Raw genomic sequence first — 72,089 nt, 5'->3', positions numbered from 1 at the left:
GAAAATTGACATATCTGTAAATTCAGATGCTTTGGATTACCACAAACAAGCCTCTGCTGAGCACATGAAGAGTCAATGCTTTTGGAATGGGAAATCCTGATGTGCCATTCATCGAATTTTTCACAAACCTGCAATCATGGTTCTTGGGACCACGTGACCCTGACAATCTCTCTAGAGTGTTCTGGATGCCAGACAATAGCTGCCACAAGTGCTTTGAATGTGAACATTCGTTCAACTTAATCAACCGTAAGCACCATTGCCGAAAGTGCGGGAAGATTTTCTGTGGCGCATGCACCAATAACACCATTCCTTACCAGTCAAGGACCATCACCGGTTCTGCCAGTAGCTGTGATGACAGTGGTAGTAATTACAAGGAAAACACCCGTAGAATACGTGTTTGTAATCATTGCTATGGGCTATGGGAGGGGGAGACGGCGATGAGTTCAGCTTCAATCTGTTCGTCAGCTAGTTCTGAAACCAACTCAAAACATGCTAGCTATGATAGATTAAACGGCTTATCTGGTTTTTATTATGATTTACCCGACCACCATTTTGCCAATGGTGCACATGGTTCTGAGGAATCTAGTCCTCGAGAATCTCTCCTGGATATTTCTTATAACAATCGAGATTTTGTCAGATCAGAAAATAAAATGATTGCAAATGAAGAGAATGAAACATTTTCCCCGGCTCAATATGAAATGTTAGTGACAAGGTAAGAGTTCTAATATATTATATGCTTCCATACATCTAAATTTTTTTTAAACATTTTATGACTGATTCATATCATTCAGGAGTGACAATGAAGATGAAGGTATCTACCCAGAGCAAGTGGCAGAGCAACTATACTCAGAGCAACTCCAAACTTATGCTGGCTATTATAGTCAACTTGAGTCTGGTGTATATTACCCATGTTCATTCCTAAACACATCATCTGTGCACAATGACGATAAGTTTGTGGAAGAAATCTGCTCTACGACCGTTGATAAAATGGATGATGAATCAGATGCTAACAATTGCTATGACTACCATGCAACCTCTTCATTTTATGGAATCAAAAGCACAAGCAACATATATGAATTTCAAAATAACATCTCTCTTTGGTCTCCTCCTGATCCAGATGACGGTGAGGAGGAGGAGTTGGAGGAGAAAGAGGAATGGGAGGAGGGTGTGGAGATAAATGAGCTTCCTGACAGCTTAACTGAAAAATGGAAAAGTTTGATTCCATCTGGCAGCTTCAAAAGCTTTGGTAGCAGTGACCCGATGGGTGATCAAACAGAGGTGTTGAAACACGCTGCTGATGACCATTTTCAATTACTTTTGGAACAATTGTTGCAGATTGAGGATGTTTCCATATTGCATGAAGAAGGCCAGAGAAGCTGGGTGGATATTGTGCAATCATTGGCACGAGAGGTCGCTGAATTTGTGCGGCCAGATCAGACAGGTACTGGAAGCGCCATGGATCCTGTTGGATTTGTGAAGATTAAATGCATTGCCAGCGGAGATCAGAACGACAGGTCAGTTGAACATGCACATTCTCCTTATACTATTATAAATTAAACAAAAGTATATCTTTCTGATAGTAAATGTTGTTTCTTAAGCATGGTTATTAAAGGAATCGTTTGCAAGAAAAATGTGGCTCATCGACGTATGATAACACGGCTCGAAAAGCCTCATATCTTGATTCTCAGTGGAGCTCTGGAGTATCAAAGAGTAAACAATGCACTTTCAAGTATTGACACTTTACTACAACAGGTTGCTTAATCATGATATTTTTCTTTTATTATTTTGCGATAAAATCATTTTCAACTTTCAAGTCTAAAGTGGTTATTTCTATACTTAAGTTTTAAAATTTATATAATAATCAATTTATAATGGGTATAGTTTTAAATGTCCGAAAATAATAATCATAATATAATGGAGATATCTCGAGGATGAATGTAATGTGGCTCATGTGTTTTCTTCTTCTTCATGAATATATGTTTACAGGAAAGAGAACACTTGAAAATGGCCGTCGCAAAGATAGAAGCCCATAAACCTGACCTCCTATTGGTGGAGAAAAGTGTTTCTCGTACTGTCCAAGATATGCTTCTTTACAAGAACATCCCACTTGTTTTGAACATGAAAAGGTCCCTCTTAGAGCGCATTGCTCTATGTACTAATGCAATTATAGCACCTTCAGTCGATCTGCTGGCACCTGAACAAATGGGAACTTGTGATCTATTTCATGTTGACAAGTTTATTGAAATTCATGAATGCCATGATCAAACAACAAAAATTTCCCCGAAAAATATGATGTTTTTCGAAGGGTGCCCAAGGCCAGAAGCTTGCACGGTAAGTCCTGATTGGGGAAAGAAGTTTTGCAATTGGTATTGTATACAAAAATTGAATTGTTAATTTTGAAAGGGTGTGATTAGGATCGTATTAGCAAAATGCAAACTTGCAAGGGTATGATTGTTCTTTTCATAAAGTGATTTTATTTCGAGAGCTATTTCTGCTAAATTAAAAGCAAATCTATTAAAATAATCCAACTATTCACATATTGCTTCAACAAAGTAAAGATTGCCCTCAATATAGCATCCAGATTGAACTTTTAAAGCATTAACCCCCATAAGGTGTAGGTATGTACTTTACAGCAGTACTTTTTGTAGGAGTGACTTAGCCTTGTTGTATTCTAGGATTTTAGAGTACTATTTAGAGCACATAGTCAACATTTGTACTTCATATGAACTTGTTTCACTTTATCTAATCCCCTTTCTTGATTCCTAATTTATCTGTACACACAATTGCTCATATCATTTCTTTAGGTGGTACTTAAGGGAGCTAGTCTTGAAGTGCTCAAGAAAGTGAAACATGTCATGCAAGTTGGTATTTTTGTGGCATATCATGCTTCTTTGGAAAAATCTTTCCTTGAGGATGATAGGGCATGCATACCCGAAGCCATTACAAAATCCCCACTGACAGTTCCATTACCTAACATACCATTAAGCACCAACACCTCCATTTCGACAGTACCTGGCTTCCATTCGCCAATTGATGACTCTTTCAATGAACCATCTTTATCTCCACTAAGTGAGGCTCTTGCATTTTCAAGTTCAAATATAGACTGGATTGCAGAAGATTTGGGAGAAGGCAATCCATGTAAAAGCGAAGTGTCTAGAAAGGAAAATTTGTTACTTGATGACACTAGAAGCATCTTGATTTCTTTATCGACAAGATGTGTTTGGAAACGAAGAATTTGTGGAAGTTTTCAAGTGTATCGAATTAAATACTACGGAAATTTTGATAGGCCTCTAGAGCAGTACTTAAGGGAGAATTTGTTTGATCAGGTTTGTTTCTTTATTTTTCTTTTTCTTTTTGAAGAGGTAGCATTCAAAATGTACATGTCAATTAGTACCTTGTTGTTATCAGCAAACTTGGGTGCATCTAGACTCAATACCTCTATCAAAAACAAACTGCAAGCAGCATTGGGTGAACGGTGAACCAAGTTCAAATGCAACCAAGTTTGTGTCAAGTATGTAAATATATAGCAATAATAGCAAGAATTTTAGTACCATATGTCATTGTTTTATGTAGGCACTTATGCCTTAATTTTGCAATCTAAAAAAGCTAACATATGCCTAAGTTGGGTTTTATAATTAACTAAGCCATAGTTACATGTGAAAGAGGAGTATTATTCTAGCCATTTATTTCTCAAGTATATCACCGGTACCATTGGGACAGACCAAAACCAGAAATGGCAAGCAAAATTTTGGTTCTTTTGGCTGAAATGGACATTCTTGGCCATTGGACACCATTAGTAATTGTGCTCAGTGTTACATTAATCACTGTGACAATTCAACATGTAACAATTCTCTTGTCTGTCTTTGCATAGCTAACAAGTCTTACACATATTTTCTCTGTAGGATCGCTTGTGTTATTTTTGTGACCTTCCACCTGAGGCGCATGCACATTGCTACATCAACCAGAAGGGAACTATAACCATTTCCATGAGGCGTATTCCTGACTTAATTTTACCAGGTGAAAGAGAAAAGAAGATATGGACCTGGCAAAGATGTCTGAAATGCCCCCGAGAAAATGGGTTACCTCCATCAAATAAAAGGGTAATCTTGTCCAGTGACACCATGAGTCTTTCTTTTGGACGTTTCTTGGAACTTAGTTTTTCGGATCACAATGCCGCAACTAGGGTTGCCAAATGTGGACACTCTGTCCACAAAGACTGCCTAAGATTCTATGGGTATTTGCATGTTCCTTTCTAAACTCAGTTTTAATTTTATAAAGAAATATACTAATTATAATTTCACAAAAAATTGTTACTTACTAAATATTAACTTTTGTGTAGGACTGGAAATTTGGTTGCTTGCTTTCAGTACAAGGCAATTGCCATTAATTCAGCTTTTCTACCACCTCTTAAGCTTGAATTTGGTTATCAACAATTTGATTGGGTTGATGAAGAAGCAATGGAGGTAATTTCTTGAGTACAATTATACTTTTAGATGTTGCATATGTTCCCAACTTTTGTTTATCAAAGCAGGAGAACTCTAATTCATTTTCTTCTGTAGTTAGCTCAAAGGGGGGACCAACTTTTTGAAGAAATATCAATTACTTTGTACCAGTTGGATAAAAATATCCAATCTGAAGATATACCAGATATTTCCAAACAAAAGAAAGCAAAGTTAATTGAAGAACTACAAGATCTTCACAAACAAGAGAAAGCAGAGTTTCAGGCAATTTCTTGTTCCCATTCTATTATCGTGAAACAATTGCCCTAGTACAAATTAGAACTCAATTATCTACTTTTATTTTTGTCAAAATTGTTCAGGTTTTATTGGATGAAGTTCTCAAAAGAAAAGAGGGGCAATTAGATATTCTTGAGATAAACAAATTAAGGAGGCAACTTCTTTTCCATTCCCTCTATTGGAATCAACGAATAGAATTTATTAAGTTATTCAAGGGAAATGGACTTCCTTCTGAAACGAACATTGAAACGATGGAAAAGAAAAATAGCTTCACAACTCGATCTGAATCTACACGAGACAGAGATAGCAAAAGCACGCTTTTTACTAGCATCAGTCTAAGTGAAGATTCTGGGTCAGCAGAATCGAGACTCGTTTCAAGACGAACTATGTCTGATGGTCATTTTCCAATGTTTAACAGTAATAATAATAACTTGGGCTGTACTCCAGACAGATTACCGCTTTCTAAGGAACTAACAGAAGCAAAAAATCCCTCTACCCCTAGAGCTAATGATCCCTCTCCTTCATTAATGATGCCCTTTTCAAAATATTATAGCTCTTTGAACAAGAAGTTTCGTCGGTATAACCCTCCCGATGCCAAAGTTCCTGTACATATCTCTGTATCAGAATGGCTAGGATGGCCTGGTGGCCCTGGTGGGCCTAGATTCTTTCTTCCTATAGGGGTTAATGACATGGTAATCCCTGTTTTTGAAAAAGAACCAACAAGTGTGATTTCCTATGCACTGGCTTCACAGGAGTATCATGACATATTATCGAATAATTCCCGCCAGGTACCTAGTCCTGACATTAATTTTGCGGATAATGGTCCTCAAGGGAAAGTGTGTTATACTGTTAGGTGCTACTCTGCAAAATGTTTTAGTAGTTTGAGGCAAAAGAGTTCCATATCGGAGCAGGATTTCATTAGGTCCCTCAGTAGATGCAAGAACTGGGAGGCATATGGAGGCAAGAGCAAAGTCTTTTTTGCAAAATCATTGGATGATCGATTTGTGATAAAGCAGCTCACAAAAATAGAGTTGGGATCGTTTGATGTTTTTGGCCCTGCTTATTTCAAGTATGTTTCAGATTCCATTGATAGCAATAGCCCCACTTGCCTGGCCAAGATTTATGGTATTTATCAGGTAATGCATGCCTTAGATACATTTTTCGAAAGGAATGATCAACATTATCTCAATTAGCAACATCACTGACCAAAACTACCATTTGTAGGTTACTTCTTACAATGTAAAAACAGGAATGGAAGAAAAAATGGATTTACTTGCCATGGAAAATCTTCTATTTGGGCGCCATATAACTAGGCTGTATGACTTAAAGGGTTCCACACGATCTCGGTACAACCCGGACACATCAGGAAAGAACAAAGTGCTTCTTGATGAAAACTTAATCGAGTCAATGCCTACTTCACCTATTTTCGTGGCAAAAAAATCAAAGCGAATCTTAGAAAGAGCTGTTTGGAATGATACATTTTTTCTATCTGTAAGTACACTCTAAATTAACCAATAGTACTGTACATTTCTGCCTGATATATAACAGTGACTGGACCTAAATTCACCAACCAAATTAAGGATTATTGTATTTGTATTGTATGATAGTTTACAGATCTGCTTGATATGAAGCTTGCTATGTTTTTGAATTGGTGCTACATTAAGCTCAATATATTACCATCACAAGCTATCACCTTCAATTAAATCTTGATTTCAATGTAAACCTCCGTGTATTATTAAAAGGCCCAAAAAATATACCCTTGAGAAGAAAAAAAACGAAGAAAGAGCTAAAATTCTATTTAATCTAAATGCAAGTACAGATCAGGAACTCCAGATACCTATCCATATCAATTATATCTACCGTTTATTTTGGGTTGTGACTGATTTGGGCTTGTCTTTACTACCAGTTGTACTGGTATTGTGGGCGTTAGAAATCTAGCTAGGAATGGCACTTTGTTGACAACTATCTTTGGATAGTTGTCTTGAATCTTATAATAAATTACTAAACATTGTTTTGTTGACAACTATGTTTTGCAGTCAATTGATGTGATGGACTATTCTCTCCTAGTCGGCATAGATGAAGACAAACACGAACTCATAATAGGAATAATAGACTTCATGAGGAAATACACCTGGGACAAGCATCTCGAGACTTGGGTTAAAGCTTCTGGTATTTTAGGTGGTCCAAAGAACGTCTCTCCCACCGTAATTTCACCGAAGGAGTACAAATCACGCTTCCGGAAAGCAATGTCATCGTACTTTCTTGTCATCCCTGATGACTGGGTCCCATTCACCACTGAACAAGAGACTGATGCCGGTGAAGAAAACCATCTTAGCCTTTCAAACGAGTTGTGACGTGATCAAACTCTGTTAGCCAATTTTCCTGCTAAAACAGCAAAGGAATTTTCCCGAAATTTTTTGAGGTAAGTTCTGAATACCAAGCATCGTCAGCATGGACCCCAATATAATGTATTTATACATTCTTCTCCATTAAAAAAAATAGCAGATTGTCACGTGTTTTTTTTTTCTTTTTGCATGTATATGTATGTAATTTCATTGTTGTAGCATTCCCTAGTTGTAAATTTTGTTGATCAATTTCAACATTGTGAATAAATTTTGAAGATAAGCTGTTCAATGTAAGTTAAAGAGTATCCTTGCTAGCAAAAAAAGAATGGTACTATAGATAGCAAAAAATGGTTGTACTAAATTCCTAGCTAATTAAAGACTAATCTACATTTATCATAAAGAAATTTAAACTAAAAACTTGCTTACTCTTAAGACATGGGCTTTGTTTTGCAATTTTTTATTTCGTTCACGGGCCGGATCTCTCTCCAGTCTACACCGTCATTTCAGAAATGAGACGATAAGATGCGGTTTGATGAGCTGATTCGACGTTGGATTAGAACAGTTCGCTCCATCATTTCAGAAATGTTCGGTTGGAACCGTTTGTTCCGTATCAAGATTGTACGTACTTGATCTCAGATGCGGATTCAGACTTTTAAACTATAAGGATTAATTATATAAAATTCTCATGTTATAAATTATATTGTATCGGAACTTCAAATGAATTTACGGAGAGCAACGGAGAGAACAGGAAAACGATAAATTGAATTTACGGAGAAGAAGAGAAAGGAGCCGTTTTTTTAATTTTTTTGCTGATGTGGCATTAATTGCAATCTATTATTAATTGCTGGGATGGAGTGTTTAGTAATTATGAATCTCTTTAATTGTTAAAGGTAATGACATGGCTGTTTAACAATTAACTTTAATTGCTCCATTGGAGATGCTCTAAGAAAGGGTCGGACCTCTCTGCTGTCTACATCGTCATTTCAGAAATATTCAGTTGGAACCATTCGTTCTATATCAAGATTTGTACATACTTGATCTCAGGTGGAGTCAAACTTTCCAACTACGAGGGTTAATTAAATAAAATTTCCATACTAAAAATAGAAATTAATTTTATATTACTTATGATATTTTTTTTTTCTAAATTATATAGAAATTATACATAAATGCAAAATTTAATAATAAAAAAATGAGAATTAATTAATCTCCGTTTATTCTATATGCATTTGCCCCTGCTTAATCCGCACTGATCTTAAAGATTTATGTATGAACTTAATTCTGATATGACGGCCCAAATCGAACATCCATAGGAGTTTAGTTGGATTTGTGTTAGGTTTTCTGACCAGACGAACATTGTATGCTATATTAGGCAGCAGTGTTGCTTTTGGATATATAAAAGAGTTAAAGGTTAAAGTTAGACCAAAAATTTAGAATGGAATATAATATTATAATTATTTTATATTAAAAGATTTTTTAGTTTATTTTTATAACCTTTTCTTAAATTTTAATACAAATTTTATGCTCTGGTCCAATTATAAAAAATATAATTTTATGCTCTCATCGGCACACTAATCCTGTTTATGGCCTAAACTTGCGCAGAAAAGACACCTTGGATAACCTCAGCCGGTCAGCCCCGACTTAGGTGGGGTCCGGATCCCCTAAAGTAACCCAATCTTTGGATTTTGGATTGGGACCGTCCGATTTGCATCCGTCGTTCGAGATTGCTTCGCGATTTGAATTCATCTCTCGGGATGCGTGCACTCCACTTTGAATAGATTATCACGGATTCAAATCGAACAATTCTGATTTAAAACTCAAAAATTGAGTTATTTCACTGGATCTGAACTCGACTTAGGTGCAGGGCCCCAAGATCCAAAAAGGCCCCCAAAAAAATTAATTTGTATATATTAAAAAAATAATGTATTTATTAAAAATAAATAAATATTAGAGCTCAAATTTTGTATATATAATCAAACTTTTTTATAAATAGATATAATTTATTGGTATATTAATGAAAGTTCTATATACATAAATATATGATTCAAACTTTTCTTCTGTTATGAACTCCAAAATCTTAAAGACCAGTCCTGAATAACCTTTCATAAAATTAGAATTTAGGAGTGTTAGATGTCTCATCAAAGTCTAATACAAATTTTTTTTAAAAATGTTCACCTAAATATAAAGTTGTCTAGTACAAATATAGTTCAGTTGGGTAACCTTTCCTTAACACACTTACTATGTTATTCCGATATTTCATATATAGTTCCGTCCTCGTATCGGATAACGATACATGTCTGATACATCCACAATAGGTATATCTGATTATTTAATATATTTAACTGACTAATACGGTCTCTGATACGTTATGAGATACGCACTGATACGCCCCCAATATGTAGGATACGCTACCGACACGGCAGGTTTGAATTTCCATTTTTTTGCTCATGTGTGATTCAAACCCAGATTCTATGGGTTGAGCATCAAAACTCTAGTCATTACATTAGAATCTCTCATCTGATATATGTTAGTAATCATAATATTTAATTTATATTTGAGTATAATTAATTTAAATATAACCATAATAAAAATAATAATATAATATACACACACACACATCTCATATATATATATATATAGAGAGAGAGAGAGAGAGATAGGCTATGGTGCATTGCAATGCATGAACCCTTTTATGCATTGCACTCTAAATCATGGATTTAAAGTCCAAACAACCAATCCGAACCGTTCATCTTGTTCTTCATATTAATATGTGCTTGGGGACCAAATTTTACATTTTTTGGAATTTTTTTACTATTTATTAAGCAATTTTGAAAGTCGCTGATCTGATGGTCCAGAAAATTTTACTGTTTTTACTGTTCACAGCAAAACAGCAATTTTCAAAAATGCTTAATAAATAGTAAAAAAATTCCAAAAAATGAAAAATTTGGTCTCCAAGCACATTTCTATATGGATTAAACATCTAACAGTTCGGATCGGTCGTTTGGACTTTAAATCCGTGATTATAGTGCAATGCATAAGGGGGTTCATGCATTGCAATGCACCATAGCCCATCTCTCTCTCTCTCTCTCTCTCTCTCTCTCTCTATATATATATATATATATATGAGTAAGGCTACGCTACTTCGCGAATTAAACAGGTTGTTTTAATTCGCGCTCATATCTCTAGTTTTGAAGTCCAAATAGCCGATCCAAACCGTTAGATGTTTAATCTATATTAAAATGTGCTTGGAGACCAAATTTTACATTTTTTGGAATTTTTTTACTATTTATTAAGATGGTTTGAAAATCACTGTTTTTTAATGGTGCAGAATTTTAATAAAAACAGCAATTTTCAAACCATCTTAATAAATAGTAAAAAAATTCCAAAAAATGTAAAATTTGGTCTCCAAGCACATTTTAATATAGATTAAACATCTAACGGTTTGGATCGGCTATTTGGTCTTCAAAACTAGAGATATGAGCGCGAATTAAAACGGCCCTTTTAATTCGCGAAGTAGCGCAGCATTACTCATATATATATATATATATATGAGGAGGGATCGGATTACACCGTTTTTTGGTGACATCGGGTGACAATGTCCATTTTTGAAATTTCAAAATCCAAATAGTCGATCCAAACCGTTCAATATGATGGATATATTAAGAGTAACTTGGAAATCAAATTTTACATTTTTCTGAATTTTTTTACTATTTATTAAGTATTTAACAAAATCGCTATATTCAGACCGTTGAATTTTTGAACCCCTCTGAATAAACCCAAAAAAAATTCAGAAAAATGTAAAATTTGATCTGCAAGCACATTTTAACATATCCATCAAGTTGAACGGTTTGGATCGACTGTTTGGACTTTGAAAATGGACGGTGTCATCCGATGTCACCAAAAAACGGTGTCATTTGATCCCTCCTCTATATATATATATATATAGGTTGTGGCTAATTTGCTGCCGCCCATTTTTCTGTTTTGTGATGTCCAAACAACAAATCCAAACCGTTAGATGTTTAATCTATATTATAATCTACTTGGAGACCAAATTTTACATTTTTTGGAATTTTTTTACTACATATTAAGCTAGTTTGAAAATCGCTGATTTCAATGCTGCAGAAATTTACTGAAATCAGCGGTTTTCAAACCAGCTTAATATATAGTAAAAAAATTTCAAAAAATGTAAAATTTGATCTCCAAGTAGATTATAATATAGATTAAACATCTAACGGTTTGGATTTGTTGTTTGGACATCACACAGCTAAATATAGCCCCGGCAGCATCTCTGCTGAAATGCTACTAGCAGCAATTTAGACATACCATATATATATAATAGACGTATCAAATTCTAGATTTTTTTTAAATTACTGTATCGTCATATCCGTATCGTATTCAATAGGATAACCATATCTGTATCCACGAAACATAGCTTAAACTCATCGTGATGATTACTTTTCCTTAAATTTATTCAGAAAATAATAGTTCAAATATTTATTGCATCTGGTCACAGTTAGGCTTGTACAAAAAATGTTCGCCTGGTCAGAAAATTATAGTTCAAAATCTTTTACCTTCCCTGTTTTCATAATTTTTAAAATTTCTCAATCTTATACAAATCAGGCTTCAAAATATATAAAGTAAAAAAAAAAAAAAACACATACGCACTCTGTAATATATATCAGGTTAGAGGTGAAAATCAAGTGGGTTAGTTGGAATTGTATTAGGTCATTTTTAGTCAATTAATTAGGACTTGAATTTGATTTATTTAGAGGTCAAAAGAATTAATAAGAAGATGTAACAGTTTCTTGTCAAAGCACCACCGTTAAATCTTAATATATAAATTAATAATTATGTACTAACAAAGTGGTAATCAAATCTGAATGAATTGACAAATTATGTAGTATCTCCGACGACCAGACTGAATGAAATTGACAAAATTATTGGCTAATAGTGACAATAACAATATAACCATGAAAGATTAGATAATAACCAAAATAATAAAATATCTCGATGTCATTAATTATAAGTGATTGTTGGCGGGCTTTTTTTTTAATATGAGCTAAATTAGACTAAAAAATTTAAATCACTTCCCGTGCAACTGCAATGAACATTTATTCCTTTGAAACAACAATAATAAATTTTTCAATGATATTAAATGTAATTCTCACGCTTTTTTTTTTATTCGATCAAATGTAAGGAATACAGTCCAATAGACATCAAATCAAATTTAGTTCGATATTAGATCAGATCCTTCGATTCTTATTAAGAATTGTATGAACAACTTAAAATTTGTACAAATTAAGTGCACACAAATATTAATGTAGATCAGACATGTTTCTGATCAAACATTGGGCCATCGAACTGCTCCCACTCATAGTAACAAGACTCGCGATAAATTCGCGTATTATTCGTTTTTTTGACGTTATCAAACCGAACTCTGAATTATACGCAAAAAAAAAACATATAATACGTTTTATTCACGAATAAAACACAAGTAACGAATTATTCGCGAGAAAAACACGGAAAAACGTAAAAAAAAATTTAGAATTATTTTTTTTTGTAAAACGTGGGGGAGGGGCGGTTGGATTTTTTTTTGTTTATTTATTGTACCAAATTATTTCTGAATTATATATGAATCACAAACTTTTGATCCCGTCGAACTGAACCCAAACTATTCGTTTGTCACTATGCTTCCACTTACCTACTCCATGTAAGAATCCTATATAGAAGGACCAAACTATCCAGTTTTATGCAAGTCATGCAACATGTGCTTGCAATCAATCGTGAGGTGTATCAATTGATATTCCTTTCTGATCACACCAGTTTTGGTTTTGGTTTTGGTTTTTCTTTCTTTCCCGTTGATATGTTAATAAGGACAAAGTCAAAGGGCTGAGCAGTCTGGTTACTCTGGTATAGTGAATACTGAATAGTGTAAGAGAGGTCAGATTCCCTCTGCGAGGAGAGGGGAGGCGCAACTTTTAAAGGACATGCATGATTCATGAGAGCTTTAATTTCTTCCATTCTACTGAAAATATAAAAGAAGGAAAAACAAAAACACCTTTAACAGGAAACTATGGTACTTGTTGCAGGCGTGTGCAGCATGCCAGCTGCCAGCATCCGGTGCAGGTAAACCTTAACCTGCTTTTACTTTCTCTCTCTCTCTCTTAATTGTTTGCTCTCTTTTATTTAAATTTTTATAAGAAAATTATTTAATTCTTCTCCTTATATATACAGTTATTTCGTTTCCATAGCACAAGTAATTTTTACAGTTCAACTGCCTTTGAAGAACAATTAATTAATGTTTTGGTTTATACAATTGAGCTCATCACATTAAAGCAGTAAATGCTGGTATTTTTACTTAATTAAACTTCGTAAATTAAAATTTTGAAGTTGAGCTGTATATACATGAGGTTTGCTAAATGAAAAAAAAAATGAGTTTGTGTTCAAATAAAGATATTAAAAGCGCAGTTTTTGATTCACACAACATACAAACAAAAGAGTCGAAATAGCATTGTATATGACTCATGTGCTGTATAAAGCAAAAACTGCTATGTCAATATCTTTACCCTGAAAAAGTATCCTCCCTGGTACTGTACGAGATTCTTATCACTTTACGGTTTGAGATTAACTTCCATTCCAACCGCTTTGAGATACAAACTAGCATCGGAGACAGTATTATTGGACTTTGAGATTCACGCCAAGTAAAAAAATAACGGTACAGATCCACTAATTGTAAAAGATTTTCTATTACGGTACCGGAGAGGATCTGAATTTCTTTACCCTACGAGATTGTTGTTATTGTGGTGATAGTAGAGATTATGTGACATTCAATTTTGATCGTCCGATTTAGATAATATGCTCATAATACGATACGGCTCTGGTTTTTTTTTTATGTAAAATTTCTCGATGAACGATCTCGATCGCATTTTATATTATAATTCTACAACAACGAATGTGGATTGTTGCCAAGACTAAGCGATGTACAATAACAAAAAACAATGCTGTTTTATTTTTCGAAAATGAAGGTTATTTCTAAAAAATACAACGTGCTATAAAGTTAATATTATATGTTGTTTTTTACATGAGAAGGGATCCAATTACACTATTTTATTATGACACATCTTGACACCGTATTTTTATAAGTTATTTTTGCGATTTCAAAATTCAAATAGTCGATCCGAAACGTTTAACGTGATGTCTATATTAAAATGTACCTGGAGACCAAATTTTACATTTTTTTTTTAATTTTATTACTATTTATTTAGAATTTTTTAAATTATTGTTTTTCAATAGTCCAAAATTGTCTAAAAACAACAATTTTGTACACATTTTAATAAATGCTAAAAAAATTCAAAAAATGTAAAATTTGGTCTCCAAGCACATTTTAATATGGAGATTTTGTTGAACAATTCGGATTCTCTGTTTGAATTTTAAAATCGCAAAAATAACTTATAAATATAGTGTCAAGATGTGTCACCATAAAATGGTGTAATTGCATCCCTCCTCTTTTTATATTTACTAATAAAATGGTTCTCTACTCTTATATAAGTTTGATTATCCAATTAAAACATATACATTGTGATATACACTATAATATACTATAATATGCTCAGGTACGTTCTTCTTGTGCATTCTCTATTTCCCATGAAAACCGTTCTTTATTTTGTATATATAGGATTGCCAGTGGATCAAATTCAGATTGAATTCTCGTATAATTCACATTTGAATTAATTCATTACAAATTTATAATCTATAATTATATGGTAATGAATCGGATTCAAATCGGCTTTTGATAACACTCAAATACGAAACTACAAAAAAGAATTATAAAATTTACATGTGAATTTATATTCAGTTGGAATTTAAGAATTTAAATGCTAATTCACATATATTATTTAGATGCATAGAAGAAAATTAGATCCAAGTAAACTTTTGTTTATCATTGAGAGTTGAGACAATGGTTATTATGAATGTCGATGTGAATATTTTTTCAAATGATATGGGAAAAGAAAAATCTGCCCAACTGTGTTTAAAAAAAGAAATTCAAATAACATGGAAAAGATGATAATAATATAATACTTGAAAAACATTTCCAATTCAACTGAAACTATCATATTCTCTCATAAAAATAGGATAACCAAATATGCGTATCTGAATTAAAATAAACAAGTGTGTATTTTTTTTTCGGTGCTTGGAAAAATTAATAAAATTGAGAGGTGGATTCAATTTATTTTCTAAGCACATATTGCATTTTGGATTAATTACATCAATAAACGTCACCCATTCTCGGCATTTTTTTATTTTTATAATTAAAAAATCATATTTAACATGTATAATTAAATGATTTTTCAATGCACTAAAAGGAACCCTAGCATTGCAAAGGTTCATTAGAAGATCTAAAAAAAATAAGGTTCCTTCTTGTGCATCAATTTAACAATGCAATTATGAGTAGAACTAAGGTGTTCTTAAGCTCACCAGGTTACTTTGTGAGCTTAACTAAAAAGCCTAACGAATTGATTTTAAACGACGCATCCAAACCGTTGAAACTAATCTACATCATGAGTGATGTGTTTACATGTCAAAATTTTTTAAATTTTGAAATAATTTAATATGAAGTCAAGCGGTAAAAAAAAGATGATTTATAAGTTCATTTTTCATCAATTTTTGACCGCCTAACTTTATATAAAGCTAGTTCGAAAAATTATAAATTTGACATGTAAATACATCACTCATGAAGCAGAACAATTTCAACAGTTTAGATGTGTTGTTTGAAGCCAATTCGATAGATTTTTGAGTTAAGTTCACAAAGAAACTTGGTGAGCTTAAGAACATCCTAGTTCTACTCTGCAATTATACTCTTTATATACAATAAATATTTGAATTACTATAAACAAAAAATAGGATTCTCAGTTTCTCACACGCCCTTTAGTCCTTTACCCATGGACTTCTGAAAAAGCAAAAAAAAAAAATGTAAATAATTAAAATTTTCCAGAATATAAGTACTATATTACAGGTAGAAGTCAGCTTTTTGTCTCTTCTTTAATTTCTTCTTTTCTATCTTCAAGATAACAGAGGATTATTTTTTAAAATTATGATAACAAAGGATTAGTAAAGGTAAAGCAAAGCATAGAGGTGCTTTTGGTAAAACCAAGGATTTGTGGCTTCCATCTTTGTCTCACATTCTCACGTGTAAGCCTCCATTGTACCTTGTCAGGTCTCTGTTTTACTTTTAATTAAGTTAATTAATTATTTTTTGTTACATTACCCAATGGCAAATGCACGACAGCACTCGTGCTGCCTTCTTAACACTTTGCTTTTGTTTCCAGCAATGGATGCTTCATGCATGCTTGTGCATGTCATAGACCTGTTCCACGTGAACCGCTAAATTAGTAACTTTTCTTTGTCTTTTGTTGGGTATTAAGTTAGCCAACAAAAACCTTGCATGCTAATTAATTAAATTAATTTACTTTTATGTTCGTTTGCTTTGTATAAAGAGCTCCGATTTCTTAATTTCGTAAAAGCATTGACAAAGAGAAAGAAGAGTTGCACTTGCCACCCTTGTCAAACCTTTTATCATTTTCTTTTCCTTTTTCTAAAACCTTTGTATCTTTTTCTTTTAAACTTTAGGCCATTTCTTGGTGATTTTTTTGGTCCCCACCATTTGCAAAAATTCGGAGAATGTCTGCTCCTTTGTGTGTCCCCCAATAGAACCATCCACATCTCCAAGAAATTTTTACTGATTAATCAAATTAATTAAATATATATATATACAGATCAAGGCTTGCTTGCACTGTGTCTTACTCAGGAAGCTGTAAAAGCTTAGTAATTAATAAAACGGTAATTCATCATGTCATTAGTCAAAAAGTTTTATTAAAAAGAGGGATTATGTGCCTCCAATTTTGAATGCATCATATATATCCCAAAATTTCATACAAAATTGCATGAATGAAATGATAAATTAAAACTGCAGTAATTAATTATAAGGTTGTACATATCATTTAAAAAAAAATTATAAGGTTGTACATAACACCAATTTCACATGTAAATTACAGATAATGAATTGGTATAAGGCAATTAAAATACTTTGGGACCGTTAATTACAGATATTGAATTCTCCAATAAATTTACAGGTATGAAAATTTGTCAAGGACCATTACATTGGGACCATTGAAATTTTAAATCACTTAATTTCCAGTGAAACAAAAATCAAATTTCGTCATATTTTACAAAATTGATATTTGAATAATATAGATCACGTCTATATTTTGAATTTCAAATTTAAGCTTTATTTTTTGAAATTACCAATATTGTCAAGATAAAACTTGTCAAAGTGATATCCCTCCTCATATCTGAAATATACCAGAACAAAATTGAAATTGTTGACTTGTAAGCATAGATTCATAATATAGGATGGGTAATGCTGACAAAAATGTAAGTCTGGCTATTAATTTTCTGTTTTACCACTAATTGTTGGTGATGAAATCCATAAGCCAACATGAGAATTTTACTATATTTCTGAAAATTTTGCAAATTGCTGAATCTTTTTTTTTAAAACAAATTTTGAGCATGGGATCAGTAAGTAAATTAGTATAGCAGCAGTTTTTTAAAATCTCGGGACTAAATTGTACACAAGGGTAGCTATTTTAAAATTAGGGAAATTTAAAATTAAGGCAATTAATGTTTGCATTAAAGCTGCTGTAACTCAATGACTGAACGGTGAATTTAGCAATAGCCAGTCTAATAAATGTTATATATGTTCAACAATAATTCCTAATCCTTATTATCTATTTCTTTATTATTTTTGGCATGTAATTAATTCAAACAGTTTATATTAACCAGCAACAGTGGTCAGCAGCCTACTAAAACTGATACCAGCTACACGAAAACCATAATTAAAAAAAAAAATTTATGAAACCAATATGATTTTTTTTTACAATAACCATAAGAACTAAAATGTCATTTCGGTCAGAATTTTTTTTCGAGACCGAAAAGGCAATTCGGTCCAATATATTTTCATAATTTTTCAAGGTAATTTTTCTGTGAAAACGACTCGGACCGAATTGTCATTCCGATCAAAAAAAAAAAATTGGACCGAAATATCATCTCAGATCTTATAGTTTTTGTAAAAAACTAAGCAATCAAGTTAGTTTGGTAAAATTCATTTTTTTTATTTATTTATAGTTTCTAAAAAAAATTCCAGCTACAGCGCCTGATTATATCCATATCGTCTATCATTCATAATTAAAATAAGATGCTTGGCAACAGCAAATGCACAGAAATAGAAAAGGTACAAGAGAACAAGTACTTTGTTGCAAAGTCCTCTTTGCACTCAGTAAAGACTTCCAATTGGCAAAGCAAAGCAAACAAGAATTTTTTTCATAAACCATAATTAATAAAATAAATTTTACGGAATCAACATGATTAATTTTTTTTTTCAAAAATCATAAGACCTTATGATTCCTACGATCTCTAAAATTTTATTTTTCCATTTTTTCACTATTGTGCCACAGAAGATCTGTATTTTTTTATACAGACCGTGAGAACGGTCCGGTCTACCCAAATTTAACTCAAGACCGTGGGAACGGTCCGGTCCCTATTTGTTTTTTTCTATTAGACCATGACTCCTGCTTCTTCCTCATCCAGTCAGTGCATCTCTTCCCCATTTTTTTCATCTTCCCTCTTCTTTCTTTCTTTCTTCCTTCATCTAATTTTTTTTTGTACTCTCATAATTAGTGTGATTTTTTTTAATTACATAAGTTTGTATATTTTTGAAAGAGGAACAAAAAGAGCTTCAGATCTACAAATTTCGTTAGGTATGTGTTTGATTCTTTTATTTTTAATAAATAATCCGCAATTATGAATAAATGATTACAATAGATTGTTTATGTAGTATAAATGGTTTATATAGTAATTGTAGTATAAATAAATGGTTTATACTACAAAACTACATAAACCATTTATTTATACTACATAAACTATTTATACTACAAAAAGAAAAAATTATACATAAACCATTTATTTATACTACAATTACTATTTAAACCATTTATACTACATAAACAATCTATTCTAATCATTTATTCATAATTGCGGATTATTTATCAAAAATAAAAGAATTAAACACATACCTAACGAAATTTGTAGATCTGAAGCTCTTTTTGTTCCTCTTTCAAAAATATACAAACTTATGTAATTAAAATAAAAGTCACTCTAATTATGAGAGTACAAAAAAAATTTAGACGAAGGAAGGAAGAAAGAAGAGGGAAGATGAAAAAAATGGGGAAGAGATGCAGTGAGGAAGGAGTCACGGTCTCGGGTAATAGAAAAAAATAAATAGGGACCGGACTGTTCCCACGGTCTTGAGATATATTCATGAAGACCGGATTGTTCCCACGGTCTTGAGTTAAATTTGGGTATACTGGACCGTTCTCACGGTCTGTATAAAAAAATACAAATCTTCTATGGCACAATCGTGAAAAAGTGGAAAAAAAAAAATATATATATATATATATATAGAGGAGGGATCAAGTTACAACACTTGAAAGTTACAACAAAGTTACAACATCATTTTTTTTTCATTTTCAAAGTCCAAATCGTCGATCCAAACCGTTAGATATTCAATCTATATTAAAATGTGCTTGCAGACCAAAGTTTACATTTTTTGAAATTTTTTTGCTATTTATTAAGATGGGTACAAAATCGCTGTTTTTATTAAAATTCTGCACCATTAAAAAACAGCAATTTTGTACCCATCTTAATAAATAGCAAAAAAAATTTCAAAAAATGTAAAATTTGGTCTGTAAGCACATTTTAATATAGATTGAATATCTAACGGTTTGGATCGACGATTTGGACTTTGAAAATGAAAAAAAATGATGTTGTAACTTTGTTGTAACTTTCAAGTGTTGTAACTTGATCCCTCCTCATATATATATATATGAGTAAAGCTAGCGTGTGACATACTCACCAAGAAAGTTTGGTGAGCATAACTCCAAAAGCATATCGGATCGACGTCAAATGTCAAATCCAAACCGTTGAAATTCATGTACTTCATGAGTGATGCATATACATGCAAAATTTTGAAAGTTTCGAGTTTATTTGCTACACGGTCAAGTGGTCAAAGAAATGAACATTTTATTATAAGTTATTTTATATATTCAATTTTTATTATTTCTTTGACCACTTGACCGTGTAGCAAATAAAATCGAAATTTTCAAAATTTTGCATGTATATGCATCACTCATGAAGTACATGGATTTCAACGGTTTGGATTTGGCATTTAACGTCGATCCGATATACTTTTGGAGTTATGCTCACCAAACTTTCTTGGTGAGCATGTCACACGCTAGCTTTACTATATATATATATATATATATATATATATATTTGGTAAGACCGTGTGGTTCCCACGGTTTGGAAAAATAAAATTTTAGAGACCGTAGGAACCATACGGTCCTTATGATTTTTGAAAAAAAAAAACTAATTATATTGGTTTTGTAAAATTTATTTTATTAATTATGGTTTATGAAAAAAATTCAGCAAACAAGGTGGCTAAAGTATTGTGTAGTAGACAAAGCTCAGGAGATGAAGAAAAAATAATCCACATTTCCAATTCCATTTCCTTTAATCTTTATTGTATTATTTACTAACAAATTCATGCTCCATTATTAGTAAATGCTATTTGACACAATTTTAAAATACATGGATTTTCTTCATCTCATATTACCATGCATATATTTGTCCTCTTATAAATATTGATCATATATTATGTAGATGCACCTAACAAAGTAACAATCACACAGTACCCCACGAACAGCTACACAGTTAGAGCCGCACAGATTACAGAGGCCATAGCTACAGACGCTTGGGACTCTTTGGTGGAAGCCAATAAGCCATGCTCCTTCCAAAGGAGAGCACAAGTATATATATCAACACTGAAAAAGAAAGGAACAAAAAGTTCACAAACAATGAGATTCTTATCGGAAATCATTCAATCTTCTGCTTTTACAAATATTGTATGAGAAGATTTTAATCTCTTACAATCAATACAAAACAATAAGACGTGAATTAAAAAAAAAATCACAGGAAAATGAAAATGGTAGCCGCTTAAACAATGGCCTCCAATCTAGGTTCAAAGGAGAATGCTGAGAGGAATTCTTTCTCTTTGCCATCAACATAGCACTTAGGCATCTCAATCCATTTATTATTCTTCAAATCACACATCAAGCAACTGCTACACTCGCTAGAATTCACACACAAGAGAACCTCATCTCCATGTCCAACACAATTTATGTCAACCTTTTTCGCGAAGAATTCATGTGACAGAGAAGGCGGCATGGCGGCGACTTGATACCAAGACCTATCTCTCATGCAGTACTTCCAGAATCTCAGACTAGAAGTCTCAAGAAATTCTGAGAGCACCACTACCAGCATCTCACCACCACACTCTATCACATCAATGGAGTACTCAAAATACACCGGGAGGAGCCTCGGCAGCTCGAAGAAAGTTTTTTGTGAGAGATTGCAGGATATCACAATACCAGAATGGCTAAGGAAATGGAGCATTTCCTCTCCATTTTCAGTTGTTAAAACAGCAGAGTATTGTTTAGACGGGCTTCTTTGCATGTTAGTAGCAACTACATCTCCTGTTTTGCTCAAGAAATACACCTCTTCTTCTCCGTGTACCTCGGCTTCGGAGAAACTGTCGGTTTTTCGAACTAGGGTTACCTCTTCTTCCCACAAGTTATTGGACGAATCAAACACCATGAAAGAAAGATTGGGTACTTCACCAAAGACCACAACAACTCGGTACGTAGAAGGGTTTTCTTTTGAAGAACGCATGGCAATTGCATGGAGCGTCTCGCTTTCTGTAAGCCGAGTTACATTTGGCAACTCACGGCACACACCGGTAACCGGGTTAGAAACGACTAATTCACCGGTTTCTGTTCTGTAGCAAACCAGGCCACCAGAGGAGGCCACAGGGATAGGATTGTTAAAATTGTTTATAGCCTTGACACTTCTCCAGTTTCCCTCTGACGAGTCGAAAATTAGAGAGGCCCGGTGTACATCGTGGTCGACCATGAGAAACCATGGTTCTCTGGAGGAAATCTGAGAGCATGCTATGTGGAACGACGGAGAGGTTGCGACAGAACTGAACTTCCTACAGACGGAGCGTAGGGAAAAGAAACTGGCAGGTGGGACCCGAGCGAGAACCCGCTCGAGGAGGTCTTGGTGGAGGTGGTCTAGCGGGAAGGTGGCCTCTCCTTCCGCCTTTCTCTTCTTCGAGTTTGGCCGAGAGGTTAGTGCGATCTGATCCATTTGCATGCTTTCTTTCTAGCACAGAGAAATTAAATGTAGATGGGATAAATGAAAAGAAAGGCAAGAAGGGGAAACTTCGTGAGAAGAAGAGAGGAGAGCTTTGTGGGTTTCTTTTGTCTTTTCAGTATTTTTTTTTTTTTAATTTGGAAACGTTGACAGTGGAGAGGGAGTGCGGAGTGAGGGAGCGTGTGATGGAGGAGAGAAAGATATTTATAGTTGGAACAGCCAGTGTATCAAAGCGAAGCGATTGGCCAAAAGCTAAAGCAGCTGCGTGCGAGTTCACATGTGACTAAAATTATTCCAGTTTTATGGACCATTTTTTACCGCAGTTTACGGTAGTAAATGGCGCGATTCCGGCAGAAGGGTATTTAACGTTATTTATTTGAGATGAATTTTAGATAAAGACTTTAAAAGAGCACTTTTTCCTTCATACAACGCTGTTTTCATTCTATAATTAGTGCGCTGCATCAAGCCAAAACTGCTCTGTTAAAATATTTTTTATAAATATTTTGCAGTTTGATAGTTTACGGTTAAATAATTTGTTATGATAAATAAATTATTTTGTAAATTATTGTGCAGGAAATAATTTGTTCAAGTAACTTTAAGTTTAAAACTGGAATTGTTGAACTTGATAAGACAAAGTTTGTTTTCTCGAGATATTAGATTATATTTGAAAGTATGATAGTAAATGGATAATTTTTCAAATTATATAGGTTGTGCATTCAAAGTCTAGCATGATGTTAAACTAATTATTATCACAACATTTTAAAAGTTGTCGTCATATTAAAAGTTAAAATTCAGTTTTTAAAGTCTAATTAATCAACATAATAAGTTTAGAGGAATAATTGTTAAATAATTCTCATCAAACTATAATGAGCAAAAGATTCACAGCATAATAAGCTTAGAGGAATAATTTTGCTGGCCTGGTTTTGTCCGTTATTTCTCGTGTCACGTGTGAAACTGTGAATCATGTATATAATTTAAAGAAAGATGACGTGGCTCGATCATATTGGTGGAGAGTATGTTTCTATCTAGGCTATATATAATTAATAATTGGTTGGCAATGGCATTATTCGATCATTTTAGTCTTTACAAGTATCTTCATCTTCATTTTCATCAACATCATCCTTAATTTCTGAGAAGGTTAAGCAGAGATTTTTGTGATAGGGATTTTTTAAAGCAGAGAACCTACATACATTTTTTGTTTGCTTTACGATATACATTAATGTGTAAACACTAATTAAATTTGGAATTAAAACGTTTATTTTTATTTTTTTGTTTTCTGAAGTTCAATAGTTATCATCGGATCCCTAACTTTTACTGTTCGGGTTTCAACCCCTGTATGGTTAGATTGAAGTTTACGCCAATTAGCTGTAGGCTGTACAGCTGGCTTATCGTACGATTCATGACACGTGTGATGACCGAATACTAAATAAATCTAAAAACGGAAAGAGACAGCAGAGCAGGTACTCTCTGACAGTACCATTTAATCGTGCACAAACATTTATAGCCTTCCAATTAAAGCAAAATTCTAATCGGAAGGCCGTAAATTCATGTGCACAGTCAAATGGTGCTTTCCGGTTGTACCCAATCCTCTCCCGAAGAGACGAAACGCCGAATTGCACAGCTTTTGATTATTTTAATAAATAAAATTAACAAAAGCAGAAACTTTGGATTATCCTAACAAAAACAGGGGTCCCCACACAACCCAACCCCACTGGAACAACCGTGTCAGTGTGACAGTGTGGCAGCAGAACAAAATTATAAGAAACAAAAAAAACATCCAAGAGGAACAATAAGGTACCAAACCCCAGTGGGGTTTGACCTCAGGGAATCTTTTCACGCATTTCTATGCACTAGTTATTTTATTAAAGAACGCTAACCGAAAATAAACAATTTTTAACAGAAGTTTGTTTTTTTTTTTGTTCAGATCTGTTTGGAATGGATTCATGTCTTGACCTAATTTAGGCCGATGGATAGTCTTCCTTCACACTTTACAAGTGTACTAAATGCTTCGCTGTTATATCCTGAAACAATAATCAATATGAAACAAAAGGCCAGCTGGTTTTATTACAAAAAAGATTAAAAAAAAATGAGAAGGGGAGGAAGAGAAAAGAGAGAAAAAGGAAAAGCGGAGGTGCACCTGCGCTGATGCTGCACACGCAGAGGTAGGAGGTAGGTACCATTGTCAAAGGGTTTAGGGTTTCGTGCTAACTATAGTCTAGAGAGAGAGAGAGAGAGAATCGTGGCTGACCTTTGTAAAGCAAGAATTAAAGCCTGAAGACCTGCCATTACAATACTTCCAACACAGGCAGCACAGCGCTCTCTTCTCTCTCTTTTTCGCCTCGTTGAGAGAATCTTCTCTCTCATGCTCTGTTTCTCTCTCGTGGGGTTGTCGAATCATATAACTTTCACTTTATCACAAGTCAAATGGGTGCTAACAAGTCGGGACAAGACACTCAGAAACGACAATTTCTTTGTTGCATTTTTCCCCTCAACAAAAAACATTGCTGTAAAATTTTATCATCATTTCATTTCCCCATCATTTCCATTGCGCGTTTTTTTAAGTTTCTGGAGCCTCGGTCACTAATTGGCTCAAGTATAAACCGTCGTATGACAAGATGTTGTCTAAATCAAATAAATGGCAAATTTTAGATGTCCTTCTCTACCACGCCAGGAGGTAGTGAGGTGTGAAGTGTCAGTGACCTAATTTAAGAAAAATAGAAAAAGAAAGGTGTATGAATAATTTGACTTTAAAATATGTACCCTTTTTAATTTGGTCAAACTGTATGGATTATAGTCATAGGAACACGGAGGAATTACCTGATAGTCTAAAAAAAAAATTATAAACAATTTAAATGATGTTAAAAATTGAAAGATAAATTTATTTGACATGTAACTTGAAGTTTCATAATGGATCAAAAAAAAAAATTGTTAATTCTAGACTAGGGTTGCACAAAAAATTGTAGTTCGTGATTTGATTTGAGCTTGATTCGAGGAAAGTTCGCAATTAATTTGATTCAAAATTAGTTTGTTCTGAAACAAATCAAACCAGCTCTGTTTGAATCTTATCCAAATCAAACTCAAATTGAATATAATTCGTTCGAAATTGATTCACAAAATATTTAGGTTCGAATCTCAAATAATACAACTAATGGATTCAACCATCAATCTTTAATAATGCAAGAACCGAACTTATATCAGAGCTTAAAATTGTTAATATAGTGGTAAATTATAACAGAAAAATATTTCAGCAGCGTAACAAATTAACAATTAAATAAGTTCCATTTGACTAGGTACATGACGTGATTTTAATCAATCCAGCAGTGTAAAAGATAAAAAAATCTTGAGCTGACCCATAATCCATCAGTGTGAATTCATGAAAGGTAAAAAGAAATTATGTGAATTTCGTTCCATACGAAAAAAAAACTAATGCATAAGCTACCGGTATAACTAGGGTTGTCAAAAAAAATTGTAGTTCGTAATACTTTGATTCAAAAAAATTGTAATTTGCAATTAATTCGATTCGAAATTAGTTCGTTCTAAAGCAAATCAAACCAATTCGGTTCGAATCTTATTCAAACTCAAACTGGAGTAAGTTTGATTCGTTTGCAGCCCTTAATATAGACTACCAAAAATTTGAATCACTTAATTTGCAATAAATCATATATCCAAATTCATCAAAAAAAATTTCTAAATGTGATATATTTTTCACATAAGTTTACAATAAATTGTGAATCCAATCTCCTTAAATTTTACTGCTAACGATTGTCATGTATATTAAAGAGTAGAACTAGGTGTTCTTAAGTTAATTAAGTTTTTTAGTGAGCTTAGTTCTATAAACTATTAAATTAGCTCCAAATTATGATTTCAAACCGTTAAAATCGATCTACATCATGAATGATGTGTTGATATACAAAGTCATTTAATTTTTGAGTTAATTTTGTATAAAGTCAAACAGTCAAAGTTAGAAGGTTTATAAATTTATTAATACATTTAGTTTTTTAATATTTTGTGGCTGCATGACTTTATACTAAATTAATTCAAAATTTTAAAAACTTTGTACGTAAACTCATCACTTTTGAAGGATACCAGTTTCAACGATTTAAATTCGTGATTTAAAACCATATCAATAGATTTTGAAACTAAGCTCACCAAAGAGCTTGATGAACATAAAAAAACACCCTAGTTCTGCTCAATATTAAAATAAATAAGTATTAATTGATAGAGCCTATACCCAAACTTTTTTGAAGTTTTATAGGTGCATGTAAAGTGCATTTTTTGCAAAACATATACACGAAGTTGGAAATACTACCTATTTCTTAAAAATAAAAGGGAAAAACAGAAAAGAAGAATTTTTTTGAAACACAAAAAAATTGTTTCCGGAATGGGTTTGGAAAAGACAGTTCATGAGAGCAAGCAAAATCATTGTTTATGGCTAGTGACCAAGTTTGAGTTCAAAAATTTGAAGGCTATCTAGAAAAGAACTACAGTCTTATCAAAATTGCTCCTTTTCAATTACAACGCCAATTTGGGAATAAAATGATAATTTCAAAGCATAAATAATCATATAATATTGAATTTTAAAGAAATAAATTAATTTTCAATATATTTGCTAGGAGCCCCGGGCTACTGGATTTGTAAAGTATGTCGGAGTTTGAATTTAGATCCGAACCATTTGATTAGATTATGTACAAATGTTAAAATTTTACCTTGAACTGATTGGCCTATATTTTTTGGATTGTCCTGATTCAATCTCAAATTTTGAGTTACTTTAGGAGATCCGGACTCAAGGCTACAACCCTATTCTACGAAGAGGGGGATACAAATGCCTCCATTTTTTGTGTGTCTACCGTGCCTTCATTTTTAAAAACTTTAATAATTTAAAATTCAAAACTTAAAAGTCAAAATAAAATCATTGGATATGATCTATATCATTTTATCTATGCATGTGTAAAAAATTATGACATTTCAATTTTATCTTAATAGTCATAAAGAACTTGTAAAAAACGTACTGATGTGGATGATTTTTAGACGTTGATGTTTGAACTTATTAATTTACATAAAAATAAAATTGAATTGTGATAATTTTTCATGAGCACAAAGAGAAAATAACATAGATCACAACTAACAGTTTTATTTTAACTTTTAAATTTTAAATTGTGAATTATTAAAGTTTTTAAAAATGAATGCATTGGTGGAGACATTGAACTCTCCTCTGGGTTGACAAATATTCATGTTTAGATTCGAACCATGTGATTAAAATTCAAGCAAATATGATTTCAAGATTCAAATTCAAGCAAATATGATTAAAATTTTCATGTGCACTGGACTCTTTTAATATTAGTACAAAGTTCAATTGCACGGTCCGGATCTAAACATAAATATTATATTACCTTAGGTGATATGAATTCCCTTTCAGATCCCATGAAGCTCCACCCATGATTAAAATTCAAACCAATCTGGTTCAAAATCAATTGCATAAGGTCTCTTTAATATTCGTGCAGATTTTTATCGCAAAATCTAGGTCTAAACAGAATTATTAAGTTATCCTAGGTGATATAAATTCCTCTATCCCATCTCATGAAGTTCCACCCTTGACTATGTTCTACCAAATGCTAATTCAGACGGTATATATTATTCTTATTTGGCTGTGATTAAAAGTAAAGTTATGGCTTAAAATAATAATTGAATTGTATATTGTTGTATTTAATTATCTGTGGGTTGTTTAAAAAATTATATTATTGTGTTCAAGATGACAATACGATTGATTGTGGTGTATTTTTTTCGCTAGCAAATTTTTGCTTGTTAGTTGGTTTATTTTTTGTCTTACGTATTTGAGGACAATTAGCAAGCGTTTTAAATTACAAATTAATTTAAAATTTAAATATTATAGATATTATAATTTTGTCCTAATATTTTTTTTTTTGGTTTAAAACCCGTAGGTATAAATTTTCATTAATCAGGATAAATCAGTTACACATAGTTTCGTACCAGTACATACAACATTAGTAGCAGTACATAACATATTACAATTGAACCCCTTTACAAAAGTAAACAAGAAAAATCAGAAAATAAAAGCAGAACCAAGGGTTTCTGTGCTCAGATTGGTAGATATATATTGAGCCTGCATGATTTTTTGTGCTTATGCTTGAATTAGTAGATTGTGAGCCTGCATAATTTCTTGTCGTTATCACAAACAATGTTGTTGTAATCAAAGCGAGACAGAGGTATCCAAGAGAGCCTTCGTGCTCAAATGAGGTTTGTGCCTGAATTATTTAAAATGAACCAAGAAAATATACGAAGAAGGAAGGAGAAGAATAAAGAGAGGAGGAGGAAGGGGATCGGCGACAATGCATCATCATTAACCATAAACATACCTTATTAATACGTAGATATAGTAAATATTACGGTAGAGGTGGAGCAAATTCACAACATCCCATCTGAATCCAGAGAGTCATGGCGAAGCGAAGGGCAGTGGCCAGATTCGTCAAACATAAGCACCTGCTCAGATAGAGTGAACGACGAGTAGTGACCAGATTCGTTAAACGGAAGCATCTGCTCGGCTAGAAATGAGATGAACCGGACGGAAGGGGATGGGGGTGGGGTGGAGGAGTCGAAAGAAAATAGCGACTCTCAAAACAGCTGCTGAGTTTTTAGTAAAATAAGTGAAAATATTTTGTCGTAATATTACCATGCGTATATGTTATTTTTTACTCCAGCTCATTTTACCATAATTCATTCATATCTGACTCATCATTCATCAAGTGAAGAATAATTTTCTCATTCTTCACTTTATATCAAACATGAGCTTAGCTGGTAAAATAAATCCGGATCAAACAATAAAAAGTTATAATTTACAGCCGTGTATCAATAAGACGGTCAGTCACGAGTTTAGTGACAATTGAATAATTCGGATTCAGTTCGATGGAGTGAAAAATTTGTAATTCGGAAATAATTCGGATATAATTCGGAAATGATTTGGAATTATTTAGATTGGAGATTCTAGTCCCACAAGGAAGCAAAAATAAACAAAAAAAATGTTATGAGAAACATTCGGAAAACGTTTAGGAATAATTCGTATAATTCGGGAAAAATTCGTGAGAATAATTCGGTCAAAGTTTGATCAACCAAATAATTATGCTTTCAGTTTGCCGTCACAAAAAAGACGAATTATTCACGAATCTTATCACTATGATCACAAGTACGATGAGTTGATGTAATGTCACCGTATACTATGCGACTGGAAAAGATCCATTTTGAATGGACTTAAAAAATAATGAATTTATATTTACGGACTATTTGTTGTACGTTCTTGTGTTTGCATATAATAAATTTAGAAGTAATGGTCTTGATAAATCATTTTTGTCAAAAAAATTTATAGGACAATCAAATGATTTTCACAATTAGGGTCTGTTTGGCATTTTTACTGTTTCTGTGGAAAAATAAAAATTCAGTTTAACTGAATTTTTTTTCCCCTACAGAAGTAGTAAAAATCAGTTCAATTCTTGTGTCCATGCCTATTCCAGATGGTGCGCCGAACAAGCCCTTGGCTTTCCTCGATCTAATCAGCTGATTTTTTTTTAGTTACTACTTATGTGAAATGAATAGACGGAAGTAATATTGTTTTTAGAGAATTTTTTTTTCACCAGCCATTTGTTACGCAACCAAATGATATTAATTATAGATAAAATAAATGCGCAAATAACTGTAGCTAGAGTGGGAAAAAAACGTGCTGTGACTAATGTGTCGTGACTTTGGTATCTTGTTGTACCGTAATAAAGTTAATTTTTCACGTGTTATGTCGTGCTGTGATCAAAATGTCTAGAGATGGTCTCGTGATCAAACGTGACACGCGTGACAGTTTAATCATAATTTATATTAGTTTATTCAAGATTCACAATTTGATAAAGATTAAACAATCTCAATTACACGTGACGTGCCGTGTCGTGACTAGATTTTTCGCTTGACGTACCGTATCGTGACTACATCTTTCGCGTGACGTGCCGTGTCAATTTTTTTTAAAGATAATCACTACACGCAAATGATGAAGACATGGAACACGCGAGTCACGACACGTAATCGACTCGCATACCATTTTGTACCATAATCGTGTCGTTCCGTGACAGAGCCATTTTTCCCACTATGTACAAGCTAGCTGATATGAGTAATTTTTTTTTTAAAAACAATAACACTTTCGTTTTTTCATTTCAGTAATAAAACAAGAGTGAGTCTACGGTACTATGCATATTACGATTTGGCACTGTGCTATGGCTCTATATTCGAGTTTTCAAATCCTAACGGTCGATCCGAACCGTTCATCTTGTTCTCCATATTAATATGTGTTTGGAGACCAAATTTTACATTTTTTGAAATTTTTTTACTATTTTTTTTTATTTATTGAAAATCACTGTTTTTGGATGGTCCAGAATTTTCAGATCAAGTGATTTTCTAAATATCTAAAAAAATAGTAAAAAAATTTCAAAAAATGTAAAATTTGGTCTCCAAACATATATTAATACGGAGAACAAGATGAACGGTTCGGATCGACCGTTAGGATTTGAAAACTCAAATATAGAGCTGTAGCACGGTAACAACCCGTGATATGCATATTACTATAGACTCACTCATAAAACAATTCGGTCTAATGAGAATTTCAAAATTTCTTTCTGACAAATAAAATGAAAATGAGTGAATAAAAAAAGCCGTGAATTGCGTTGTCTTTTATTGGTGTCAGGAGAGAGAGAGAGAGAGAGAGAGAGAGAGAGACAGAGACAGTATGGATTTGAGTGTTCAAATATTAAGCGCAAACACTTGTACTTTCTTCGGCCGTGCTACCTCTGCTAAATGCCAACATTTTGTGCACGAATCTCGAGGCTCTAACCATCCCGGGTTCCGTGTTTTATTTTCAGTCCTTCTGACTTCGTTATTTTTCTACTCTTCTGTTTGTCTTGCTCTTGGGTCAAAGATGTTTATTCAACTTGGGAGATGCTTGTTTTTATTAAATCAGTTTATTTATTTTTATTTTGAAAAAAAAATCCGTTATTTTGTAACACTAATCTGATCCGGTCAATTTTAAGAAGGATGTTGACGCCAAAAATTTTAAGAGAGATTTACATATATTTTTTAGAAATCTTGATATTACATATTTTTATTTTCTAAAAATTCAAAATATTTTATTTATCTTCTAAAATTAATAAATTTTAATTTTTTTTTATATTTATTGAATTTTACATTTAAAAATAATCTTTTACCATCTCGTTTCTTTACTATTATTTGGTCACTTTGATACGAAAATCGCTGTTGTACAAACATCCCAAATTATCAACTTTATATCTAATTTCGGATCATTAATATGTATTTAATAAATTATTTTATTGCGGTATTAGTTGCTGCAATTGAATTTTAGTTATATGTTATTTAACGATAAATAAAAAATTTCAATTGGTAACTTTGTAGTGAAAATAATAATAAAGAAATAGAATTGTAGAAAGCTATGCTTATTGTTTTTATTGATGTGGTATGTGTTTCTGTTTACAAAGTAAACCAATTTTAAACCGAAAATACTGTGCATAAAGCATGTTATTTATTTCTGGTTCTTGAATCAATATCCCACCGATAGATTCAGGATCTTTCAATGCAAGAATGATATCATGTCCACTGTCAAATTAGAATCAAAATTCTGATAAAATTTCCAGACAAAAAAAACACAATCAAATTGAATAAAATTGCTAAAATTAAAGTTTTATTTGATTTCCAAAATACAATCAAATTGATCGAAATAAACTTATCAATTGAATTAAAATTGAATCGAACAAACTAACCAAATTTTGATTTGTTCAATTGAACTGATATAAGAAGATTAATCATGAAATGAACATTGTTAGTTATTTCATTGAATTTTTTTTTAAGTTGGATTTAAATTTTTATTTAGTTCGATCTAACCAGTTTTTAAACCAAATAAAGTATTATACATTATGTCCGTGTGATTTTTTATTTATTTTAAATGTTTGATTCAGACGGAAGACGGACTTAATTTTTTTTTTTCGGTTCAGTGTAACCAGTTTAATTTTTTTTTAAATCAAACCGAACTGAATAATTAAACTCATTTTGAAAAATGAACTGAACCGATTCATTTAACCGGAAAAACCGACTGTTTAATCCGAACGGGTTTAAAACTTATTAACCTAAATCTGCTAATCGAACAACCTAAGCATCCACCAAATCAGTTTATTTATTTGAAAGGCATCAAGATCCTCAGCGCTTCTCTTTTTGAGAGCGCAAAACAATTATTTTTGCTGCCAATCACTGGCCCAAATTTATAAAGCCCATAAATTTAATAAATGGGACTTGTCCGATCAAAACCCATTTTATGGGCCTTAATACTGGGCCAGACATGAATTGGTACGAATAGGATGGTTTTTTTGCTTCGACCCAAGGTTTAAGAAAATATATAAATTTTCTGTATTCAACCTCTACCAAATACCAATTGAATTGTTTGGTTGAAATAAATAATTACATTCTTGCTTGTTGTACTCCATTTGTGTTAGGCCGTGATTCGTGAAGGTCTTTTTTGGTATGGTTTTGATTTCTTGTCGTTTTCTCGTTTGCTTTTGACAATGATCGCTTATAGTTCTCCAAGCCAGAGAGATAAATTGCTTGTTTATGGTTTGTGGGTTTAAAGAACTTGAGTGATTATTATATTTAGCAAATGACTAAATTTTGTATCTTTCCATTTAACAATGAAGTTTGTTGGTTCATGATTTTTCTATAAAACAGGCATATGAGTATTTTCACTTAAAACTTGATATTTATTATGTGGGATTTTTCTTATGTTTATGAGTATTTTTATGTCGACGATTGTACTTCCTCTTTTTTTTTGTAATATCATTCATGTAGAGGGTGGTGGTCTTATTAGGCATGCAAAATATATATTTTTTATTAATTTTTAAATTCTAAGTATTTGACGGATTGTTGCAAAAAAAATTGTATAAATAAAATTCCAGCACTTTAAAAAAGAAAAAATAATATAAACGAACCAACTGATTAAACATGTTAATTGAATAACAATGAAATCAAATAATTAAAATAAATTTCAGTTTGTTTGATTAAATCTAAATAAGAAAAATTATGTTTTAAAGATCAAAAATCAATACAAACATAATACATTTACCAATCATAGAAATAAATACGGATATATATGTAGGGTTTCAATGCCTCGTGCCTTTCATATTTCATGTTGTATATCTTTGTTTTCAAAGTCTTAATTGTCGATCCGAACTGTTCAACATGATATCCATACTAAAATATGGTTGGGATGAAATTTTATAATTTTTGAAATTTTTTTTACTATTTTTTAAGACGGGTAAAAAATCACTATTTTTTGAACTGTTCAAAAAACAGTGATTTTGTACTTATCTTAAAAAATAGTAAAATAAAATAAAATAAAATTTCTTCCACAAGCATATTTTAGTATAAATATCATGTTGAGCAAATTAACAGTTTGAACTTTGAAAACAAAGATATAAAAAATGAGATATGATGAGGTATGAAAAATATGAGATATTGGAACCCTCCTCATCTAAAAAGGGTTCCAATACCTCATCATATCTCATATTTTATATCTTGTGAAAATTCCAAATTGTTGATCCGTACTGTTCAACATGATATTCATACTAAATTATGTTTGGGATGAAATTTTGTACTACTTTTTAAATAGTACAAAATCACTGTTTTTGGACCGTTAAAAAACAGTGACTTTGTACCTATCTAAAAAAATGTTAAATTTATTTCAAAAATTATAAAATTTGAACTTTGAAAACGAAAATATAAAATGTGAGGAAAAATGAGGTATGAAAACATGGCGTATTGGAATCCATCTCTATCTATATATACTTTTATTTTATTTTTAAATTATCTTACAAGATAACAGATAAGATAATAAAAAAGAATTGTTTTTCTTTTTCGTATTCGATAAGGTAACAAAAAAAATCTTATATATATTTCTAAATATAATACAAATCGGATAAACTAATAAAAGAGTATATGGACACCCTTACAACCAATGGGACCATTTAACCACAAACTTTTAAATATTATATTGAGATAAACGAATTAATGAATAAATAGAACTGCGAGTCTCTTGAGCTGACAGCAGTCAAAGAGGAAATAAATCTTGAGCCCAACGAGGCCATTTGCACACATTTTTTTTTTTTTTTTAATAACTAAACTTAAATACCGAATGGATCTAGAACCTCCTCATTATTAGTGCTTTCAGTCAAAGAGGCACTTAACCAGAGGAAACTATGTTATGGGACTATTTATCCTTGAATTTCGGCCTTGGTGAATTTCAATGAGCTCTCAAAACAAGGTACTTGGTAATAGTTTTTGCTTGAATGCCGCTTTCTTGATTTTTGTTCTGTTTTGTATTTATGTGACAAAAGAATTGACCTTTGTTTTGTTTTGTATTTATGTGACAAAAGACTTGACCATTGTTTTCAAATGAAATACTATAATAATTTTAAAAGGAGGGATCCACTTACAATTTTTTAGTGACTTTGAATTATATTTTACATTTTCAAAAATTTCAAAGTTCAAATAATTTATTTAAATCATTCAACATAATGAATATATTAAAATGTGCTTGTATATCAAATTTTATATTTTATTATTATTTATTAAGTATTTTACAAAATCGTTGTTTTTATACTATTGAATTTTTTTTATCCATCTTAATAAATAGTAAAAAAATTAAAAAAATATATACATTTTGATATGCAAGCACATTTTAATATATTCATGTGTTGAATAGTTTAAATCAACTGTTTGAACTTTGAAAATATAAAATGTAATCTGGTGTCACAAAAAAAGAGTGTAAGTGAATATCTCCTCTAATTTTAACCCGTTTATGAAATGCGGTTGCATTGTACTCTTATACGATTACATCATATGTCAATCCGATATAAAGACCAAATGTATAAAAAATATGTAACGCATATTCAAGAACAAATTTTCTTTTTTAAATTTCATTTTATTAGCGATCTAAAATTAATGATATGACACGTGTTATTTAATGAATATAATATCTTATTGTAATTTATTATACTTGTCAAAACCTCCATTTGGTTTATAAATTTGAAATATTTTTTCAAAATACACATTTACATATTGCAGGTCATCCATATATCGATTATGTGTTATATAGTAACAAGCTTCAAAAAATATTAAAAACCGTATTTTGAAACATATCTAAATTAAATATATTTCCGAAAAAAAAAAAAAACTGAGATGCTGCGTGGTGTTAGGTAATGTACAAACAGGCGGAGAAAAGGGAACGCAGAACAAGGAAATGTAAATTGACAAAACCTAGATGTCCCTATTATTTTGTCATATGCATAGATTAGGTACTATAGCTTCTTTCGATTTGAGGTAAAAAAAAAAAAAATTACAACGATCCGACAGCCGATTTTTTTTATTACAATTAATAAGTGAGTGAGGCTACGGGCTACCGTATCGTGTATAGCACACATTGTCCGAATTTATATTTTCATTTTTCAAATCCAAAACAGTCAGATTCAAATTCCTCGGTTTAATCATCATGTGAAAATATACCTTTTAACATTTATTTTTTCTATCTACAAAAATAGTAAAAAAAAAACTAAAAGAATGTAAATTTAGGCTACCAGTTTGTAAGATATAAATTTTATATGGAGATCATGTTGAGAGATTCAAATCGACTATTTAAACTTTAAAATGAAGATACATATTTATGAGTAGAACTAGGGTGTTCTTAAGACCCTCAGTTCTTTGGTGAACTCAAGTCTAAAACTCATCGAATCGGCTTTAAACGACTAATCCGAACCGTTGAAACTCGTCTACTTTACGAGTGATGCGTCTACATGTAAAAAAAATAATTTTGCATACAGACAAGTAGTCAAAATATGTTCAAAAAATGAATGCATTAAAATTAATTTATTAACCTTCTAATTTTGACCGCTTGACTTTAAACTAAATTAATTCGAATGTTTAAAATTTTCATATGTAGACGCATCACTCGTAAAGTATGCGGGTTTCAACGGTTCAGATTTGTCATTTGAAATCGATTTGACGGGTTTTAGACTTGAGTTCACCAAAAAGGTCGGTAAACTTAAGAACACCCTAGTTCTACTCGTTAGAAGTAGAACTAGGGTGTTCTTAAGCTCACAAGGTCACTTTGTGAGCTTAACTCAGTATTGGCTTCAAACAATACATCCAAACTATTGAAACCGAACTACTTCACGAGTGATGCATTTACACATCAAATTTATAATTTTTCGAACTAGTTTAGCTTAAAGTCAAGCGGTAAAAAATGATGAAAATGAACTTATAAATCATCTTTTTTTTACCGCTTGACTTCATACTGAATTAGTTCAAAATTTTAAAAGTTTGACATGTAAACGCATCACTAATGAAATGGATCGGTTTTAATAGTTTGAATGTGTCGTTTGAAATCAATCTTATAGGTTTTTTAGTTTAGCTCATAAAGGGACTTGGTGAGCTTAAGAACACCTTAGTTATACTCTAAAATTAGCATCATATAACACTGATATCATGCTAGCCAGACTTTTTAGATTAAATATTTATATATTTATCCTTCCCTCAGAAAGAGGAGAGAAGGCGTGCTCCAAAATGGGTTCCGATAGAACTAAATATCCGCTCTGTTTACTTATTCGCGAAATTATATATGTTTCCGGATCTAGATCTCTTCTTTGTCCTAAATATATATCCGAATTTGGATTCGAAAAATGTCGGATCTGTTTACACTTTACACCCTAGTTGTAACCAAAACAATTTTGGTGCCGTGAAAATATTATTGTTAATTCCTGTAAAATATGATACTGTTCTTTTCTTTATTTCTGAAATAGGATTAATTGTTTTTTGAACTACGAGTCTAGGTAAACGGAGAGATGTAAATTTAATTCCTGTAAGAAACATCTAAAAAGAATAAATGTGCTTGACAAAGACAAAAAAGTAGGGAAGCATAAATGGGATATATATTTTAACATCAATTTGTACAAATACGCCTTGCACTAATTTTCTTATACGCTATCATTATTGAAACATCAAATTCTATTGTTGCAAGAGAAACAAGCACAAGGAGCAGTATTTCCATGGAGAATTAATTTATTTTCATTTTTCATCTTTTGTGCATTTTGATAGGCTTTTTGTATCTGTTGTGAATGTTGCGTTTGTGCTGATACTCTCCATTCCTCCGCTTTTCTGTGAACTATTGCCATCCTCTTCATTAGTTTCTCTTCTAAATTTGACCTCATCTTTTGTATCTTCACCTATTCAAAAATAAATTATCTCATTAATTATTCCGTATATTTTAGCAGGAAATAGTCTATCATAGAAAGAAACCGACATGTTGTGATATTAAGCTTATACAATATTTCTGGGGAACTGGAATAAAGTAGTATTACGACAACAGGCTTAATAAATGCTGCTAAGGGACTAGCACAATAAAGGATAGTTCATTAATATATATATATATATATATAGAGTTAGGCTGGGGTGCTATGGATAGCATAGTGGCCTCTATGCTACGGCTCAATATTCGAGTTTTCAAAATCCAAACGGTCGATCCGAACCGTTCATCTTATTCTCCATATTAATATCTGCTTGGAGACCAAATTTTACATTTTTCTGAATTTTTTTACTATTTATTAAGTATTTTACAAAATTGTTGATCCAACGGTGGCTGCACAAAACAGTAAAACCGTTGGATTAGCGATTTTCAAAGTGGCTTAATAAATAGTAAAAAAATTCAGAAAAATGTAAAATTTGGTCTCCAAACAGATATTAATATGGAGAATAAGATGAACGGTTCGGATCGACCGTTTGGATTTTGAAAACTCGAATATTGAGCCGTAGCATAGAGGCCACTATGCTATCCATAGCACCCCAGCCTAACTCATATATATATATATATATATAGATAGACTAATATGCATTCGGTAATATATGAGCCGATATGCATACGGTCCAAATTCGAAATTTCAAAATCCAAAAAGTTAATCTGAACCATTCATCTTGTTCTCCATATTAATATGTGCTTGGAGACCAAATTTTACATTTTTCTAAATTTTTTTACTATTTATTAAGCCACTTTGAAAATTGTTGATCCAACGGTGACTTAACAAAACAGTAAAATCAGCAACCACCGTTGGATCAGCAATTTTCAAAGTGGCTTAATAAATAGTAAAAAAATTCAGAAAAATATAAAATTTGGTCTCCAAGCACATATTAATATGGAGATCGAACGAGATGAACGGTTCATATCAACTTTTTGGATTTTGAAATTTCAAATTTGAATCGTATGCATATCGGTCCATATGCTATCGAATGCATATTAGTCACACACTCTCTCTCTATATATATATATATTTAAGTTCATGGAAATCTAGCCTATCAACTTCTTTTATTTATTTATAAATAACTATTTATCTGAATTTCGAACCAACGACCTTCCGCACAGAAGGTGTTACCTTTTGCTACTAGGGAAATAAATCTGCTGTGATTCCAAGAAATAACAGGGACTTGAAATTCCAAATCCAATCATTCATCTGTTTCGAAATTCATGCAAAAAACTATATTTTTTGGATTCGAGCATAAAGAGCAATGAATGGTTGGATTTGGAATTGTAGGCTCCGTGTTATTCCTTAGAATCACAGCAGTTTTATTTTCTGCTACTAGACCAAAAACTAGTTCTTAGTACATTAATATAGTACATATATATGAAACATAAAATATTTATACAACATTGTCCTATTCTCACTCAAAGTTACTTTCTTTGTTCAAATAAATTATCAATTCATATAGTACTACTTAAGTACTAGAGGTCTCCTAATAATTACTTGGATAAGAAACTACTTGGGATCAACTTTGAAGGTCCCATAATATGACTCTGAAGTAATGCACCATTTGAGTTTTAATCTGGACCGTTGGATTAAAATCTGGGCCAATATGACCCATGTCCGTAATGTACGAAGCCCTTTAAAATCAGTACTAGTATATAACGAATGTATCTGATTAAAATTCAAAAAATGAGGTATCTTAGGTGATATGAATTCCCCTAATATTAGTGCTAATTTAAGGGTCAACTTAAAATCAAATCCAAACTAACATGTATATTTATAGAAAAATTATACATAAATAGCATAAGTCTTTGCTACAGAGTTATACCGACCCATGAGTCCTCACATTATTTAATGGATCTCTTGAATAATAAAATTACATGGGGTCCACTTGTCAGTGACATTGTACCAGAGGGATGCATTATTGTAACAGAGCCTGGACTCTGTCAACTCTTCTAAAGTTCAATATGTTGTTTTTAGAAGGCACCCCTAGTTATAAGTGAATAATTAAAATTAATCTTGGCCTAGGTAACCTAATACTAATTAATTATAGCTGAAACACTAATCTTTTCTCATTTAAGTTTTCTAATGATTTTTGTTTTAAAGTTCAAACCTAACTTAGTTTAAATTATTGGAGCAAAGCTAGGGGATGATGTGCTCACAAAGAGTTAGTGAGTACAACTTCAAAATTTTATCGGATTGGTTTCAAACGACGAATCCAAACCGTTAAAATCCATCAACTTCATGAGTGATGCATGTACATGTAAAATTTTGAAAGTTTCGAATTCATTTAGTATAAGATCAAGCAGTCAGAAAAATGATGAAAAATGAATACATAAAACAATATATAAAATAACTAATAGAAGGTCCATTTTTTAACTACTTGACTTTGTATTAAATGAACTCGAAACTTAAAAAAAAAATCATATACATGCATCATTTATGAAGTAGATGGATCTCAACGTTTGAATTTGTCGTTTAAAACCAAACCGATAGACATTTAAAGTTGTGCTCACCAATCTCTCAGAATGAGCACATCACACTACAGCTTTTTCTCAAATTATTGAAATAAAACAAAACAATACACGGTGTTTTGGTGCACAAAGTCATTGAGGGAAGGGAGAACAAAAAAACAATTTTTTTTTATATATTATAGGCTCCCACTTCTTTCAATATATTATTTCCTTTAGAAGATAATTATTAATATATCAATCACGTGTAATGTTTCAGAAGTGAGCTTCAAGCAAAGCATTGAAGCAAGCAGCTAGCTATACTATTTAACCTAGTTGTTAATAGACAACACTCTAACTAATATAGATAATAATTCTTTTCAGTAATAATATATATTTTAGTCATGCCTAATAATTACCCAGCAACTTTTTTAGCAAATACATCAGCTTTTTCTAAATCACCACAAGAGCTCCACAAAAATTATACAAACATATAGTTTTATTTCTTTCATCAAGAATTTGTTTTTGCTCTAGTAACCATAGTGACAATTGAATAATTTGAGTTTGGTTCGGCGGGGTCAAAAATTTGTGATTCGGAAATAATTTGGATATAATTCGGGAATGATTCGAAATTATCTAGATCAGAGATTCTAGTCCCACAAGGGAGCAAAAAAAAAAATAATAATGTTCTGGGAAAAATTTAGAAAAAGTTTAGAAATAATTCGTATAATTCGGAAAAAATCATAAAATTTGCTAATTATTTGCAAATAATTCAGTCAACAGGATAATTCGGCGTTTAGTTCGCCATCACCAAAAAGACGAATTATTCGCAAATAATTCGTGAATCTTGTGACTATGTTAATAACAAAGAACAACGCTCTTAATATGAGAGATGAGAGTTCGAAGTCTAGATGAAAGATCCTTTGTACATACTAAAATATTGAAATAAAAAAAACACCATCTTTCTCTTAAAAAAAGTCCCCCCTTTTTAAGGACGGTAACATTGAACTTGCACCAGTAAGGTATGGTGTTTTTAACAAAAAAAAAAAAAAAAAAAATTCAACTAATCCATATTTTCATCAGAAAGCACGCCTTTTTTTAAGGAAGCGATTGAATTTCATGTCCTTAATATAAGGAGTTCTCTTTAAATTTCCAAAGGGTATCTGAAACAGGGAACAGGGATAACTTGGGGAATTTATAACAATATTGTGGATATGATGGTTTATTAAATATGTAAGTTTAGTGTATATCAAATATTTATAGTGCATCTAATTTTTGTGGTGTAAAAATATTATTTCAATTAAAATTTTAATATCATAGATGTGTTCTCAATTATTTAGATAGGATATGTATCAAATAAAGTTGGATGAATGAATGAATACTTAACCATACATCAAACATTTAAAAAATTAACGGTAGAGTTTTCATAGCTTTATGATGAATGAACAATCAAATTCCAATTGGCTTAAATTTGAGGCGCTTACTAAATAATTCAGAACACGTCTACAATATAATTTTTTAATTTGAATAACAATTTATGTACCATAAGTTGGATGTACCAAAAGTTTTATGTCCGTTAGAATTATCCAACTTTTAATAGGACTAAATAATTAATTTGGAATACTTCAAGGGTATTAACAGAAACATGCCAATAAAGATTACCTCCAGCTTCCTGGACTGTGCTTCTGCTTTTGCATTCTCAAGGTTCACCCATGCTTGTATCTTTGCCTCTTCTCTCTGGTACCTACAATGCACAACAAAATTAAATAAAAACAAAAGTATATTCGTGATGTATCAATGCATATCCTATTAGGTTGCATTTCTAAAGCATAGAACAGACTAAAGTAATTTTGTTTGAGGCAGGGTTATCCAATTCAATTTTTTGAAGTAAAATTTGCAAGGCAATTTTAATTTTTTAACAGCATAAGGTCTTGGAAAACAAATCAACTGTCAGAAGAACATGATATCATCAATATTATTCCATGCCGAGATCCAAGTAAGAAGTTAAAAATTGTAAATGGTACCTCATACAGCTCTTGCTTCTCTCTTCCTCTTCCCATGCACATGCTCTCGACTCGGCAAAGCTCTTTCTACTCATCTCAAAATGTCTCAAGCTTTTTGACACATCCTCCTCTTCCTCTTCTCTCGAATTCCATTTCGGTAACACCAAATCAAATTCATTGCATAATTTCAGTTTTGCAATATCAATAGTTTCATTGGTTTGTACCAATAGGCCTGATTTGCTAGCCGGGGTGTTGTGCCGTATCGGTGAGGTACTCTCTGTAGGAGGGGTAATAGGGGTCATGTGGGTACCGATATTTCTCATGTCGGTACCATGACTTGTCCTTGAGATGATGTTTTTTAATAAAAGGGTTGGTTTTGTATGATTTGAATATGTGCGGTTCGGGTTCGGGACGAACTGTTCTGAATCGCTTGCATATTTATCTGCAAATTGGGAATGAATTTGACTTGAAGGAGATTGCAATAGAAAAAAAAATATTATGTAATTATACAAAACAACAGCTGTGACAGTAATATGTTACTACAAACCTTTGAAGAAAACATCTGCTGGTACCAGAGGCTTTACCATCGAAGGTACAATTTGCACCGTAAAATCCTCCAATTTGGCACCTTCTCTCGCATACTCGCATATTTTCCTAGAATTCTTTGCTTGTTCTGGTTGTTTTGCTGAATGGATCAGATGAGAAGGTGATTCCTTGTATGAAGAGCTACTGACAAGCCACTTCTCAGCATCTTCCCATTTCGAAGACACGCTCTTTCTTTGCAAATTGAAATTATTCCCGGGACTAGACCGAAAAATCGGTCTGAAACCAGGTGTGGCTGGAGAGTCCAGTTTTCCATCTCTCCTCTCTTGGTAGAGTACTCTGTTGTCGATGCTCTGGCTTCGCTTAAATTGCATTGAATTTACAAATTCTGAGGTTTCCTTGAGATTTAAGTTGCACAACGGGTCTTTGATTGAGACTTGAATTGGGGTTTCTTTAAAGATAATTTTACCAACTTTAGTTGAATCCTGAAAACAGTAGAGAGAAAATGAGGTGTATTATTGCCTTGAAATGTACCAGAGTGTATACCAGAGAGAGAGAGAGAGAGAGAGAGAGAGAGAGGTTTACCTTGGAATTGATATCCATTTGAGAGAAGTAAGAGGTGGTAGAAATGGGGCTAGATGGATGCCTTGTTTCTTCAATGTACTTCTTTGGTTTATTCATTTCTCTCAGTCTCTCTCTCTTCTCTTTCTCTCTGCCACTGAGAGAAATGCAGTCTTCTAACACATCAATATAAACAAGTACAAACTATTGCCTTTATCAATAAAGTATGTAGTGTGAGATTTTAAATTTTTTTAAGCTTTTTAAAATCGCGGCTTTCAAGGGGTATTAAGTATTAACTAACTAGAGACTAGAATTAGAGGAGTTCATTATGATTGAACTGAGGTTATTTTGTCTTAAATTTCGGTTCAATTTGTTTGACTTGACCAGATTCTCTGATTCAATTAATGTCCAGAAGCTACAAAATGAAACTTCTCTTTTGAATTTGGAAATATAATATATATTATTATTTCCCATTGGGTGTTCTGTTTTCCTGACATGTTACATTGATTAATGTTCCTGCCTTTGTTTGTTTATAAGGCTCGTGAATCGTGATAATGTTATTATTTTATCATACCTTTAGATCTTTGAAAATGAAAATTCAATGTTAATGAATGCACTGTTGTGGCATAGGCACCAATAGTATTTTACTATTATCGTGCTCTGCTCAATGCGCTGTCAATATCCACTGTGAAGAGTAAGAACTGTGCAATAGGAACCGAACTAGTGGTAACTTTTTTTATGTAAAACAGCTCCTGAAAATGTAAAAGTGCAAATCAAATGGAGGGAAATGTAGAAAATAAAATGACAACTGTAACTTAACCCAAAATTTCCATGGCACGTAATTCAAAAATTAAGAAATCTGATCGTTACATTTTTGCTTCTTTAGATTAGTTAGGATTATTTTGACAAAATGGCCCGTCAATGGTAGGAAAATATTTAATATGAGTTACCAAATTCTGAGCCAATTTTTTTTAGAAATATAATGGACCCACTTTAAGATTCGTATAAAGTTAAATTAAACACCACATCTGAATTTTTCTGTGAAGTTCCACTGTAGAAAATTGAGAAGAATCAAATACATATTTTTTTCTACCACGTGGTTGGACTCGTGCATCAAGATGAAATAATTTTACTTATTGTTTGGATATAAAATTTGAATCATGAATGTGTTCAGATCGAACCCCGAGAAAATGAAACCTATGAATGATGATGATTCCTGCGCCTTTTTTGAGTTAAAAACCAACGGCACAGATGAGTTCAGGATTGAACTGCAGATCTACTGTGCATTCTTTTAGGCTTGATATTGTTTTGAGATCAGTTTAACCTAAATTCTGATCGAACGGTCAAATTTTAAACCCAAGATATGAGATAATGCAGTGGATCCGGACTCGGATATTCTCGAATTCGTATCCTCTGAGATATCTCAAACTTTGCGTGACTTTATGGAAAATCCCAACCGTTTAAATACGTTCTGCACGAATCTCAAAGCACACATAATACTGACCCCTACATCATCCCCGAATAGACACCGGACACGCAAAAGTTGAGATATCTCAGAGGATACGCACTCGATATTCTCATGGCCTTCAGAATTAAACCCAATCCCCTGCCATAAAACTGTGCCGTTGGAGTTGGCTTAGAGATAAAGAATTTCATGCACAGCTGTTTACGCAAAATTTGAGTTATTTTGTTGAGTAATTATTTGGTTTGTCAAAACAAAAAAAATGTTCATATTTTATTCAATACAAAATATTTATTATTTTTCATTCAGAAAAGAGCGAATTATGTACATTTTAAAAGTAAACTCTGATTAGAAAGAATAGAAATCCTTTACTCACTGTTCTGTTTTTGTTTTGTTTTGAGGAAACTGTTCTGTTTGTTGATTGCTGTGTGGATATAATGCTTCTGTGTTTTGAGATCTTCTATGAAGATCGGCAAGTATTTTATACTCGCCACAGGTCAATATAACTTGACACTGGGCTCACGCCTGTAATCCACATTGTATAAATATGGATCGGACGATGCGGATTCGTTCTGTAGAAACTCAAAATTTGAGTTACGGCAGACGATTTGTTGATATGAATTCAAGAAAATAGAAAGGACAATATGATCCTTTATAAATTTTATCCCCAAGCGTCCTCTATACAGAAAAAATGTAATAGTTATTAACCTATAACAGTTTTTTATATTGAAACAAAGAAAAAAAAACTTTTGTAATATTTTTATTGTAAGAATTTAAGCTGATTGCCACAAAAAACAATTCTAAGAGAACTGTAAGATCAGAAGTAATTATTCTTTTCTAAACTATATATTTTGTGATGATTCATTTTTTTTTTTTTTTTTTTTGTGAAAAGTTTCAAATAAGAAAAAAGAAACTTTACAAATCACAATGGACATTACATTTCTGTAAAAATATCCTACAAACGTAAATCAATATGCAATCTCATTCTCTTCGGTAAGAAATTATATATATTTTTTTTTAAAAAGGCAAAAAGTCCATTTTATTGCTGAAATTGAGTTAAATACAAAACATAATGTTAGTCTTTTAAGTGCCAGTAACCTGGACCAACTACCAAATGCAAAAGAAGTAAAATAAACCAGTTCATACATCAACATAAGCATAACATATGCCAAGCGCCAATAGTAATTAAGAGTTGCTAAAACTAAGCCACTTAGTAAAGGGCTAAGGCTATTAACACTACTGGAGCAAAACAAGATCCCGAGCTTCATCATCAATCTATGGAGTCTCTGCAGCAAGTGCATCCCCTGTGGGCTGATACACCACCATGGGGAGTGGCATGTACTGACTAAGTGGAATTGCATCCTCAATTACTGGAAGCCAATTGCCCATTGCATCCTTGAATTTCTTCTTCATGTTCCCTGTCCAGTATAGACACAGAGATTTAATTGTTAGTATAATGTTTCTAGCAAATTTAATTGGAGCATTATTAAAACAAAGATCATTTCTATGTTTCCACATGGACCAGCTAACTGCACTAAGAACTATGAGAAAACCAACCTCATCAGTGTGGTCAAGTGACTTAGAAAAAACTAGAATATCTTCCCAAGTATGCCATTAGTGCATTACATCTTGGCTTTGACCTAACCAGAACCAAACTTGTTGTGCTAAAGGACACAGTAAAAACAAATGGTCTACTGACTCTTGGTGACAGCAAAATTGGCATTGAGTGTTACCAGTCCACCCTTTCTTGATTAAGTTGTCTTTAGTTAGTATAGTATTGTGAGAAACTAGCCACATAAAGATCCTAATCTTAGGAGGAATTGATAGTTTCCACCATAGCATAGAATTTATAGGTTGAACCCCTCCAAAATTAAGAATTGTATAAATGGAGTGAGTTGAAAACTTCACTGAGCTCTCCCATTTCCATTCTATCTTATCACAGTCCAAAGTGAAAGAGGTTGAGCTGATGAGGAACAAAATATCCACCCACTCCTGAAAATCTACCCCTACTAAGTCTATCCTGAATTGTACACATTGGCCTTGAGAATTTATCACATCAGCTAAAAGGATGTCCTTATTTGTACATTAGAGAATAGGGAATAATATTTAACAGCAAGAGTACAATTCTGGAACCACTGATCTAACCAAAATCTAAGTTGGATATGGACATCTGGAGTATATGAGGTGCTAAAATCTCCCATATGACTAAGTTTGAGCAAGGTAGACCAGAAATGAGATATGTAAGGAGAATGATTCAAAATGTATTTATGAAGTAAAAGAGTTTTCTAAGGGCTAAGATACTCATTATTTTTAAATTTTTACCACTATTTGAGCAAGAGAAAGATGTTCATTTGTTTAAGATCTAGAATTTCTAAACCTCCAAAGACTTTTGCTAATCTAGATGTATACCATTCTATTAGAATGTATTTTTTCTTTTTTGAGTTGCCTTGTCAGAGGAATCTTTTTCTAACTTTGTCAATTAACTTTATGATTGTTAAGGGGATTTTATAAACAGACAATGCATACAAAGGCATTGCAGAAAGGACTGAATTAACTAGAGTTAATCGACCTCCTATTGATAGCATATTTCTTTTCCATAGGTGTAGTTTACTCTCTATTTTATCAACTAAAAATACCCAATCAGATATCTGAAGTTTTTTATAATGTAATGGTAAACCTAAGTATTTAATTGAAAATTCTTCCCAAGAACATCTAAAGATTTAATAAATTTATTGCATTATGGACGCAACAGAAGGCAATTGCAAGCAAGATTTTGTTCTTTCATATTTTTGCCTCACACTTTTAGCAATCTTAGAAAACGAATTCTTCAAAATGCACTATTATTATTTCTGGGAAGAAACTCTATTAAATAAAAAATTCGTCCATTGTGGAAGCAACAGAAGGCACTTCACAATTATTTATGTGAAACAACCTCATGTACTATGCGACTAACGAGCCCTCCATATTACAGTTCGCATGTGTATGATAAAAATATTTGGAAGAATATTTTTGACAAAAGCTTCTAGTTTTCCAAATACAAGGGACTATTTAGCACTTTAGCTTATCGGCTAAAGCTAACCTGGACATGTGCTCAAATACCAGAATTGCTATTCACTGTTTCAATCCAATGAAATGTGCTCTCCAATCTCGATCCATCAAATCCCAAGTGAAAACAAAACCCCAACGATGGGAAGTTTTCTTATTCTAAACACAAAACAAATGGGCATAAAAATAAATTGCTCATCTGATAAATTAGAAGAAAGATTAGCATGAATTAGTTGCTAAACTCAGACATGAAAGATTCATGGAAGGCCTTGAAACTAGAAATTATTCCTGGTATCTTATCCTCTTGCGGGAGAATTGTGCATCTGAAATGCCAAGTCCCCGGTACCTGCACAGGCCAATAAAGAAGATACTATTATAAGAGAATTGATATCCAAGGATCTGCATATAACCACTAGTATTAGGTTTCAACACCATAAGGTAAGCCATAGTCTGATCTGTTCCTACCATACTATACAGATTACATAGCTTACGTATAGTGGTCGTTAAAACTTTTTCTCATGCTTATGCTCAGTAAGGAAAAATATTCAAAACCACTATAAATTAGAGCTGATAAACACTGTGCTGTAACTCAAGAGGTCTTGAATACTCCGTGCATAGTATTGCAAATTAATATAGAAAAGCTACATTCAGTTATTTTTTTATAGTTCTCACTAAAGGTACTGGTACTACTGTAGGATAGTAAACAGCCACTAAAGATCAGAAGAAGCTAACCTGGCCAAAGCCAGATCCAGGTACAACAACAATCCCTGTAGCTTCTAGAAGGCGCTGACAATAAAAGGCATCAGGCGCATTGTTAGTGGCCGTTGCTGCATCAATGGCCTTCTGTGGGAGGTGGATGCGCGGAAAGAGATACATTGCTCCCTCTGCTCTGTTGCATGTCACCCCTTCCATACTATTAAATGCATCTTCTAGTGCCTGTATATATATGCATAATCAGTTGTATTAATCCAGTTTTGTACCCGGTCTTCAATTCTTTTCCACCTTGTTTACTAGCTTCTGTGGTTATTAAAATTGCTTTGATTACCTTGAACATCCCATTCCTGCTTATATTTGTACTATAATTGTCTAATATCACAAATATCTATCAGGATAGGAAAATAAAAACCTTTGCACGCCGAGCCAAAGACTCGAGAATACCATCCTTCTCTGCCATATAAGACTCATATGACTCATCCCCTACCTGCACTTTCATAAAAAATACATCAGAGCTTACATTTAGTTAGCCAATACCAATACCAGTATTTTTGAAGGTGTTCTGGGTATGTGGTATTTACATGCACCGTCAAGAGTTCATAAATGCTCACTGAAACTTGAGCATTGAGTTCCAGTACCCAAGAGAGATACCAGTGAAATTTTGCCAACCCAGCCAATAAGGTTCTATTCTGGTATGTGTACCATAATTAAGATATCCATCATTTAAAACTTTACAATATCCTATGGGAAAATCATCTAAAAAAGGTTTCTTTAGAATTAAAACAGAGAAAAACTCAGCATAGCATACCTTTGGGGGATTCATAACAAGGCTTGCTAGAATCTGCCCAGAGATGTTAGAGCACAAATTTACAGAGGCGACCTTGTAAATTTGTTCTCTTACATCAGCACTGAAGCCTGTTATTTCCATGTACCCTCCTCTCTTTCCACATTCTCCATAGTACCCTTTTTGCCAAAAAAAAAAAAAAAAAAAAAAAAATGAGCCAAAGGTTGTAAGAATTTATTAAAATTGTACATAAGCCCCTATAAACCCTCAAATATGGCAAATACTTCTCTGACATTTACATAAAAAGTGATGAGGGTTGGGTACCCTATTTTAAACAAAAAAAAAAAAAAACATATTATGGTTATGTTCCATACACATTTCCATGGTAATTAGAAACTTGGGGGTTTCAGCTATCTCATTTAGCAGATTAGCGGTATACTTGATGATTTGATGTTCTGAGATGACTAGCAGTAAATGCTGGCATCTATAATATCAATCAATGAAGATAAGAATCACCTAGGCTTGTTTTTAAGCCAGTATAATTTGATCACAGAGCATTGGGACTAAGCATGACTGGTACAATACCAACATTCTTCTGTAAATTAGGTACCTTTAGAAACAGACTGAAAGGAGACCACGGCCAGATCCTCCTCACCATACCCCATTGACCATGCGATTTTCTTGAATGAGTTGAAGCTCTTGTCATCTACATAAATATTTTCTTGGTATACCTACAAGAAGGAAAAATAAACTACATCAGCTGATTCAAGTCAGTCAAAAACACATGTTCTTATGAAAACAAAAGAACAAAAATTTGTGACCTCGTCGGCTAGCAGAACCAGGCCTTCGTTCTTGCAGAACTCAACAATTTGGCGCTGATTTTCTTCACCAAGAACCTAGTATTGTATATGACATAGTTGCTTGAGTAAATTAACACTAATAGACTGAAATCATCATAGAGTAAAAGGTGACATGTATTACTGAAATAGTCATAGACTAAAAGACACCTGTCCTGTAGGGTTTCCAGGATTTATTATGACCAATGCCCTGACAGTTATTCCCTTTGATCGTGCCTCCTCCAGTTGCTTCTTCAACTCAGAGATCTCCAGTCCCCACCCAGTTGCTTCATCGAGGTAATAAGGAACCTACAAATAACAAAACATATCCTCAGATTATATTGCTAAGCCGAATAAAACGAGATAACACAGAGAAAAATATAGAAGCAGATGAATAAATAATTTGGTAAAATAATAAATATTTAGTACATACAAGAGAGCCACCGTGTAGAGCAATTGAGGCAGAATAAAGAGGGTATTGTGGAATGGGACAGAGAATGCCGTCTTTCTCTGTCCTTAGCAATAATTGCATCATCATGTGCACCTATAAAAAAAATATTTAGATAGTGGTAATTGAATGTGTCAAGAATGAAATAAAAATATAAAAAAGAAAAGAAAAATCTGAATTACAGCTGGACTGGCCCCGTCAGTCAGGAAAATGTCATCAGCATTTGAAGGAAAACCATCACGAGCAGCTATTCCAGCCGCGATTGCATCCCTTAAGCCTTTTACACCCTGAAATTAAACAAAATTTCAAATTGAAACATCTACCAAAACAAAGTCATATCACAGCTAATTTGTCAAAAATGTATTAAATATCTTTTCTAGCTGTCACAAAAGGATTGAGAGTTGACCTGGCTGTGACTATAGGCACCTGTAGCTCTACCTGGGATCCCATCTAAAATCTCCCATGCTCTTTGAATTGAATCAGAACTGCACCCAAGAAATAAGAGAGGGAAATAAATAACAGCTTTAGAACCTAAAATAATTGTCTTGCTGACGTTGTAAATACATATACCTAAACAAAGCAGCAGTCTCACTTTTGTCCAGAAGAGCTGGATGGTCTGCTAATGCAAGAACCTGGTGGGGAAAAATGCTTGAATGTTGAACAAAGTTTGAAATACAATTAGGGATGCAATCAATAGATTGGTTAGAACCATTATCTGACCTCACGGAAAAATGTAATAGGCTGCTGGCCAAGTGATTGGGGATTTCCGATATTACAATATATAATCTACATAAAAAGAAGCAAACATCAATTATCAGAAAGAAGTTTATCATTAGTTAATTTCACTTCACAAGAGATATAGTGAGGCACCTCATCAAAAGGGTGAGAACCTGGCTGCGTCTGTAACTCTTCTTGTAAGCGCTGTGAAGAAGTTTATTTATATTAATGTTCTGTAGTTCAATAGGAGAAAAAGGCAACATAAACATAGAAGACTAGAATTTAATAAGTACCTGTGCATGGGTGACAATCTTGCCACGCACAGCATATTCGCATTTTAAAACCTGAAAGAATAATCAACAGAATTATGCAAAACTAGCAGTGTAATTTTATCTCAAATTCTCAGTTCATTTTGATCAGAACAAACAACAGGTAGGACAAACAAAAGCATCATCACTTCAATGCAAACCCAAATTTGCAAAACATGTCAATGTACAAAGCTCAATTCAAGGAGATTACAGTTTATTCAAATTCAAAACCCAATGGCATGGGGAATAGTTAAATCACTATTCAAATTGAAGAAGAATGAATAACACTATTTGGAAAGATACTTGAGCTTTAAATAACAGCTTCTCATCCCTCTCTTGAGTATCAAACAGTAACATTAGCAAAAAAAACCAAACTTAATCAGCAGACATAGTTCCCACTGGTATTTCCAAATAAATAACAACTAAGAGAGAGAGAGAGAGATCACACCTTCGGATTGAGAGTCTCGACTGTAACAGGTGGATTGAGCTTAGAAGTCATGGCAGCAGCGGTGCTGTAAAACGCAAGAGGAGATGACAAAGAAGAAGAAGGGTGAGATCGCAAACTGGAGAGGAGGAAACTGGAGAGAACCCTCCTTGATTGCTCTGTGACAAAGCGACGCATCTCCCAGACGCTCCGTAGGATGGTATTATATTCTCAGAAAAGCGTCGAGTAATCAGACTACCAGTTTTTAGGTGTTTTTTTGTATCTTATAGGCTTGGGAGAGAAGTCAATCGAGGATTTGCATCTGGGAACAATTTGACCAAGAGGGATAGTGACTGTGAAATTGGGACCCAGAGCTTCAGGAACCCGTATCCTCTCAGGTATTGCACAATTATTGCAGAGGATGACTTACTTAACGGTTTGAGATTAAATCTCAACCGGCTTGGGATTCGGGTCACTGTAGGGGGCCCCATTTTTGGGCTTTGAGATTCGTGTCAAGTAAAAAAGTACGGTTCAGATCTAGTAATTGTAAAAGATTCCCTTATCAGGTATTGGAGAGGATATATTTTCGAGCTTCAGACAGTCCGAATTAATTAATTGATAATTAATAAATAGAAAATAATGAGATCGGTTAGATTCAATTAGTCGGAAAGATTTGGTGTAATTTATGGAGTCCGAATCTAAAATAACTCAAATTTTATGTTTGAATTCGGACTGTCCGATCAGAATTCAGACTACGAAGTAGAATTCTCTTTTGGGTCAAAGTAAATTGGACGGTCCGGATATAAACTCAAAATTTAGATTGGGAGATTTGGCTTGCTTTCAGCCTTTCACCGATGAAATTTGTATCTGATGAAAAAGAAGAGTCATATATACTGCAAACACTATGTGTTTCTTTTAGAAAAAAAAGTAACATGATTGATTGACAAATTTTTATTTGATGAGCATATAAAATTTGATGGGTTTATTTTATTTTATTTTATAACCTACAATGGTGATTCAATTGAATTAATGGGCATCATAATAAAGGGAGAGGGAAGTTCCGACCCCCATCGGATCAAACTCGGTTGGATGAGCACCCCAGACCGTTCGATACATCAATCGTGATTGATATTTTAATTAACGGAGCTTACTCTCAAAGTCTCACCACATCCATTTGTTTCTTTTCCAACCCGATTCAATAATTGAATCTATCAGTCTCTTTACCTTTGCCCCTTCCTCAAATTTCCCGTCTCACCAACAACGGCTGCCCACCCAAATCTCTCTCCACAATCCGCAATTGGACCTCCCCTTTCCGCAATCGGCAATCAGACCTCCCCCTCTCCCCATAATAAAACATAGAATATTCTCTCATCAATGAGTCACGAGTTATGAATCATTACTAAGTAATGACTCGGAAAGGAGATTATATTAAACCAAGTAGTTTATATGATTCGATTAGTAGAATGTAAGATTAATTACATACTTAGTTGGCATCATATTTAATATTATATGCTAAATATGGTACTAATGGGTTATCTGTACATCGTTGCTCTTCCTTCTGGTCTGGAGTTTTAGCCAACTTAGATGTCTATGATACAGGAATAAGTCAGATAATTCATAATGGTGAGAGTATATTTTTTTGGTTAGATCAATGGACATGGGAGTGCGCATTATATTGTCTTTACCCTCATCTCTTTAGGGCTGCCTCTGATCAGCACCTACTGGTGTCCAATGCTTTCTCCTTTAATCATCTTACAATTCATTTCAATAGACAACTCACAGGCATATTACATACGGAATGGCAACATCTTTCTTCTACTTTACTCCCTAACTCTATTATTACTGACTCCTCTCCTGATACTATATTTTGGAGATGGACTCCGTCTGGATTATTTACGGTTCATTCCCTATATCTTTGGTTATCCTTTAGGGGTATTCCCTATAAAAATTTTACTACCTTATGGCATGCTAAAATCCCTCTAAAAATTAAGATCTTTGTTTGGTTATTGAGACAAGATAAGATTCTTACGAAATGTAATTTAGCTAAAAAAGGTTAGGATGGAGACATTGGTTGTCCATTTTGTGGAGCCCCTGAAACTGTGAACCATTTATTTGTGACCTGCCCCTACATTTCTTTTTTATGGACATGGATTAGTAATCATAACAACTTTCAATTTAATTGTACAACAATTGCTGAGTTATGGCTTTTTTTACTATTGGATTCCTTTGAATGATTCTTTACTTGTAGAATTGATTAGGGCTGCTACCTTATGGTTAGTATGGCTTACTAGAAATAAAATTTGTTTTGACCAAACACTTGTTCCATCTCCAAGTTCTGTTGGTTCTGCCATTATTGCATTAACTTCTTATTGGTGTAAGGCTAGATTAAATGATTCTTATTTTAAATTAACATTAATTTTGCCTATGGATGTTTCATCTTTGCATTAGGAAGGCCCATTGATAATAATGTCGGATTCAAGTACCCCGAGCAGTCCATTGAATTCAGAGGAAACCGACCCTGGTCATGGTTTAGAAGGGTCTGATTTATCGGACTATATTAGGGCTCGAGCTGAAATTGCAGATATTGATGTTGCATTTCAAACTATTGGACACCATGGAGTTTTAATCCCCCTCTCTTCCTCTACTGACTCGTCTACTGTGGCTTCTAGCTCTTCTTCAATTGATAGTTCTACTTACCTTTTATAGTCTTGTGATTAGTCACATTTTGTATTAGTTATGGCCTTATATTTTGTAGTAGTTGTCATTAGTTTCTATGCAGTTCTCTTCTTATTGTAGTTTTATTTTATGAACTTGTGTCCCTCACTTTGTATGAACAATTATGTTTCTAATGAGACAGGTGGTTATCCACTTTTTTCAAAAAAAGAAAAAAAAAACTGCAGGTTCAGTGGCATGAACTCTAGTCTCTTTATAGAAAGACGCGTATTCAATTTTTGAAAATAATATCTAAAAGATATTGTAGATGTATCAAAAAATTTAATAAAAAAAATGTATGAGTTAATATGGTCACGAAAATAAATATACACTTGTCACGTCTCCAATGTTACAGATTCAGTTTGATATCATGATAGGAATGATATTTGTATCGTTTGCTTTTAAATTGACATAAATTTGAAAACGAACCATCAATAATTCATATAAATACCGAAATGATTTATTTGAGAAGTTGTTTTTTTCCTCTCAACCCCACTACCATTGAGAAAAGGTTAAGCAAATAAATGGACAAATAAAATGCTAAAAAATGAAAGAAAAAAAAATGCATTGATAAATTAATGGGCCGAAAGTCTCTGACAATCATAAAAATAATATACATATAAAGGAGCTATGAAAACAATAATTTGTGCATGTTTTCATTATATGATTTATTTTTTCAACAGAGCAAATTTAAACTATTTTTATGTGTTATTAAATGATACAAAAATTGCATGACGTTTGATAAAATCATAAAAGAGATATTTAAATAATTAAAAAATTAATGCATCCACATACTTATATTCAAAATAATTTAACTGATTGAATTTAATGTTGTACTTCCCACAATCTTCAAATTTGTATCCTCTTCATTAACTCAAAAGGAAATCTTCTGAGTTAATGCATCTCGATTATCCGATATGTTTTAAAATTTGTACGGACTATATTCGCACAAATATTAAAGGCCCCCCCCCCCTCTATTATAGGTAGGAGCCGGATTAGCTCCGTTTAAAATTAAATGGTTGAGGTTCATTAACTCAAAAGATTCATTTTTGAGTTAATGCAAAAGATAGGCATTTCACAACGTTCTCCAACTAAGGGTATGCTACTGAGTTCAGAATATAAGAGAAGGAAAAGAAAGAAGACGAAAGAAAATAAGGAGGATGTTAAGTTTATTAAATTTAAATTTTCTTCAAAAAAACGTTTATTAAATTGAGAGCTAGATAATAAATTTTGGAAAAAAAAATAGATTGATTCAATTCGTTTACTTGTTGAAATTACTAATCGGAGGCATGACTAATATACACCCTTCTCTCTTTTATCTTTTCTTCTTATTTGTTCACATAATATTTTTGTTTTAAAACTCTGAAAGCTGGAGGAGCATACTCTAAAAAGTAACTAACAAAAAAAACATGAACTTGTTTACTACTAAATGGATGGATGTACCTTGTGTGCCATTTCGATCTCTATGAATGGCAAATCGTTTTTCATTTTATTTTATTTTAGTTCGCAAGTACTTGGCAAGGTGTGAAGGGGAAAAAGAAAAACATCATGAATTGCAAATTAACAAACGAATAAAAATCCTTACAAACCGTGATTTTACCATTGCTCTCACACAGATATGGTGAAATGATAAATGCAATACCATTGTGTGCTATTCTTCATACCCTATGCAGTTGAGAAGAGTCTTCATGATTGTCATCTTTATATTATTGAGAGAGCGATGCAATCGAATCTTTAGAGACAAATTTTGTCATATTTTTCAGTTGGTTGGTCAAGTGGTACAAGAAATGTAATTTTTATTTTATCTTTGCTCAATACTCATTGAGCAATTTCTTGCTTTTTGACTCTTTTGATTGTATCTTATATTTAATTTATCAATAAAATATAAGATTAGGGCTTGACCCCTATCTTATTTTCAAAAAAAAAAAAACGGATAAAAATCATAAAATAGAAGAAAAAAAAAAGAAAAGATTGGAGGAAATTAAAAGGTTAATTAGTAAATTTGCCTCATCTGCTACCAGTTTTTAGCTAATTATTGTGAATCCAGCCTACAAACTTTTTGGGGATAAAAAAAGTAGAAAGACAAATCGATTTTCAAGCGTCAAACTCAATTCGGTTAAAAACATACATCATACAAAATAAAATTAATTCTACATGCTAACATGGGCCTGTATGTAATACATGGGCTTTTATTAGAAAGCCCAACCTATTAGTCGTCTTAAATGTCCTACATCTCATTAATTGGTTTTAAACAACTGTGCAGTAGGCCTACAAAAGCAAACTCCATCTGTACTGCAAAACCAGATGCTCATTAAAAAAAAAAAAAAAAAAAAAAAAAAAAAAAAAAAAACTGAGGATCATATTTGTTTCAGTCAACTCCAATTCATGTTGTCTTAATATATTTATTATTGAAGGTTTTTTGCCAACAGAAATTATCGTCAAACAAATCAAAATATGGCTGCATGACTCCCAAGTCATGTTGTCAGATTAATTACTGAAAAAAATTATGTCTCTAGTTAAATGGATAAGATGTTTTGATAGGGTAATGTCAGTATCAGTAAACTAGAGCTTTGTATATATTCTTTACAACGCTTTGTTAGGAAAAGAAGGAAAAAAAATCCCAAAAACGAGTCATCTTTTCCTTTTTCTTTTTTCTTATGTTATTTATTTGCCTACTACCTTCTCTTATGTACAACAACTCATACTTGACAAGGAAAACTCAACACAAGTCATCCTATGTCACATGCCGATAGAGCCCAAGCTTAACTGGTACACCTATAGCCTGAATCCAAGAACTGCCATGAAGAAAATAAGAAATCTCCCAACCGTGTACCGCTTCGCCTCCTTAGGGCTGATAGCATGAAAACCAGGCCATTTCACCCGCTTTGATAAATTGGAACCGCCGCCAATATTTCCATACTCGTCATAATAAAGAGTAGACTGTTTCTCATCCTCACCCTCCTAAGGTGTGTACCCTTCCGGGTGCACGATTGCCCCGATATGCGATTCCATAATGACTAGCCTTGAAAATTTCTTCCATGGCTGGCCTAGATAGTTGTTCCAGCTGTAACTGGTATTGTCTGAATGAAGGCTTGGGTCAGGAAGGATTTTACACCTGTGAATTACAAACCCTGTTGTTTGCTGGCCATCGGACCTTGCTTGAGCTGCTAAAATGGTGGATTGCGAGAGAAGAGGGTGACGAATTAAGAAGATGCATTGCTGGAAAACAGCAGCAGCATCTCCAAAAACTAAATGGATGGTGCCTTTGATCACGCAGTAACGGTAGAACTGGCGATAGGCCTGATCATGGAGTGTGCCTTGATAACCTTCCATGAAGCATGATAGAAAGATGGTTTTGTCGGCCATCACGCGCAATGCCGCTGCTTGGTTCTTTTCGGGGCCAGCCGTGTTGTGAAATCTGAGACCGATGCCGATGAAGCCATCACCAGATACAGCTATGAAAAGGAAATTCATTGGTGAAACAAATAAAGTGATCGAGGTTGACCATTTCCTCGCAAATCGAGCTAAACTTATTCCTGTAGTATCAGTTGAGTTGATACTAGTTTAAGAAGAACAAAAATTATATATTACTTACATACAGTTGCGGTCAACCACATCCTGGTGCCATCTACGGTGTTCTTGCTACCAGTAATGATAGTTAATTTTAGAGGATCCATCGCCATACATTGTCACATTTACCATCCTCTTTTGCACATTTACTGTCTCCTCATACACTCCTTCCTTCACATATATCACGTACCTTTAAGAGATCGATGTGGGAAAAACACAATCAGAACCTCCAAACTTGTTAATTTACTTGACAATCATATAAAAAGTTAATCATCGTAAACAATTCGAGCTTTATATATATATATATATATATATATACATACATACATACATACATACATATGTGCTTGATTTTCTTAGGGAAAATTACACAGTCCAAATTCTCAAAACTGAGTTTCACATGATAGATGCATTCCCAATCAATAGGATCACTTAATTTGATCAAATTACCAGAATTGCTGGTACGAATATGTGATATATAGAACAGGCATGGAGAAGAATACATATACTCACCTTCCATTATATTTCTCCGGTATTGCAGCCAATGCAGCTGATATTGTTGTGAAATTCCCAGTTCCATCCTGTGCAACTGTGACATTAGGCCTAAGTTTGCTCTCATAATCCCCTAGAATGCTCCTCCTCTCTGATTCCGATAACGTCAAGCACAAAGATTGAGTTAAACTTTACTTTCTGGTGTGTTTGAATTGCTACATAGTTATATTTCCTCTCTCTCTCTCTTCTTGCAGGTTGTGGGGGTTACTAAGTGTATTTTGAGAATAGAAAAGGTACATGCTAAAAAGAAAAGAATATAAAAAGTGGTATTAGAGGGTGGTGGAGGTGGAGGAGGAGGAGGAGGCTGAGAAAGAGCTAGACGAGGTGGTAGCTGGAGAAGGCGAAGGGGAGAGGAGCAGAGAGACTACCATAATCTCATCATGATTTGTTATTAGAACAGTGAGACCTATTTGCTGAAGGAGCATGATCAGAACAGTGTGATCTAAACAGTGTTAAATAATGAAAATTCATTGAAAAAATGTAATTAATTGCATAATGTATTACAATTAAAAAAAGCACACACAAAAAGAGAGACATTTCTTTTATGAAAGTCCGTAAGCAAGCAAGAGACATTTGATCCTTTTCAGGCATCATAAAAATAAGGCAAAGACTTCTATGGACATAAGGACCTATTTGTAAAATGAACATATTTTTATTTTGAAAGTTCAAACAGTCGATCCGAACCGTTCATCTTGTTCTCCATATTAATATGTGCTTGGAGACCAAATTTTACATTTTTATGAATTTTTTTACTATTTATTAAGATGGGTACAAAATTCAATGGTCTGAATTTGATATTTTTTGTATACATCTTAATAAATAGTAAACAAATTCAGAAAAATTTAAAATTTGGTCTCCAAGCAAATATTAATATTCAGAACAAGATGAACGGTTCGGATCGACTGTTTGAACTTTACAAATAAAAATATGTTCATTTTACAAATAGGTCCTTATGTCCATAGAAGCATCACTCAAAATTGGTTTTGTTTCCACAACAAAACCGTTGCCTCTACAACAATACGGTTTGTGACCTAGCTATGTTCTATTTATTTTTCATACGCTACGGAAAACCATCTTTGTCCGAACAGAACTAAAAATATCCCCAAAACATATGACAAATATAACACATGCGTCTCCTCCTGTACTAAAAATTTCATATAACCAAATTTTGCTGTATCTTTCAAATATAAAGATAGATATTTAACATTAATAATGACAAATTAAGAGATGGACATGGCCCGCGGCGTTGTCTTTTCAAGGTTTAATTTTTGAAAGTGCTGAAACAGTTGTCAACAACTATTTCAAACTTTAACATCCGAAAGTTTTACGATTGAAAAGCACCTTGTCTGACATTACGTCACAAAAATGCACCACCTTGAATTTACGAAGCTGAAATTTAATTTTATTATTTTCAATAAACAATTAGCACTATTTTGATTTTGCCGTCAATATGTCAAGGAATCCGGAAAGATATTTGTTGTTTTCACCCTAAAGTCCCTCGGAAGTTTTATTAATTAGATTATTACATCAACAACAAAGTAGACACTTTTCGTGAGAGAAAAAAATGCATTTATGACAGAACTCCGTCGCGAAAAGTACCGTTGCAAATAGAAAAAACACGTTTATGACGGTATTCCGTCACGAAAAATCACTTTTTATCTTCGCGAAAAGTGCCTGTCTTTTGTAGCTGTACAGCTGTTTGCTATTTACATGTTCAATAGTCATATGGATGTGGCGTTTGGGTTAGCCGCAAATCTAATATTTTGTTCGAATAATAGAATAGCCGCTAATTCAAAAGAGATAGAGCATTTGAAATTGTGTTCAAACACAAAATAGGGTTCTAAATTAGTGTTATTCCCGAGTTCACATTATTGTTCACCCATGCAAATGTTATGATAATAATTTTTGCGTAAATTCAACTTAATTATGTGTACATTTAATTCTTATGAGACACGTATTTTAAAAAAAACTATTGTTTGAACCAACAAATTAAAATTGTACATGTGCTCAATTATTTAGATAGAGCATGCATTAAATATGAATCAATTCGAAAGACATCCATCAAATAATTAAAACAATATTAATGGTGAACTTTCAATGGTTTTATGAAGTAATTCCGGGTAGAATTGGGGTGTTTTTTTATGTTCATCAAGTGTTTTGGTGAGCTTGACTTCAAAGTATATAAATAGATATTAAATGAAGATCGAATTTAAGCTGTTAAAAATGATCTAATTCACGAGTCATTGATTTTCTTTCCAAACTATATGTTTCATGCCAAAATTTTTAAATATACCATTATACAAAAAAAAAAAACCAAACCACCACTTTTTCTCAAAATTTCGAATTTTGACATGGCCGCATTCCCAAAATGCGGCCACCTTTTTTTTTTTTTTTTTTTTTTTTTGCTTTTTTCTCTTCTTCGTGCAGTTCAATTTGAACGGAAAAAAAAAAGGGGTGGCCGCATCCCCTAGATGCGGCCCAAAAAGAGGTGGCCGCACCTAGGGGATGCGGCCATGTCAAAAATCGAAATTTTCAGAAGTTGTGGTTGTTTGGTTTATTTTTTTTGAAAGTATGGTATATTTAAAAATTTCGGTGTTTCATGTAAAGAAAATCAGTTTACTCTATTTCTAGTTTAGATTTATTGAGTTATAATAAAAAAATAAAAATCAAACTGGACACCATCATTCAACAAGAATACAAAATTAGTTTGCTTCGTATAGAGAGAATCAGTTTATACTCAAATTCTAGTTCAAATTTATTGAGTTATAAAAAAGAAATACAATCAAACTAGACTCTGTAGTTTAACAAGAGTGCAAATTTAATACGTTTCATGTAAAGAGAATAATCTGTTTTTACTTAAATTCTAGTTTAGATTTATTGAAATATCCAAAAAAATACAAATCAAGCTAGGCTCTGTAATTTAACAAAAGTCCAATATGTCGATTCGAATCGAATCGCTCAATATGATGTCAATACTAACATATGCATAGAATAAAATTTTATAATTTTTGAAATTTTTTTACTATTTTTTTAGATAGGCAGAAAATCACTATTTTTGAACGGTCCAGATACAGTGATTTTGTACCTATCTTAAAAAATAGTAAAAAAATTGCAAAAATTATAAAATTTTATTCCAAGCATATGTTAGTATGGACATCATATTGAGCAGTTCGGACCGACAGTTTGGACTTTGAAAACGAAGATATACAATATGAGATATGATGAGATATTGAAGACATGAGGTAAATTCTAGTGTAGATATACATATTGATTTTCCCAAAAAGATACAAAAAAAATTATGCACCTTAATTTAACAAGAGTGTAAACTTATTATGTTTATGTAAAGAAATTATGTTTTACTCAAATTCTAGTTTAGATTTATTGAGTTAATTACAAAAAAAAAAAAAATCAAAGTAGACCCCATAATTTAACAAGAGTGTAAAATTAATATATATGTTTCATGTAAAGAAAAACATTTTAGATTCATTGAGTTACCAAAAAAAAAATACAAATCAAAGTAGACACCGTAATTTAACAAGAGAAAAAATTAGCACGCTTCATGTAAATTTTAGCTAGCTACTAATCATAAATGAAACATTTTCTTTATTTATCACCAATACAACTTTAATGTGCCTACGGGCTCATTTGCAAAAAAAAAAAAAAAAAAAAATGCAACTTCACAAGGGAAAAGTTAATGTTTATATGTTTTGTGTTAATTATGAGATGAGGGTCAAAATCTGTTAATAATTGTTAATGTCAAACTTATAATTTTATATGGAAAGTATTTAATACAAATGGACGTGGTTCTTAATTGGTTGTAATTATTATTATCCGACATGAGAATTGATTATATAATTGGTGTCAATTTTACAAATATTTTGGGCCAATACAACCACACAAACTGTCTATTATCTCGCTCTTTCCCGAATAATCAACTTGGATCAAATTAAATCAAATAATACAAGGACTTGCACTGTATAACTATGTTTTTGGCAATATTTGCTGATGATGACACCATAGAAAACGGCATATCTTGAGCAGATGTACCCAATTTCCTTTCTTTCAGGGTCAAGAGAAGATAACCTATAAAGAATATAAATACATATCGTTCCAATTGGATTTACCAACGAAGAAAATGATATTCCCACCTATGATCTTCATTCATATTTGGAATTGGATTTTGTCCAATATATTTTGGACAAATTTTATCCACAATCGATTCCAAACCATTCGATCTGCATTGAGATTTGAGATTTGTGTGAACAATTTAGAACCTAATAAACTTAAACTGTTTTATGATTCTAAACTGTTTGTATAAATTGTAGCACTAATCGGACGATTTTGTGTTGAGATTCGTGCAAAAATTTAAAACTTAATAAATTTAAAAGACTTCTTGAATCTAAACTGTTAGTGTAAAATTTAGTACCAATCGGATGGTTTAGATCCAGCTTTAAATATTATTTATCCAAAATCTTTTGCACCAAAACCCTACCCCTGTTATTTTTTTTTAAATATATATATTTAGGTGACCAAAACCAAGATAAGCTTTAATCATGATTCAAGGGTTAAGACTTAAGATGGCGCTACAAATATCACAAGCCAAGTCACCTTCAGTCAAAGTGTGGGGACACTTTAAGACCTGTTGCTTCTCCCTTTTATCTCCTCATCATATCTAATTCCTTATCTCTCATTTAAACTTTTTTATCCATCACTCTCCAAGTGGAAGAAGAAAATAAATCATGGTGCTGTTGTGTTTTGAATTTTGATCCTGAATTACAAAAGAAATTGTTTTGATGGAGATAAAGGGATTTAGTAGTATTTAGCATATGTGGGCATATGTTTCTGAATAAAAAAAGAATTACAATATTTATATTGAATCATAGCTTAGCATTAGCTTAGCAATAGCGCACTTTTATCATATAGCTTAGCGTTAAAAGTCCAAAAACATTAGAGCGCCGCTATTGCGTTGCTATAGTGCGCAATTTAGAACACTGAAAAATACTAATTCGTTGTGAACTTTGAAGGGCCACAAAAATAAAATAAAATCCTCAAACAGTTCATTTGAACAGGGCATGTGATTAAATAAACTCCGAGGTTTAAAATCTATAATTGTATTCTCTCAATAAAATCTGTAACAGTGCCATCACATGTTCAGGACATGTACTGATATCAATGATTTTATGGACTTGAATAAATAAGATCAGAAATTAAGAAGAAAAAACAAGTTTGAGATGACGACTGAAGATGATGTTGTGCTAATCCTAATCCTTCCAAGTTTTAATCTGAGAAGCAAAATCAAAACTTTCCCCTTCATATAGAAAAGAAAAGAATCTCCAAATTGCAATCCTCGCCCCCAAACTGTGACAAATTGCAATGTACTCTGAAACTGACAGTTTTGGAAGGTTATCTTCTTCAAACCTACATCCATCCAGTCATCAACATGACATCGACCGTTTAATATTTTATATTCACACGTGTCGCCATCTTAACACAGACAGTGACCCATTGGATCTGAACCGTTCGTCTGCTTTGAATTTCGTTCAATAAAACATTTCAGTCAAGATAAACGGTGGAGATGTTTTATTTTGGTCAGCAAATTGTTGATTAATTGTATTTCCAACAGTTAAGCTGAGCCTGAGGGGGTTTGGTTTTTGCTGTTTGGAGCAGTTTTCAAGTTATGTGGATTTGGTGACTTCTCCATGATTTAATTCCAAATAGGTTTTCTGTTGTATTAAATTAAATAAAGTTTATGTCAACGTCAATTTCTGCTACACCTTGTTTGGAGAGTCAGGGAAGGATATAAATTATATCAGAGGTGAAGGTTTAACATTGTATTATTATAATTAATATAATTAATTTTTTTTTCAAAGTATAACAGATAGAAATAAATTTTATTGTAAATATTTTAAGAAAAAAATGATACAAATGGTCTACTCCTATATTTTACTTTTTAAGTTTCTTTATCACAAACCTCCAACAGCTACTGATTTCTTGTTAACTTTCTAAATTTTAATTAATCAAATAAGAAATAAGACGGAAAGAAAAAATTTTAATTATTTTTTCTCATTAATCATTTAAATATAAATTTTTTTTAATATGTTAATCTTTTTTTTATTTCATTTCATTCCCTTCTATTTTTCACCTCTATTCCCTTTCTCTGCTCTCCATCCAAACAAGGTATTATCACATAATCAAATTCTATACCAGTATTTTGAAATAAATATTAAGCACTCTATTAAGATGATTTCTGTTTTCCCAAACATCGTGCCTTATTCTTATTTATAAAAGAATAATTCTAACGTACATTCAAGTTTTATGATATATCAAATTCTTATGATGTATATATTTAATAAATATTATTTAAATTAAAAATTAAAATTATAGATGGGTCGCAATTATTTAGATGAGATAGACTACCATGTTTTGTAAATTAAATTGAGTGTTTTAATTTGCGCTCATATCTCTAGTTTTTAAGTTCAAATAGCCTCCGAACTTCTCAACATGTTATTCATATTGAAATGTACTTGGAGACCAAATTTTATATTTTTTTTTGAAAATTTATTACTATTTTTTTTAGAATTTTTCAAAATCAGTGTTTTTCATTAAAAAAAAATTCAGAAAATTAACTTATTTTTTAATAAAAAAACACTTATTTTGAAAAATTCTAAAAAAAAAGTAAATTTTTTTCAAAAAATGTAAAATTTGGTCTCCAAACACATTTCAATATGAAGAACATGTTGAGAAGTTCGGAGACTATTTGAAAAAACTAGAGATATCAGCGCAAATTAAAACACCCACTTTAATTTGCAAATCATGGTAGCATATCTCTATTTAGATAGAGTGTGTAGCAAATTTGAGTCGATTTGAAATTTGATTGATCATTGATCATAAAGTCATTAAAACTTCATTGTTAATTTTTTTAATTATTTGATGAAAAATAAACATCTTTTAAATCAATCCAAATTAGTTGCACTCCCTAACTCTATAATTTTATTTTCTAAATTTGAATAATGTTTGTTTTATCTAAATACATTAGAATTACCATTGTAGAAATATCATGGTTTCTTTTTCCGTATATACAGAGGCCAACAAATTATATTTATTTGCTTTTCATTTTTTTGTGGTACTTTTTTTTGTTGGATTTTTTTTTCCGGGTCCTACATACAGAAGCCAGCAAATTTTATTTATTTGTGATACTTTTTCTTTCCATTGTTTGCCATAAAAAAAGATTGAAAGGCTGGTCGACTATAGGGGTGTCAATGGGTACGATACGGGTAGGGTTGAAACATTTTCATATCCATACCCACTAAGAATAATCTTACTCACACCCTACCCTTACTCATTAAGATTTGATCTTATCCTACCCCACCCTTACCCATTAAAATTATCGGGTAACGAAACAGTAGCGGGTGAATAACGGATAATACGACTATAATAATTAGTTTTATTATATTTTACAAATAGAACATCAAAATTCATTTATTTCGCACATATACAATGATATTACTAATGAAAAAATAAAAATAAAAATAATTGTACAATCAATTTCAACTAAATTAGATTTTTTTATAAAACAAGAAAATTCAAAAACAAAAATATATCTTTCGAAAAAATTAATTATTTAATTAAAGAACAAAACATACAAATAAAAATAATATGTTTAATATTTTTCTTACAACAAAAATAATATACTAAATAATAAAAGTACTTACTAATTATTGCTCAAATATTATCATATTATTATATTTTATATAATTACTCTATAGAGTAATGGATACGAAATAGCTTTTACCCGTACCCTTATCCATTTAGCTAATGAAAAAAAATCCTTACCCATACCCATACGGCATATCCAATAAGCTAACGGAAAAAATTCCTTACCCATATCCGTCTTATCGAATACGGTACGGATCGGGTAAACAGCTAAACGGGTATCATTGACACCCCTATCGACTACAACCGCCTTTTTTCTAACCTTAATACGAGAATATGTCCAGCATCTGTCAGTTCTTTCAAAAAAAAAAAAAATTATGAGAATATGTCAACGGTCAAAGAAATGGGAAAGAAAGAGAATCTCAATTCACTTTCTTCCTTCCTAGGAATAGGAATATAGGATTAAGTCATACTTGCAAATAAAACATACTAAGCAAAAATACAAATAGATTTACAATTGTTCTTTATAGACCCTTGAAACTCAAATGTTCAGTAACCTCGCCTCTGTACATGTTTCTATCTGATAAAAAAATACAAATAGCAAAAATAAAACAAACAAATTTACCCCACTACAGAAAAAAAATAAACAACTAAATCGTGTGAAAAATTACAAAAAATAAAATAAAAAATGAATAAAAGAAAAACAGAAAAATATTTTACTCATGAGCTTGCGGTGCCTACCGGGCTACTAGACTCGGCCGCGGCCGATGCTCCGAGCCCTAATTCGATATCATCACCTCCAGTTCTAGGATTACAAGAATTTCCAATCATAATTCCCCTGCTTCCCCTCATTAGAAGCCTACTAAATGAACGAACCCTTGTTGGGGTAAGCGATTTCGTCTCATCCACTGATGGCGATGCCGGTGATGTAATCACCGGATTCTCGGCCGGCTGTCTTGGGATTTCCACGATGGAAATTTCTTCCGGTCTTGGCAATCGTGGTGCGACCCCGCTTCTAATTTGGTCTTGTGAACCCCAAAAGAGAACGTTTGTGGGAAAATTCGGTACCGACTCAGCCGTGTCAGCACTATTTACCATGCTGGCATAATCCGGTCGGGATGGCACCACATCATCGACCACGGGGCATCGGCATAACGGACATGTAGAGTGGGAAAAGAACCACATGTCTATGCAATCCAAATGAAATCCATGATTGCACTTGGGTAGAATTCTTGCCTTCTCTCCATTGCAAACCTCCGACAAACACACCGCGCAATCAATTCCTCTGTTTTCAAAATCTTCAGGTTTGAAAACTATGAAGGGGAGCGATTCTATAGACTTAGGGTCAAGGCCACATGGCAGCGCTGTTGCTTCAACACTTCTCACTGGTTCGACCGAAGGGAAAATAAGTCGGGCCCTGACCCGGCCGAAAATTGGTATTGCGCCTGGGTACCGTCTCGCATAGAGGTATATAAATACCAACAAGACAAATAGTATGAAGATTAATATTAAAACTCCAACCATTAATTCAGCTACTTTCGCGACTGACGACACCGTTTGGATTGAGGTCGACATGATTGATAGTTGTTCTCTTTTCCGAGCTTATGATTTAGGAGGTGAAATTGGGTATTTGTGTTTTTTTTTCTTCTTTGGGATTGTTGGTTTTGGTAGTTTATTTAGGTTTGAAAGAAGGAGAGAGAAGCTGATAAGTATTTAAACAGAGGATTGGAATTGGGGAAGAGAGAGCATAGTGGGCAAAGGGGGTTGAGCGACTTGAGAGTGAGAGATCGTGACGGTTAATAGGGTATGTATGTTCATAGACCCGGAGCATGAACCGGACTACTAACTATGTTAAATTACTAACCATATTATCGTTGCAACTTTTAAAATTTACAATTCATGATTTTATAATATAATGAAAAAAAAATATCTTCAATGGAAGAATTTTTAACCTCATATTTTTCTATTGGATGGATTTTACAAGATTGAATGATCATGAGGCAATCGTAATAAACTTGCTTCTTCATCTTTCAGTGAAAACATTAGAAGCTGCATTTGATTTCAACAAATATCATTCACAACCTTTTATGCTCAGAGAGATAAGAAAAAGTATAATAATATTATTCACAATATTTTATGCTCAGAGAGATAAGAAAGAGTATAGTAATATCATTCACAATCTTTTATGCTCAAAGAGATAAGAAAGAGTATAATAATAAAATAAAATAAAATAAATAGTACAAGTTACCATATTAATTGCTCAAAACTCAGAGACTGGAGACGGCCAGATTTTTCTCCGTTTGGTAAAAAAAAATACTACTTTTTGTGTGGCTTATGTCTGGGTTAAATATATTTACAGAGCGGGCTTTACTTCATGCAGCGCATTAACACTAGAGTCGAAACAGGGTTGTACATGGCTTAAGTATTGGATGGATTTTACAAGATTGGGTTCTATTAGATTCTTGAATAATTATTTCTGTACCTTCGCTATAGTACCCGCACCCGCACAGTACCCGCGCTACAGTAACTGCATTTAGAGAAATAATGTATTATGGTCCCAACTAATTATATTGTGTCCACTAATTATTATTCTAAAAAGATATTATATAGTCTTAACTAATTATTATTCTAAAATTCCAGCAGCACCCTTTCAAAGCCTCGGCACTAATTCTGCGTCAACATTTCTCTAACAAAAATAGTTGACCTCATAAAAATAAATATTTCAGTGCATAGATATAAATACTTTCAATACTTAGATATTAATACTTTCAGTGTCATATGTAAAAAGAGAAGGGATCAAATTACAATATTATGGCAGTTTAGGTCTCCACAAGCAGTTATGTAAAAATTACGACGTTGTTTACTATATAGATATAAATACTTGTGTTCTTTGAACTATATACTTCAAGATTTGACTATTAATATTAAAAAAAAGTTATGGATCTAGAACGGTTGCGGTCCCCACAAGCAATTATGGTAGTTTAAATGCGGGTACGACATCAGAAATTTCAAAAAAAAGTGCGGGTACGATTATTTAAAAATAATTAATTTATCATTTACATTGTTTACTATATAGATATAAATACTTGTGTTCTTTAAACTATATACTTCAAGATTTGACTATTAATATTTTAAAATAAAGTTACAGATCTGGAACAGTTGCGGTCCTCACAAGCAATTATGACAGTTTAGGTGCGGGTACGATTATTTAAAAATAATTAATTTATCATTTACATTGTTTACTATATAGATATAAATACTTGTGTTCTTTGGACTACATACTTCAAGATTTGACTATTAATATTAAAAAAAAAAAGTTACAGATCTTAAGTGCAGTTATAGCAGTTTGGTCCCCACAAATAGTTATGACAGTTTAGGTGCGGATATTGTAGCGCGGGTACTCATATCAGCTTCCTAGATTCTTATGGTTTTCTTTTATTTATCTCTAGTTGGCTCAGACCCTATGACTTCCACTTTCTCTTGTTGTATGGTATGATGATATGATATGTTTTATTTTTGCCTATTAATTCTTATAAAGGACCTATCATTCTATCAAGCATCATTTGCATTCATCATTTTTTTTTCTCTTGCTCTTTTTCTAGGTTGAAAGGCGAAGTCTGAAGATATGTACCTTTTTCTTTTGTTAAATGCTTACTGAGATGTTTTTAATTTGTGGATTGTTTGTTAAATTGTTGGGGAATGTGGAAGATTGAAGATATGTAGTTTTCTCTTTTGTTAAATGATTACTGACATGTTTTTAATTTGTGGATTGTTTGTTAAATTGTTGTGGAATGTGGATTGTTTGATAAATTTATGGATTGTTTGTTAAATCGATGTAGATTGTATTAGTACAACACAACAGTCGTCAGTTCCAAACTTAAATATTCAACATTTTAACATCTTAAACGAGTTGGCTCACGAGTTACGAGCCAACTCGAGTTACTCGCGAGTTGAGTTCGAGTTAGCGAGCCAGCTCGGCTTGGTATTCCCCACTCGAGTCAAGTCGCCTCACAATCTTCTAAGTTGAATTCGAGTTAGCCATAACTCGAGCTAACTCGGCTCATTAGCAGTCCTATCTTTCACCAATCAAGATCTAATGTGAAATTACACAAACATAAATTACATTAGCTCATAAGTTTCTGGCTCTTATTTTTTACTTTTACCAAAAATGTTTTTCTTTCCATATTTAACCCGTATCTTAATTGACTCTCTTTTACATTATATTATGAGTGAGTCTATGATACTATGCATATTACGATTTGGTACCGTGTTACAGCTCTATATTCGAGTTTTCAAATTCTAACGGTCGATCCGAACTGTTCATCTTGTTCTCCATATTAATATATGTTTGGAGACCAAATTTTACATTTTTTGAAATTTTTTTTACTATTTTTTTAGATTTATTGAAAATCACTGTTTTTGGATGGTCCAGAATTTTCAGATCAAGTGATTTTCTAAATATCTAAAAAAATAGTAAAAAAATTTCAAAAAAATGTAAAATTTGGTCTCCAAACACATATTAATATGGATAACAAGATGAACGGTTCGGATCGACCGTTAGGATTTGAAAACTCGAATATAGAGCCGTAGCACGGTAACAACCCGTGATATGCATAGTACCATAGACTCACTCTTATATTATTCCTATTCCTTTTTTCTCTTTTTATTTTATTGTGCTATGCTCAAATATATTGAACGAAATAACTTTTGTAATCAATAAGTTACACTCTTTTATAACTCTTTTAATATGTTTGTGGCTTAGAGTCTTAGACTCTTATTTTACAAAAAAAAAAAGAATAAATTGAGTGGGGGTGGTGGACCAGGTGTATGAGAAAGAATATGTGAGGGGTAAAAGGGACAGGCAGGAGTGTCTAGGTGCAACAAGGAGAGCGAAATGCGATGAGGTGGAGAGATTTGGGCATCTGCGGTTGAATTTTATGGTTTTATGGATCAACAGATGAAGCTCAAGTGGCTGTGAAAAATATTCGCTGGGTCTTTCTTGGTGGTCGGCTAGCCGACTCCCCGTGACATCACAGCCGCCGCAATCGGGTCACAGATGTCGTTTTTTGACCTGAGACTCTGTTTTGGGCGTCTGGCTCCTCTCTAGTAAAATCTAATGATAATTAATTAATAGAAAGAATTACTTGGTAATGAAGGTTATTCTATGAGGCGTTGTGAATAACAAATTTATATTAATATAATTGTTGATGGGTATTAGCTCTTCAACCTTAAAAAAAAATGATGGTTATTTTAATATTTTAATAATAATTTTTTTCAACAAATAAAAAAGTTGTAAATAAAAATTAAATTTATATATAAAATTTCCTTGTTTTTATATATATATATAATAAGTATAAATTTTATTTTTAAAAATGGTTAAGATTGTTAAAAAAAAGAATTGTGAAATGATCTTTCTCATTAGATAATTTTATAGATTCAGGTAAATTAGTGTTGCAGTCAGTGAAGTAAATTTTTTTTTATTATAATATGAAGTATATATTTTTTAATTAAGTTTT

At 32.5% G+C, this 72,089-nt stretch overlaps 3 protein-coding genes and 2 pseudogenes across 5 annotated transcripts in view; 1 reads left to right on the top strand and 4 right to left on the bottom strand.

Annotated features, from left to right (window-relative positions):
- Nucleotides 1-7,369, top strand: part of LOC144551042 (1-phosphatidylinositol-3-phosphate 5-kinase FAB1A-like) — a 7,989-nt pseudogene extending 620 nt beyond the window's left edge. Inside the window, exons 2-11 of the transcript XR_013510743.1 lie at nt 1-712; nt 792-1,514; nt 1,599-1,752; nt 1,987-2,331; nt 2,805-3,326; nt 3,903-4,234; nt 4,340-4,463; nt 4,560-5,872; nt 5,961-6,227; nt 6,773-7,369. The exon at nt 1-712 is cut by the window's left edge and continues 71 nt beyond it. The product of XR_013510743.1 is annotated as a 1-phosphatidylinositol-3-phosphate 5-kinase FAB1A-like (transcript). The remainder of the gene's footprint in view (nt 713-791; nt 1,515-1,598; nt 1,753-1,986; nt 2,332-2,804; nt 3,327-3,902; nt 4,235-4,339; nt 4,464-4,559; nt 5,873-5,960; nt 6,228-6,772) is intronic.
- A 13,664-nt stretch (nt 7,370-21,033) lies between these two features.
- Nucleotides 21,034-22,590, bottom strand: LOC144551036 (F-box family protein). The gene has a single exon (XM_078298830.1). It carries the CDS (start codon nt 22,400-22,402, stop codon nt 21,185-21,187), a length of 1,218 nt encoding a protein of 405 aa, XP_078154956.1. The 5' UTR covers nt 22,403-22,590; the 3' UTR covers nt 21,034-21,184.
- A 14,808-nt stretch (nt 22,591-37,398) lies between these two features.
- Nucleotides 37,399-43,578, bottom strand: LOC144551041 (uncharacterized). The gene is made up of 5 exons (XM_078298836.1): nt 43,373-43,578; nt 42,792-43,272; nt 42,266-42,686; nt 41,904-41,985; nt 37,399-37,722 (listed from the first exon to the last, which is right to left on the bottom strand). The coding sequence occupies exons 1-5, from the start codon at nt 43,466-43,468 to the stop codon at nt 37,498-37,500; spliced, it is 1,305 nt and encodes a 434-aa protein (XP_078154962.1). The 5' UTR covers nt 43,469-43,578; the 3' UTR covers nt 37,399-37,497.
- A 4,271-nt stretch (nt 43,579-47,849) lies between these two features.
- On the bottom strand, nt 47,850-52,396 carry LOC144551040 (alanine aminotransferase 2-like). The gene is made up of 15 exons (XM_078298835.1): nt 52,111-52,396; nt 51,648-51,698; nt 51,508-51,558; nt 51,358-51,423; nt 51,208-51,269; nt 51,044-51,122; nt 50,820-50,924; nt 50,623-50,733; nt 50,361-50,498; nt 50,175-50,249; nt 49,964-50,084; nt 49,378-49,532; nt 48,982-49,056; nt 48,588-48,791; nt 47,850-48,201 (listed from the first exon to the last, which is right to left on the bottom strand). The coding sequence occupies exons 1-15, from the start codon at nt 52,282-52,284 to the stop codon at nt 48,085-48,087; spliced, it is 1,584 nt and encodes a 527-aa protein (XP_078154961.1). The 5' UTR covers nt 52,285-52,396; the 3' UTR covers nt 47,850-48,084.
- A 4,920-nt stretch (nt 52,397-57,316) lies between these two features.
- LOC144551798 (putative pectinesterase/pectinesterase inhibitor 13) lies at nt 57,317-68,148 on the bottom strand (annotated as a pseudogene). Its single transcript, XR_013510873.1, has 5 exons — nt 67,315-68,148; nt 67,131-67,153; nt 58,882-59,049; nt 58,394-58,558; nt 57,317-58,253 (listed from the first exon to the last, which is right to left on the bottom strand). The product of XR_013510873.1 is annotated as a putative pectinesterase/pectinesterase inhibitor 13 (transcript).
- Between the last annotated feature and the right edge of the window lie 3,941 nt (nt 68,149-72,089).

Source organism: Carex rostrata, chromosome 3 (genome assembly GCF_964058835.1).
Source record: "Carex rostrata chromosome 3, lpCarRost1.2, whole genome shotgun sequence".
Taxonomy (NCBI): domain Eukaryota; kingdom Viridiplantae; phylum Streptophyta; class Magnoliopsida; order Poales; family Cyperaceae; genus Carex; species Carex rostrata.
Note: the sequence above shows the minus strand (reverse complement) of the source record. Positions and strands in the feature narration are given on the sequence as shown.

Coding starts and splice junctions, on each gene's coding strand:
- LOC144551041 (XM_078298836.1), bottom strand. CDS start 43,468: ATGAATAAACCAAAGAAGTACATTGAAGAAACAAGGCATCCATCTAGC. Junction 42,687..42,791: donor AGCAGATGTTTTCTTCAAAG/GTTTGTAGTAAC, acceptor CCCAATTTGCAG/ATAAATATGCAAGCGATTCA. Junction 41,986..42,265: donor AGAAGCAAGAGCTGTATGAG/GTACCATTTACA, acceptor TGTGCATTGTAG/GTACCAGAGAGAAGAGGCAA.
- LOC144551040 (XM_078298835.1), bottom strand. CDS start 52,284: ATGCGTCGCTTTGTCACAGAGCAATCAAGGAGGGTTCTCTCCAGTTTC. Junction 51,424..51,507: donor GTTCTCACCCTTTTGATGAG/GTGCCTCACTAT, acceptor CTTTTTATGTAG/ATTATATATTGTAATATCGG. Junction 51,270..51,357: donor CTATTACATTTTTCCGTGAG/GTCAGATAATGG, acceptor TTTCCCCACCAG/GTTCTTGCATTAGCAGACCA.
- LOC144551036 (XM_078298830.1), bottom strand. CDS start 22,402: ATGCAAATGGATCAGATCGCACTAACCTCTCGGCCAAACTCGAAGAAG.